The sequence below is a fragment of the Carettochelys insculpta genome, chromosome 8 (genome assembly GCF_033958435.1).
Source record: "Carettochelys insculpta isolate YL-2023 chromosome 8, ASM3395843v1, whole genome shotgun sequence".
In the NCBI taxonomy this organism is placed as follows: Eukaryota; Metazoa; Chordata; order Testudines; family Carettochelyidae; genus Carettochelys; species Carettochelys insculpta.
Genome location: NC_134144.1, coordinates 56,584,640 through 56,656,728, shown reverse-complemented (window position 1 = coordinate 56,656,728; position 72,089 = coordinate 56,584,640).

Genomic DNA, 72,089 nt, shown 5'->3' with positions numbered 1-72,089 from the left:
CTCGTCATCAGTTCTTGTCCTTCCGACTACAGCAATACAGTGAAAGCAAGTCAGCAAATCATTCTATGATGCATGGAAGACAAATGCTATTTTATCCATGCATTCCCACTAGAATGGCCAGTTTGCAGCTCGTGGGTAGGCAGAGAGCTGTAAAGTCACTCCCACTGTGGGTGTGAGAGAGACGCTATTGTTATTTTACTCATCGCACTGTTGCATTTGAAAAGGCACCAGAATCTCCTTCCCCTTCTTTCCAGATACATCTCTGCGCTTGTGGTCAGGTGGGCTCACCTCAGTGCAGCCAAAACTGCTGGGATAATTCTCAGTGGCAAAACTTCCGAGGGCTCTCAGATGCACAAGAGGGGTGTGCCCACTCTTACACCTTGACAGGATGCAAAACATACTTACCCCTACATGGTCCAGTGCCACAGCGGGCAGAGCCATAGCTCCACCAATATTCTCAAGAACATGGAACTAAAGCTGGGCCCCATAACTGTACAGAGTGAACTTTGTATCTCCCCAGAGTGCTCACGGAGTAGCAGAACATTGACCTATCCCTCAGTGGAAATAGCTGCAATATCTATTTCAAAATCTAAGTCTAAAACATTTACATACTTGTTCTTAAAACCGCCCCTAGATTTTCAAAGCGCTGACTGGTGTTTATGTTAAACTCTTTGATATAGTTGTCATCTCTGCGGGTCGCAATTAAGAATACCAAATTCAGGACAAGCTGCTGAGAAATGGGCAGACATACCCCAACACTTGTGATTATTCTCCTATAAGAGATACCAAAACAGCAACAAAAGTAAACCTCTGTTTCGCCACACTAGCTAACAAGAAGTCAGAAAAGCAGTCTTAAGCATTCCGGTCCCTATATCACTGCTCCAAACACTTGACTTAATGATCAATGGTTATTTAAAATCAATTTCATTAAACAAAAGGTTTTTCTGATGGCAAAGGACCAGCCACATACACAGGTCAATATGAAACTTAGATATTACCCAACAATCACACCGGTGCCAATCCTTTAGTATCTAAAAATCTAAAAGGTTATTTATAAAACAAGAAAGGCAGAATGAAAGGTGAGAGCTAAGATTGGCTAAAGGAATCAATTATGTACAATAACTGCAAAATTCTTTGTTCAGGCTTGTGGGGAATATGCTGCTGGTTTGTTAAGTCTCTGGTTGCTTCCAAATCATTGGAAGGCCTTCAATCCCTTGGTTAGAATGTTCACATTAGTATAAGTTCCTAGTCCAGAGGTTAGAACAGGAAAAAAGACACAGTAGGGATGTTTCCAGGGCCTTTTATAGCATCTGCCAAGTGAAGGGAAACCCATTGTTCTCAGTGTGGAAAATTACAAGTAACAAGATAGTGCTTGGAGTCACATTGGCAAGTCTCATGTCCATACATGATTTTGGTTGGTCAGAGCAGGAAAGTCTATTAAGTATAGCTAGACACCTTCCATTGTGAGTTAGTGTTCTTTGACAGGCCATTCAATTTGAGTAATTCCTTCACAATGCACAGGCTGAATACCTTGTTGGTGTTTCCACATGAACAAACAAACGAAACATGTACTCATAGTTAATATTCATAACTCAGATACAAAAATGATACATGAAAACAAATAGTATAATATTATTCTGTGAATCATAACTTTTCTATTGACATCTTCCCTGACACTCTTTGTGTAAGATGTGTTGCAATTATGTAGCAGTGGTAGCAACTATAATTTACATGGTAGGTTTTGAATCAGCTAATGTCACAATAGTTACCTTTTTAATAAAGGAAATGTTAAGTCAGGCCTGTTGTGTTAATAGAATTTGGTAATGGTACTTAAATGGATACTAAGGACTAATGTAGCTATGAGTAAAAATAATCCCTGGGACATTTCCAACATTCTCTATTTGAATATCCCAATCTGATTCGCAGTTAAGTTAAAAGTGCATCTACATTGCCAAATCTACATCTGTCATCCAATGACATAGGCCTTGTACCAGCAAAACACTTAGGCCTGTGCCTAAGCACGTAAGCAGCTCCATGGAAGTGAATGAAATCTTGTAAAAGATCCTGTCAAGAGTGTAGCTGGGGACATTCTGAAAGATACCAGGATGTTAAAATTCAGTGTTCCACATCACTGCAGCACTCCTGCCTTCAGCTATATCAGTGTCACATGTGTGTGCTGTTATGGGTTAGATATATCTGTACATACCATTTATACAGGTACATAAACCTATACATGAGAGGTTCTGTGCCCGCAATGAACAAAGCCATCAACACTATATCAGAGACTAATGTGTATGTGAGACTGAACAATTTGTTTTAACTATTTTCCTATGAAAGCAATCTCAGTATTCAGACGCAGTCAATACATAAGGATTTGATACTGATCTCACTGCAAATGAAGGATAATTACACTGAAGTAAATGCAATTCTACCAGTGTAACTTCGATATGAGGGAGATCAAAATCTGGCCTACATAGTGAGGTGTATAAAAACTTTCAAATTTCTGTTTTATGCCACCTGGCACAAAGGTTTCTTTTATTATTATTTTAAATTACATTGGTTTTATTTTTGGTACAATGCACTGCAAGGAAACCTCCCTCCTACTGGAATGTGTTTATTTTGTCCTGTGATTACTTTTAGTGCCCCTAATGAGCAGTTAACAAGATGCCAATTAATCATGCAGATGAGCAGGAATAGATACTAAAAAGATTGTAGTGAAAGGATGTGGCTTCACAATATTTTCTATTTCCCATTAGGTTCATTTATTTCTCTTTTCATTACTTTACTCAATGGGATTGTTCATGTACTCAAAGATAAACCCAAGCATAAGTTTTTTGCTGGCTAAAACCACAGTGCTCAGCAATTGTTTTGGATCTATCAGCCAATTGTAGTACTTCCGCCATCAAGGAAGGAGATCCTTACCACTCTGAATTAATGTATAAAATAAACTATACCTTCTTTTAATGAGGGACTACTGAACCCATCCACAGTCACCTGAAAACAAAATTTCTGTCTGTAGCACAGATGTACTTAGGGGATTGCCAGGAGTGAAGATACTTATTTATGGCAAATAAAAATTGGAATACTCATGTACATGAAATCTGAGCCTGCAAGGCAACTCTGCAGCACAAACCCATGAAGCCAGTGTTCATGAGGTTTCTTCTACAGACCAACCCACCAGGGAACCAGGATCTGCAGCTTTCAAGGTCTGAATGGTGCAGAGATTTTTTGGCTGGTCTGGCTACTGGGCCACAGCAAGAAATGTGTGACTTGGGTTTCTGAGACTCTTAAATTAAATCCTGAGGCATCATCTGCTCCCCACAGTGCAGGTAACAGCACCGGCAGAACTGTGACTCTGCTGCACATGATGGTGCAGCTGCTAGAGCTGCCCGTATAGTAGGGTGCACTGACCAACAGGGGCACACTTAGCACCATCATGCACTTAGAGATTAGGGTTGATACATGATCAGTGGCTACAAAACTACACAGAGCCACTTGCCAGTACCCAAGGGTCACAGCTCTAGCTGAATGCCCTGCCTTGGGTGGCTCACCAGACTGTTATAAGGCAATCCAAACACTGAATCACACCCTGTGCTTTAAGCCTCCAGAACTGGAACAGGGTCCAGAGTCCCTTGCTTGAAGCTGGTAGGCAGTCTCTTGAGTCGCAGTGCCTCTATCTAGCATTCTCTTCCGAAAGCTGCAAACCTACGATCCAGCTGCCTAGCCCCTGGAACTAATGCTGGCTCCCACATAGGTGTAGCATTCTCTATCTCAGAACTCCTGCTATGCAGCCATGGGCAATTATTCAAGGGTACACGACAGGTGTAATATACACACAAACACACAAATTTGCATTGGGTTCTAAAACATTGTTGCTCTTCATTAGACAGGAAGAAATGCACAGATCTAGATGAAAAATAATTAACTTTACAGACATAGCCTCCTGTCTTTGTTTCCTCGCTATTTGGAGCACTCTTAGGGCTGGGGTCAAAGTCCCTGGGGGTATCCAGGAGCTTTCTAATGCAATCCCTGGTTTGATTTCTGGAGCGTCTCTTTCAGGCAGTTTGTTTTCTCCGAACTTTGTTGCTCTTTCAACTGAACCAGTACCTCCGCTGCTGTTAAGACATGCTTGTCTTTTCCTCTTCTCTGCCCAGAATGTCCTGTATGGCTTTGAATCTTTCCCACTCACCCACCCTCTGTGATTTTTAAAGGCTAGCATCAGTATCTTAGTGTCTTTGTTCAGCATTTAGGGATTTTCTACTCTTTCCCCATCTCCAGGTCCCTGCTGAGAAGTAGAAGAAACAGTAAGTGAGACAGTCTGTTGATCTAAGGTATCTCAACCTAAATTTGCAACAGTTCATTTCTAACACTCCCCCCATTGCACCTGCCCTGGGAGGCCATGGTGTATCCCTGGTCATCAAGGGCACAAACCATATGCACACAGAGGCATCCACAACTATGAAGTTTCATAACAACTTCATAGCATCATGTGGCATTCAGAGCCTGTGTGAGGGGTATGTGCTGTGCCCTGACATATTCAGCCATTGCCCTCCTCCCTGTGTATTTATATACAGCCCATGTATGCTGGCATGGTGAGGGGGGATAAGCATGCTGTGGATTTGTGTAACTTAATTTGGTTTTGTGTTTTCTTGACTTCATTTATTGATTTTACTCTTTTTATTCCTAGCAGCCTCACCCAGAGATGATTTGAAAGGCTGCAAAGGAAGCTGGGGAGTTCCTCTTCTGCGGTTCTGATTTTGGCTTGAAGTTGTTTAATTGGTGTTCCTGCGCTCCTCATTTTCAGTTCCCCATTGACTGTGTTATTTCATTCCCTGTTATTTCCAATAAAAGGCAGCATTTTGAGACACTTACAACCTCCTTCCTACAAACTGCAAAACTCAACCCCCAATTCTGCTTCAAGCCCCCTGGTGAAGCTAGGCCAGGAGAATGCTCACTGAGATAACACCTGGGGGTGAATCCTTAGGAGGTTCTGCCAGAATCTTAGCTGAAGACCACTGAGCAAGCTCAGAAAGAAAAGTTAACTGATCTAGAGAACAGGGTAGACAGTGAAGTGGAAAAGTTTGTGGATGATATTAAACTGTTCAAAATAGTCAAGACAAAAGCAGACTGTGAAGATCTTCAAAAAGATCTCACCAAACTGAGTGATCGGGCAACAAAGTGGCAAATGAAGTTTAATGTGGATAAATGTAAAGTAATGCACATTGGAAAAAATAACCTCAAGCATACATTCAATATGGTGGGGGCTAATTTAGCTACAACTAATCAGGAAAGAGATCTTGGGGTTGTTGTGAATAGTTCTCTGAAAACATCCACACAGTGTGCAGCAGCAGACAAAAAAGCAAATAGGATGTTAGGAATTATTAAAATGGGGATAGAAAATAAGGCAAAGAATATTTTACTGTCCCTTTATAAAACTGTGGTATGCCCACATCTTGAATACTGCGTAGAGGTGTGGTTTCCTCATCTCAAAAAAGATATTTTGGCATCAGAAAAGGGCAACTAAAATGATTAGGGGTTTGGAATGGGTCCCATATGAGGAGAGGTTAAGGAGACTGGGACTTTTCAGTTTAGAAAAGAGGAGACTGAGGGGGGATATGGTAGAGGTATATAAAATCATGAGTGGTGTGGACAGAGTGAACAAAGAAAAGTTATCTACTTGTTCCCATAGCATAAGAACTAGAGGACACCAAATTAAAAAAATGGGTAGCAGGTTTAAAACTAATAAAAGAAAGTCCTTTTGCTTGCAGCACACAGTCCTTTTGCACACAGTCCTTTTTCACACAGTGCACAGTTAACCTGTGGAACTCCTTGCCAGAGGAGGTTGTGAAGGGTAGGACTGTAAGACAGTTCAAAGAACTAGATAAATTCATGGAGGTTAGGTCCATAAAAGGCTATTAGCTGGGGGTAGGAATGGTGTCCCTTGCCTCTGTTTGTCAGAGGCTGGAGATGGATGGCAGAAGACAAGTTGCTTGATCATTGTCTTCGGTCCACCCCCTTTGGGGCACCTGGCACTGGCCACTGTCAGCAGACAGGATGTTGGGCTGGAGGGACCTTTGTTCTGACCCAGTAATGGCCATTCTTATGTTCTTAGAAAGTTGTCCAATCACTCACAACTTTTGTCAGTGTAGTTAATTAATTTGTGCTGCCATTTTATTGGCTTTCTTAGAGGAATTACAATAACAAGGTAACAAAAAACATCAGCAAAATACACAGTAACAAAGACAATGACAAGAATCAGAGACAAGATGGAAAACGGAAGAGAGACAGGGCAAGGAATAAAGTGAAAGCAATAACTGATACTGAGGGAAAATGGGAAAATACTACGGTCTTGTTTCAGTTCAGTTTTATTGCTATGAATTAGGATTGACTCCATTTTAGTTAATAGTGTTATTTCAGTGTAAATGGATCTCAGCAAACAATCAACCCCAATGGATATTTACCTTTTAGATATGCTCAATCCTGGTGCAATCATCCTTACATGTTATATAAGGATACTAGGTAAAGATGCTAGTTCTCAGCAAGGACTATCTTCCTACCAAATTTCTGCAGTTCTGACTGTATCCTTTCGGTTTGTTTTTTATTAAAATGTAGCTGCCAGGCCAGCCCTACAGAAGATATAATAAACAATGATCTCATCATGAGAGAAAAATATATATTTCCTCTATTTTTTGACCACTGGGCTGGTTTCAGACTTGGGTGAAACTACAGTTAGGCCATCTAGTTCTGCATTGTGGGCACCCAAAATGGAAACCTGAGCCCAAATGCCTGTTTTGGGCTTCCAGCTGTACAATGCACATCTCAACATGGGCTGCCAGGTCGGGAGAATGAACTTTCCCACGCTGGTCATAGGCTCTTCAGTTAGTGTAACTTCCTAGTGTTTCCTAGTGTGTAACTCCCTAATTTTCATTTTTTTACATAAACTGAAAAAAATAAATTCCATCTGTGGCATCATCTCAACACCCACATGGTTCAATTAGATCCCCCACCCACACCTCTGCCATCTGAGCTAGCACAGTAGGACAACCTCCTCCAGCTATCAATCAGTGCCAATGGCAACCATTCCTTCTCGCCGCACCTCAGAGCTCCTGGTCTCAGCTTGCTCCTCTCCATCACAGCTCTAGTCCAGCCCTCTCCAACCAACCAGCCCCAGACTGGCCGCCTTGCAGCTCCCAGTTTCATTGTTCAGTCAGACTCTATCAGCCCACTCCAACTTTCAGTCACAGTTTCTCCTCCCATCCTCCATCCCAGTCTCAACAGTCTGCTCCTTTCCCTCCCTGTCTGCATGTGACTCAAGGTATGTCTACACTTGGAAATAAAGTCAAATTTATTAAAGTGAACTTTTTAACACTAGATTTTATAAAGTCAAAGTTGAGTGTCCGAAACTGCTCACAAAGTTGACTTAGTGTGTCCCCTTCAGATTGTCTAGGTTTGATGACAGTGCCTGTCCCACCGTTCCTGAAGACCTGTGCATTTTGGGATCATGTGCCAGTGTCTTGTGGGGAAAAAAGACATTGCGAGTGGTTCTGGGTATCTGATGTCACCATTCCAGAATGCATTTCCCTCACTTCCTGCTTCTCGCTGAAAAGAAACTGACATGGGAATTTTCATGACACTTTTACATTGACTGCCACCCACCATTACAAACAATAACATGGATCCCAAGGTGCTTCAATGTTTGGTGCAGTGTTTTGTGATGACTTCCCACACTGTGATGCAATATATTCTGAATGTAATGTCCATGGAGTATGAGTGGATTAATGCAGGCAGCACTGACGGATGTCAAGATCTGGCGAGTAGGAATGTCGAGTTGTTGGCAGCACTGGAGTCAATGTACACCATGGAGTGCAGGTTCTGGACCCACAAATACGGTTCCGACCAGTGGGACCACATTGTTCTGCAGTGATGTGATGATCATCAGTGGCTGCAAAACTTTCTCATGCATAAAGCCACTTTCATGACACTTGATGAAGTGCTGTCTCCTGCCTGAAGCACAACGATGCGAGAATGAGACCTGCTTTGACAGTTGAGAAGCCCGTGGCAATTGCTCTGTGGAAGTCTGTAATGCCAGACAGCCACTGATCAGTGGGAAATCAATTTAGAGTGGGTGAATCTGCAGCGGGGGCTGTTGCCATCCAGGTAGACAAGGTGATCACAAAATTTCTTCTGTGAAAGACAGTGAGTCTGGGGAATGTGCAGGATATAGCAGATGGTTTTGATGGCATGGGATTCCCTAACTGCAGTGGGGCCATACATGGAACTCACATCTCCATCCTGGCACCAGACCACTAAGCTGCAGAGTACATTAACTGCAAGGGGTACTTTTCTATGACGTTGCAGGTGTTGGTTGATAATAAAGGCCATTTCACCGACATCAGTGTGGGGTAGTTAGGAAGGGTGCATGATGCATGAATCTGGTATATTTAGAAGGCTCCAGAGTGATTCTTGCTTCCCAGACCAAAGAATCAACTTCGGTAATGTGGAAATGCCCTTAGTGATTCTTGGTGATACTGCTTATCCCTTGTTCCCCCTCTCTGTTCCAAAGGGGGCACTTCATATTTTCAAAGAAAGGGTGCCAGAATTCTTTAACAAGAGCAAAACTACATAGTGTTCCCTAGTCTCATTCACAGAAACAGTCAAACTGAACTAGCTGAAATGAAGGGGGAAAAAATCAGCCTGAGGCAGACACCTAGAATGGAAAATGTCAGTTCAAGTTTGGCAAAGTTAAAACAATTGAAAACAGGTTCTGATAATGGGAAGTATCAAGCAACTGTAGAAGGGCTGCATTACCAGCCCCCTCTATAATCCTATAATCAATGGTAGTTTTTTTCATCCATTTCAGAGGGAGCAAGAGCAAGGGATAGTACTTAAAGCAACATAATTAAAATACCAATACCACATGTACCAAAAATCATTCCTTAATGTCCTTTGAGTATTGTGTTAATTAAGACTATTTTGTTTTATATTTGTGGTACTCATCTGGTGGTGAATGCAGTCAGCATATGAGATTTGCTGAACTAAAGTTCACACCATTCTATAAAAAGGTGGCAGTTTTGATCAGTCCTAGTGAAGCATTCTTTTTTTAAAAATCAATGGCACAGATAAATAATACAGTATGTTCCTCATGAGCTAATATTTTGTAAGCTTTTTCTTTTCTTATTTTCCTTGTCTGCTATGTTGTTTCTATGCCAAATTGTCAAACCAGCCATAATTCTTTACACAGTAAACTCAGACAGCGAAAATCTGATCTCTCTTGCATCACAGAAGTCAAAAGCACCCAACAGATAGGTGATTTTTCTAGTGTCCATGCTGCTAGGTTATCCACTATTTTCATGCATGCAAGTTTTGATTGAAGCATAGAAGAAAATGCAATTTCTTGTGTATAGACTCCCGGTGATGCTTTTGTCTGATAAATTCAAAATTCTGAAACAATCTGAGATTGTGGAAGTAACCAGTGGAGAGACTTAAAAAGTACTTTCTATGGCATATCCTAAAGAATGGCTAATCCTTCAAATCGGCTTATTTGTTATATACAGATTGCTTTCTTTCAGGGCTAGCAGGGCTGTTTCAGGTATCTACAGAACTTAATGAGGTGGTCAGCATTTCTGAGTATTCATTCTTTATTGTTCTTGTATCTCAGTAGGCATTCTAATTAAAATATTAATAACTGGGGTAGGTTTTACCAATCAAATTTACTTGGCTAACTATGTTTCCAAACATTGGCAGTTCTAAAAATAATATTTTATCATCCAAATTACATTAAACTACATTTTATCGAACAGATAGCATATGGGACACCTACCAGAAAGTGACAAATGGTAGCCAGTGTGCTTTTCATCATGCTGGGAAGAAGATTCCAATCTGTTCTACATGCCAATGTCTTTCTGTTTTGTCATTGTAACATATGTTCCCCTAAGAAAACTGCATGTGGTTGAAAAAATATGCTAATAAGTCTGTCACAAAATCCATTGTTTCCTCAGTGGAGGGAAGTCATTCTAACATTTTCAAGTCTTAGATTGCTAGCTGAGCAATACACCATGTAGGAACCACCAAAATTACTGACAAACACCCCAGCTAAATAATATGTGGGGAAAAAAAAGAGAGAACTTAAGTAAAATTTAATAAACACAGTCTTATTGTGAAACAGATGGCTACCTAAAGACCTTCTACATTAATATTGTTAAGAGTGAAACCATCCTGGAAAAATTGTAGCCTTTTCACAGATTATTCATGACATCAACTAATGTCAGCTCTTAAAGTCAGGCACCACCACTATGCACTCTGCAAGGCTCTCACGGCTGTCACAGAAAGTGGCCATGGCATGGTGTATTCTGGGTAGCGCTGAGGGCTGCCTGAACCCCAACCCTGCGCCTTCTGCCTGAGGCCTGAATGCTTCTGGGAATGTGGAGCTGAGGCCCTCTACCCCTTGCCCAAGGGCCCAACAAGTATATTGTGCCCTCCCCTTAGCATATAGATAGATAGGTTAATGCATATTATTAATGCGATATATATGTGCTAAACAGGGTTTTATATATATGAATTAAGCACCAAAAACATTAAGCACAAATATTATAACAGACATGATAAACTAGCTTATAGCATAATGAGACATCTTTGAATTATGGCTCCATACAGGCTGTCTCCTTGAAGAACTACAGGTACCTGAGAACTAAACTTCTTGGCCTATGATCATAATGCCACAGCACAGTTTGTCTCTTAAGCCATCTCAGTTTCCCATAGTATTTGTTGCCTCTTATTATATGGAAACATAGAATCATAGAATCACAGGGCTGGAAGGGACCTCAAGAGGTCATCGAGTGCAGACCCCTGCCTAAAGTAGGATCAACCCCAACTAAGTCATCCCAGCCATGACTATGTCAAGCCTAGACTTAAAAACCTCTAGAGATGGAGATTCCACCACTTCTCTAGGCAACACATTCCACTGCTTCACCACTCACCTGGAGAAGTAGTTTTTCCTAATATCCAACCTACTCCTCTCCTTCTGTAACTTCAGACCATTGATCCTTGTTCTGCTATCTGTCACCACTGAGACCAGTTTCTCTCCATGCTCTTTAGAGCACCCCTTCAGGAAGTTGAAAGCTGCTATTAAATAACCCCTCAGTCTTCTCTCCTGCAAACTAAATAAGCCCAACCCCCTCAGCCTCTCCTCATAGGTCTTGTGCTCCAGTCCTTTAATTATTTTTGTTGCCCTCCGCCGAACCTGCTCCAGCACATCCACATCCTTCCTATACTAGGGGGCCCAAAACTGGACGCAATACTCCATATGTGGCCTCATCAATGCTGAATAGATGAGAACAACAACTTCTCTAGATCTGCTCAAAATGCTCCTCCTAATGCAGCCCAATATGCAGTTGGCCTTCCTGGCTACAAGGGCACACTGTTGACTTATATCCAGCCTTTCGTCCACTATAATCCCTAGGTCCCTTTCCACTGTACTGCTGCTTAGCCAGTTAGTCCCCAGCCTATAAAAATGCTTGGGATTCTTCCATCCCAAGTGCAGTATTCTACACATTTCTTTGTTGAACCACATCAGATTCCTTTTGGCCCAATCCTCCAATTTATCCAGGTCACTCTGGATCCTCTACCTTCCAATGGACCTACTTCTTCTCCTAGCTTGGTGTCATCTGCAAACTTGCTGTGGGTGAAATCCAGTCTCACATCCAGGTCATTAATCAAGATGTTGAACAGCACTGACCCCAGAACCGAGCACCCAGAACCGAGCATTTTACTTGAAACTGACTACTATCCAGATGTTGAGCCATTGACGCTACCTGTTGGGCCTGATTGTCAAGTCTGCTTTCTATCCATCTTACAGTCCGTGTATCCAACCCATACTTCCTTAACTTATGGGCAAGAATTTTGAAGGAGACCGTATCAAAAGCTTTGCTGAAGTCAAGGTATATCACATCTACTCACTTCCCCATGTCCACAGAGCCTTTTCCAGGTACTGAGGTGAGGCTGACTGGTCTATAGTTCCCTGGATTGTCCTTCTTTCCTTTCTTAAAGATGGGCATTACATTTGCCTTTTTCAAATCATCTGGAATCTTTCCCAGTCTCCAAGAGTCTTCAAAGATAATGGCCAAAGGCTTGGCAATGACGTCTGCCAGTTCCCTCAGTACCCTTGGGTGCATTAAATCCAGACCATGGATTTGTATACATCTGGTTTTTCTAGGTAGCTCCTAACTCGCTACTTCCCCACTGAGGGCTGCCCTCCATCTTCCCATATTGTATTGTCTAGTAATGTAGTGTGGGAGTTGTCTTTGTCCGTTAAGACTGAAGCAAAAAAAAGCATTGAGTACTTCAGCTTTCCTTACATCATCTGTCACTTGGTTACCTCTCTCATCCAGGAACAGCCTCACACCTTCCCTGATAACCCTCTTATTGTTAACATGTCTGTAGAAACCCTTCTTGTTATCCTTCACATCCCTTGTCAGCTGCAGTTCCAACTGTACCTTTGCTGTCCTGATTCCTCCCAGCATTTTCCAGCCGCATATTTGTAGTCCTTCTTAGTCATCTGTTCAAGTTTCCATTTCTTATATGCATCCTTTTTGAGTTTAAGTTGACCAAGGATTTCCCTGTTAAGCCAAGCTGGTTGCCTACCATATTTGCATTTCTTACTATGCAGAGGAATTGTTTGTTCCTGTGCCTTCAGCAAGACTTCTTTAAAATATTGCCAATTCTCCAGAATTCTTTTCCCCTTCACCTTCATTTCTGAAGGGATTCGCCCATCAGATCTCTCAGGGAGTTAAAGTCTGATGTTTTGAAATCAAGGGCTTATATATTACTGCTCACCTTTCTTCCTTTTGTCAGAATCTTGAAATCTATGATCTTGCGATCACTGCAGCCCAGGTTGCCGCCCACTTCTATTTCTCCTACTAGTTCTCCCCTGTTTGTGAGCAGCAAGTCAAGTTGTGCACAGCCCCACGCTGGTTCCATCAGCACTTGTACCAGCATTCTCCAAAAACTTCCTGGATTGTTTACATCTGCTGTATTGGTCTCCCAACAAATGTCTGGATAATTAAAGTCTCCCACTAGAACCAGGGCTTGTGATTTGGAAGATTCTCCTAGCTGTCTGAAGAAATCCTCATCTACCTCATCTCCCTGATCTGGCGGCCTATAGTAGACACCAACTACAACATCACCTCTATTGCTTCCGCCACTAAGCTTAACCCAAAGACAATCAACTGGCTTTTCTCCTGCCTTATACTGGAGCTCTGAGCAGTCATACTGCCCCCTCACATACAGTGCAGCTCCTCCTCCTTTTCTCCCGTCTGTCCTTCCTGAACAGTTCATACCCTTCCATGACTGTGCTCCACTTATGTGAACCATCCCACCAAGTCTCCATTATTCCAGCCACTTCATACTTCTTAGACTGTGCCAGGGCCTCTAGTTCCTCCTGTTTGTTCCCCAGGCTTCTTGCATTTGTGTACAAGCATCTTAGAGAAGGGGCTGATTGGCCCATGTTCTCCTCTTCACCCAGGAATCCTGCTTTGTTGTACCCTACTCTTCCCCTACTTACCTCAGGCCTTGTGTCACTGGCCCCCTGATGAACCTAGTTTAAAGCCCTCCTCACTAGGTTTGCAAGCCTGCCTGCAAAGATGCTCTTTCCACTCTTTGTGAGGTGGATCCCATCTCTTCCTAGCAATCCTTGTTCCTGAAACAGAATCCCATGGTCAAAGAACCCAAATCCTTCTCTGCTACACCACCTGCATAACCATGGATTTACCTCGGCAATTCGATAATCCTTACCCGGATCCCTTCCTTTGACAGGAAGGATGGACAAGCACACTGCTTATGCTCCATATACCTTGCTCTTCCTTTCTGAGGTTATGTAATCCGCAGTGATTGCATCAAGGTCACTCTTGGCTGTATCATTAGTTCCTACATGGAGAAGTAGGAAGGGATAATAGTCTGCAGGTTTGATGATTTGAAGATCTGAACAAGCTATTGTTTATCTTATGGTCTGATATTTATTCATATATAAAGAAAACAGAAAGCTCAAGCTACTGCTGTTCAGAAATGTTAACAGTCAAGTGATGATTTTTGACCAACTTTATTCCAGTTGTTTTGTATCTTTGATATAGTGCAATGGGTCAAAACATGTGCTCTGCACTCTTTGTTTTATTTGAGCCATGTATGTGGAAATAGCTTAGACAAGGTGCATTGTCCTTGAAATTTTTGTGAGCTAAAGCAAAGCAGGTGCTGGAAGAATATGATTATCTTGATAATGTTTATGAAGCAGATGCAAATGCAAACAGCGGAAGAAAATACACCTCTCTATTATTAATGTTGCTGCCAGAAAGTTGACAATCCATCGCATCTCAGCTACCATCTTACTTAACTTACTGAATAAATATGCAAATAAATATAATCGGGAGAGTTTCATATCTGCTTCTCTGTACAAAATAGCTTTTCCATTGAAATTTTAAACCAGTGGCAAGCTTTAGCTTTCACTAAAGGACCACGTATGGATAGAAAAGGATCAAGAATCTTACATCAGCTCACCCCTCTTACACTTTCATTACTTTTTTCCAAAATGTGAAGTGTTTAAAAAACTACCAGGCTGTACTTGAGCAGCTACTTGAACTGGTCTCTGCCTTCTGGAAGGAGGCAGCGATCATGCTGTAAATCCTTCATAACTTTACTATTAATCACAGTTAGAGGGATAGAATGTGTGACATTCCATGTCTTGAATCTATGTCTGGGTCTCCGGACATACGCCCCATCCTACATCTGGCAAACTTGGTGAACCAAAAAATTTGTATGACTATAACCACAGCCAAGACACGCGCACGGGAGCCCTGGCTGGGTGGGGGTTGCCCAGCTTCACCAGTTGCTCCAACCACACTATGCAAGCAAGAGGGAGGCACCGGAAGTTTTCCTGAGCAACAAGCTGATTTCCAGTTGTGGTAGCATTGGACCCTGTTTGTTCCTGCCTCCTGAATCTAACCCTGTTCCTGGTTCCTGTTCCATCCTGAGCTCTTGCCTCACCTCTGCCTTTGCCTTTGCTCCCATTCCCATAGTGCCCCAGGCTGGATTTTGGCCTGTCCTCCAGTTTCTTCCCTTACACTTTGCCTCCAATAATCAGTTACCAGTCCTGGCTGCAACCCCAGCCTCTGGCCCAGACTTTGTCTTGATCTTTGGCTCCAGAGTCTGGTACCTGGTCTTCACTCAAATGATCAGCCTCCGTTCCTGGTTCTGACATGGCTCAATCCCTGCTCTGGCAACTGGCAGTTGACTCTGCCTTCATTCCCCAGCCTGGATGCCTGTTCCACCTACGAAACGTGACTCTTGTTCTGACCACTAGGCAAGACTGCCCATGTCCTGATGAACAATAGAAAGCACATGACAACCTGCCCATGTAACACCCTGTGCCCAAAAGGCGTGAAAGAGCTTTAAACAGAATTATTCTCTCCTCACATAGCGGATCACAGATTGAATATACATCAGCAATGTGATGCAGTTGCGAAAAAAAATTATTATCATTCTGTGTTTTTTTTTTTTACAGAAGTGTAGTATGTAACACTCACAATTGCTTTGTTCTATGTGACACTCGTGAGGCCTCAGCTGAAATTCTCTGTCCAGTTTTTCACACCACAGTTCACAACACATGCAGATTAAAAAAGGGTTTTGAAAACCTGGGCATGTTTAGTCAAGAGAAACTAAGACTAAGAAGGGTTGAGAGAACAGTTTTCAAACACATTAAGGGTGTTACAAAGAGGATAGTGATCAATTGCTCTCCATGTCCACAGATGGTAGTAATCAGCTTAATCGGCACCGAGGGAGAGTTAAGTTAGATACTAAGAAAAGCTTTGTATATATATATAGATAGATAAGCACTGGAATAGACTGCCAAGGGAGCTTGTGGAAAACTCATCACTCGAGCTTTTAAAGAGCATCTTTTAGGAATGGTTTGTTTGGTCCTGCCCCACTGTAGGGGACTGTATATATCTCATAGAGCTGGAAGGGACCTCAAGACATCATAAAGTCCAGCCCCAACACTCACAGCAGGACCTATCACCATCCCTGGCAGGTTTATTAATTTTTTTTAAATCTAACCTGTCCCAGGCCTTGAAAGGGCCCCTCAAGGACTGAGCTCACAGCTGTGGGCTTACAAAAACCAATGCTCTAACCACTGAGCTACAACCTCTCACCTTGCCTTTTAGTCCCACATGTCTGTGACTCAAAGTCATCTGTGCTGCCCTCAATCCCATCAGGCCTTGCTCTAACTTTCCTGCTACCACTGGGTTGCTTGCTATGGAGTCATCCCTTCTCTGCTGTTTTCTCCTCGCTTTGGGTTCAGCTGCAACTGGTCCAGTCCCTCCATTTCCTCCACAAAAGATGTAAAATCTTTGGGACAGGGGGAAACCAGAGTGAAGCAAGACCTTTGGAAAGTCTCTGTGTTAGTGCTCCTCATTTCCAGAACCCTTCTCCACCTCTCTTATGTTACCCAGACTATGCCCTTTTCTCACCTGGGGTACATCTTGCTCACCTCCTGGGTCCCTTCATCTTTACAATAACTGACAATAATCTAAAGTCATGTCCACTCACAGAAATGTAAACAATTCCAACCAAAACAGCAAAAGTCTGATTAAACGATGATTAAACTTTATAAATCAACCTGTCCAGACTGGGCTTTCTTCTTTCTCCCCAGCACAGACAACAATGAGCTTCATCCTTCAGATCTTCTAGTCCAAGTCAACGTAAAAATTGTCTCTTGGGAGCAAAAACCAGAAACTGAACTACTTCGTAGCCACACAACAGCTAGTAATGTAAGTACAACTGCATTGAAAGAGCCTGGTTTGTGGAAGAAGCCCAAGGCACTTTGCAGGCCTACTTTTGGGTACCCAGATCCTGTAACTGAAGAATCATCTTCCAGACCAAGCAACCCGTGCTGGTCAGCTCCAGGCAGTAAGTAAGCAGGGATTATGGGTGCCTTGAGCTGTGATGGCACTCGTTCCATGACGAATTACCACTGCTAGACCCCTGCCTCGTGTCTCCTCTGCTAAAAAGTCAGAAAAATTGGGAATTATCTCAAGCGCTGTCTTTAAATAGTTCCTTAGATTCAGCCCAACCGCTCAGACGCCTACAGTGCCTTCGCACTTTTGTAGCGCCCATCCATAAAACCCAAAGGACTGTAAAGAATTTTCCCTACATTCCAGTCAGGCAGCAAAGTGGCATCTTCTCCTTCTCACAGATGAAGATAATGGTGAGGTCATGCATTTTGACAAGGAGCGGCATTACTGCAGCAGACAGGCAAGATCATTACATCACAAGGCACACATAATGACTCAGATATATACAAAGAAATGCAAGAACCCATGAAGATCCAAAACAGAGCAAGTATTAGATATCAAAAGGTTTGGGAACGTGAAACCTGACAAGCCTCTGCCTAGTTGCTCTACTGGTTATGCCTCCTGGAGGTGCTCTCAAGTGACTGCCTCCTTCATCTATGCTGATTTCCCAGCAAAACCCCTGAGAGCTAAGGGAGCAGGTATTTTAGGAGCCCAATGCTCTCCCTCTTCTCAGCATGCTTTTTTCCATTTGCCACAACAAGAATGACTGCTTGGTCTTCTCCTTTCTCACTTTAATACCAGAGTAGCTCAGCCAGTGCCAAGTGACTTTGTCCTCTCTTTTACAGACTTAGGCTATGTCTACACTAGGCAAAGTAAGTCAATCACAGATACACAATTCTAGCTTTGACAATTGAGTAGTTAAAACTGACATATCTGCACCTGGCTGTCCATACTGGGGAAGGTCAATGGGAGAGTTTCTTCCCTTGACCTTGCTTACTCCTCGTATCTCACAAGGAGTACAAGGGTTGACTGCAACCCCTGAGAAGTCAATTGTGTGTGTCCATTCTAGACATGCGAAATCAAACCCTGGAAGATCAACCCTGAACAGGTTGATCTTTGGAGTAGTTTAGATGTAGCCTGCTTTGCATTAAACCCCAAATCCATTTCTGGGGTTAGGAGAATAAACATTTTAGGGTCTACCTCCTACTGTGCCCCTGACCCAGAACTCTGAAACCTTCGTTTTACAGCTCAGGCTCTGCATTCTCAGAGTCTTCCAGGCTTGGGGTTTTAACCAATAAAAATGGAGAAAACCAGGTGGGACGTAGGGCCCAGCTCCAGGCCCTGGAAGGTGTGAGGCCAAGATAACTCAGCCTTTAGTACTATCCAAACCGTGGTGTTGCCCCTCCCCGCCAGCCACATGCATTTGTGGAGCTGTGCTGTCGTGGCAATTCAGAGGAGCATGGAGATCCAGCCACCGCCACTGCCTAAGTAACAGTGGTGGTGGCTGGAGCTCTTGGCCCCTTAGAAATGCTGGGCCCCAAGGCAATGCCCTTTTCCCCTCCGCCCAACCCTTATTGGAGGCCCTGCCTACACAGCAATAAACACCCAGCTGACTGGCTCTCCAGGCTTGGGCTGTAAGGCTGTAAACTTGCTGTGTACATGTTCAGGCTTCGGCTTCAGTCCAAGGTGTGGGACCCCATGAGGGGGTTGGTCCCAGAGCTTAGGCTTCAGCCTTAGCCTAAATATTCATATAACTTTTTTTAGCACCATAGTCCGAATGCCACAAGCCCAAGTCAGCTGACCTGGGCCAGTGATGGCTGTGTTAAGGGGCTTTTAAGCCAGTGTAGACATGCCCACAGTCACGCAGGGTGTGTGAGATAATTGGAGCAGTAGAAACCCCCTGAACAGACTCTCCTAATAGTCAGTCTAACGCTTTAATCATCACACCATTTCCTTCCCAGCCACATTTCTATCAGTTAAACGTAACAAAAGTCAGCAGCCATGAAGAAATGCACATCTTCTAGAAAAGCTGCTGTCATTGTACTCTGAACCTCAGTTAGTACAGGTCAGAAAATGAATCCTTAAAGAGGTAAGACAATTCGCTACCAAAGCACATTGCTTCTCTAACACTGTAGGGAAGAGAATACAGAATATATGCATTTTTTACTCTATTTCCACTGAATAACTATAGACCTCTCACTTCCACTCCAATACTGTGTAAGAAACTGAATGTGAAAGTCTTACTTGAAAGACTTTGGCACAAACAACTCTTATGCACTATTTGTTTAGAAATCCAATGGGGCCTCAATGAATACGAGCTAATATCTTTATACCGGTAGTTAAAGTAAGAACTCATTTCATGCACAATTGACAGTGCATAAGAAACTTCTTTAATATCCAAAATAGTGAAAGATTTTATGAGGTTACACATGCATTTATGATTATTTAAGATTCCGTTATAATGAGAATCCTATAAGGATAGGAATATTGTATTTTCATTTGCATAAAGACAATAAAACTCTTTAGAAGCAATTTCCCCATATATAAAAAGTGAGAACATAGCACCTTAGTGGCACAGACATCTGTTACTTAAGCAGATGCCACCATGTAAACTCAATCAAGCAACACTATTCGCCAATCAGAGACTACACAAATTACATCTGAAACTAAAATTCAATGGCTGGTTGGAAGCTTCAAAAAGGGAGTGAGAAATGATGGGTTTTTCTTCAAAATCCTCACTTACATTTATCAGCCAGCAAACTCTACTGTGTCTTACAGCTTAGTAGATGTTTTTGGTAAAATGTTAATCTTTAAGATCTATGGTGTCATATTCTTACTCATGATATTCATACGAAACCTTCATTAGCCCCCCTCAAGAGATGAGATATATAACCACTTATTTGCTTTTTATTATAAATATAGCATAATGTCTTCATTCTGTGGCTGATGCATCAGTGTCTGTGAAAAACATTAAATATTGCTTGCTTAAGTAGTTTGTACAGTGATACAAAATCAAGGGGCTGCATTCCTTTGTTACACAGCGTCTAAAAAGTCAGAAACTTATAAGCCCCATCAGGAGTTCGCTTACACTTCTAAATCAGCACTTCATGAAAGGCATTAAGAAAAACTATTATACTGTGATAATGGATGGCAGTACAGTTTTATATGTTACACCTTGAAGTAAGCATTGGATTTTCAATCACTTGATAACCTTGAAACTGTGAAGGTATCAAATTGCTATCATGAATATTGTGCAGGAGTAGAAATAACTCAAAAAGCTGCCTTTGTGAATAATAATCTAGGAGAACACAACATTTTCATGAAGAAAATGAGCTGGAGTTGCAGTAGCTTCAACAATGGAATCTACATGAAACTAAGGTATGTATTTAAACAAGCATATTTGCATTTGACTATATATCAATCAGTTCTGTTACATCTTACCTGTTCCAGAGGGGAAAAGCTTGCTGGATAACTTGCCATGCTGGAAAAACAAAGAAACTCAATTTTACATATGAATCCAAAAACAATTTGAATAGAATATCCTGCAATTTGTAAGTGTAACATTATGAAATGAATATTTTAAAATTAATATGATAAAAATTGTGATAGGAAAGAATTTAAAAATAAAATAATAAATTCTTATTTTGTCTATGTTTAGTGTTTATTAAATCCAAAGGGCCTGATTCTGACTTCATTCACACTGGTGTAATTCCACTGATTTACACAGGATAAGAGATCAGAACTGACCCTCTAGACTCATCTGAATCCATGGGGTTTATAACAAACTCTGCCTTTGTTCTAAAGCAAAACACAGCTTTAGTCTTTTGGCATTTGCAGGTGACACAGCCTGCTGCGATCATTTGACAACCATGTGAAAACTCAATGTCTGGAGTGATTCATCATTGTGTCAGATTGTCCTGCACTTTGTCACAATGACTGACAACAGAGGAAACTTGGAAATAATACAAAGATTCTACGATCACTGATAGTGCCTGCATTGTGATGAGAGAGGAAAGCAGAGAATGTGAGAAGAATCTTAATTTCTGCCCCCCCTCCACGACAAAAGAAAAATCATTGTGGTTTTACCCTCTACAATAACTTTTATTTTTTCCAGCTTTTCTACTGTGAGTCACTCGTGCAATTTTTAAGTTCATAAATATTTTCTAGTGAGTTATTGCACATCCTAAAAGGCAAATTATCAAGTAGAATGACAAACATTATCTCTAGTATTAAATTGTTCCTTGTAACATATGTTTCTGTGTGATTATTCCTTTCTTACCTATCATCTGAAGCTTCCATAACATTTTACCATAACAAGTATAAATATAGTTTTTTCTCAATAAATGCCAATGTTGTCATGAAAAGCTACCGGTGTGTTTACAGTTGTTTGTGTGCAGGGGTATTGTGGAAGAGCTTAATATGGTGACCAGTGAAAAGTTTTCTATAATGGTGTATTAACTTGCAAGAAATTTAAAATAAGCGGAGCTGTAAGACTCAGTAGGATAGTGACATGCAAACAATCAGAAAAGCTGGTTGCTTCAGCCTTCAAGCTCTAAAGCTCGTCAAGTTTTATCAGAGTGTTTGCAGCAACAACATCAAAGACCACAGGCGTAACTGCATAATTAATAGGGAGAGAAGGCAAAGGCATGCTTGAGAGCTCTGAACTCCTAAATTGTTTCTCTGTGAAAAAGGATAGAGGAAGAAGAGGAAACAAAGACTACTGAGAGTCAAAAATCAGAGCCCTTATCAAAGTAATGAAGGCAGCAGATTTCTTCTGCTTATGCTTATGTCAGGATGGCAGTATCATAAACCACTAACGTACTGCGGTCATAACAACATGCGGCCGTTATTTCAGACCAGAGGGTCTGGTTCCAACATGGCCCCTATCTGCTACCCCGACATATGTGAGCTGCCAAAGCCATAGAAAAATTCCATCAGCGACGGTCAGTCCAGGGTCACTGTACATAATTCTGTGAAGCCCCCTCCCCGTCTCTAGACCACGGAGCATTTCTGGAAGAAGTGGCAGGACTGTAAACGAGAAGGGTCACAGTTCAGATAGGAGAAAAGATCCCACATCACAACAATGATTCTGGGCTACTCTGGACTGCAATGTGGCACAAAGGTAACCCAGATAAAATTGTTTTGATTTCTGCTCAGCGTTGCATCAGCCCCCAGATGGATCAAAATACAAATGATGGAGGTGTAGTATAAAACCTTTGCCCCCAAATCCTTGACGTATACAATCTTTGCTGTGTCTCATACAAGTAGGTTGTTAATGGAGGCTGGTGACCTTCAAGGATGGTGGCTAGAGGCAAAAATCACCTTTTGAAACTGTGTCCAAATGTAATTGCTATGAGAATAATAGAAATAGACAACAAAAGCTGTGCTGAGGACAGAAATTCTGTCTTGCAAAGAATTTTGAGTTTTCGAAATGTAGCTTCACTCCTAACAGAGATGAAAACAGAAACTTTCAAAATGTTCTGCAATGGGAAATTCCCCAACCACTTTCATTTTGGGTCATCTGTAATATTTTGTTTCAATAAAATCAAAACAACTTTTGAAAAAATGTGCATTGTATTCTAATCTACCAATACAACATTGAAAGATCGAACTGAGAAGTCATTTCAATGTGAAAAATGGAAACAAAAAATGAAATTGGCCAGATTTTGTGAAATATGTCAATTTAGCCAGAATCATGTATACTAATGGAGAATAGCTGAATTGAAATTTCTCTGACCGGCACTAGAGAACTCTGCCTCTGACTTACTATAAAGGTGGCAAAGTCTTCTCTGCCTAGCCCACCATATGAAGTCATCCTTTAATTTTCCTTTTTTTTTTTTGTTCAAGAGCTATAGCATGGATCCTTAAGAAACATTGATTATGTGTAATTTGTCTGATAAAAGTCATAAGCTGTGTCTACACTACAAAGTTTTGTCTATAGAAGAGGCCTGTTGACAAAACTAGGGCATGTCCACACTATAAATGCATTCTGTCTAGATCTGTTGACAGAACACAACCTTTTCCCTGGCAGAGATATATCTTGAAAGCTTGAGGCATACTTCCTTTGTAGACTGATTCTGTATACACAAAAATAGTGTGGACACTCTGGGGGGCCTTCTGTCAACAGAGAGGGGTTCCAGTTCACCTGGCTGCCTGTTTGCAGAGCTTCCAGTTGGCTGTTTTGTTGACAGAAGGCTGGGTAGTCTGGCCGCTCTCTGTCAACAGGGTGATGACGGGGGATACCCTATTAAGTGTGGGTGTGTTCTGTAGACAGAGATTCTGTTGGCAAAACTCTGTCAACAGTGACTTCTGTAGACAGAACTTTGTACTACAGGCCTAGCTATAGTGTTGATGAAATACACTTAGGCTATGTCTATACTAGAGAGTTTTGTCAACAGAAGGGGCCTTCTGTTGTCAGAACTCAGGGAGCATCTACACACATAGGCCATAGCTACACTAGCCCCCCGCCTTTCAAAAGGGGTATGCTAATGAGCCATTTCGACAGACATAATCGTGGCTGCATATGCTTCAAAATTGCCACTTTCAAGATGCAAGCTGCTCATGTAGACAGGAGCCTTTCGAAAGGACCCCCCTCCCCGATTTTGAAAGTCTCTTCTTCCCTAAACTAAATGGGAGAAGGGGCTTTCAAAGTCAGCCTTCCAGAGATACTTTCAAAGAGCTCCGTGTTTTTAGCTTAAGAAAGAGGATGTTACTAGGTGACTTGATGACCTTCTATAAGTATTTTCTGAGGCTTAGTTACACAAGGGAAGACTTAGGGGTGATTTAATAGCAACCTTCAACTTCCTGAAGGAGAGCTCTAAAGAGGAGGGTAAGAAACCGTTCTCAGTAGTGTCAGATAGCAGAACAAGGAGTAATGGTCTGACATTAAAGAGGGAGAAAAGAGGTTGGATATTAGGAAAAACGACTTCACCAGGAGGGTGGGGAAGCAGTGGAATGCATTGCCTACAGAGGTGGTGGATTCTCTATCCCTCAAAGTTTTTAAGTCCTGGCTTGACAAGGGCCTGGCTGGGATGACTTAGTGGGGGATGATCCTGGTTGAAGCAGGGGGATGGGACTAGATGACCTCTTGAGGTCCTTTCCAGCCCTATGATTCTATGATCTCTTCAGTCTAGCAGAGGACAGTATAACCCAATCCAGTGGAAGGAAGTTGAGGTAGACAAATTCGGTTGTGAAAGAAGGCAGAAACTGGTAAAAGTAATTAACCATTGGAACAGTTTACTGGTAGGCAGTCATGGATTCTCCATCACTGACCATTTTTAATTTCAGTTTGGAAGGTTTTATAAGATATCTGATATAGGACTTATTTTGGGGAAGGTCAATGGCTTGTTTTATACAGCAGGTCAGACAAGATGATCACATTGGTCCCTTCTGGCCTCATAGTCTATGAATTCATAATATTTAAAACATGGGAAAGATTTGGCCATGTTGGGAAATGTGGCAAGGAGGTACAGAAGGGGTGACAGAGAAAATTTATAGAAACCGAATGGAAAACAGAAGAGCCTGTGATAGACAAGTGGGTTCATATTATTGTAACCATCATAAGAAACTTTGCAGAAGACACTTGAATTGAAAGTCCTGACATGAGAGTTTTCGATACTAGAACCTTTGGCTTTATCTCCAAAAATATGTAAGAAATCATGCACTAATAAGGATCTTCATAATCTGCTTCAGTTGAATTTTCTTGTCCTACCTTGTGTATTATTTAACGATAATTTAAAATGTCTACATACAGTATATTGAAACTTTCATTTCATCTACTGTACAGTCTGTTTTATCAAATCCATTCAGTCCTTTTTGAATTAAACTGCTTCATTTAAATATGAATATAATCATAAATGACAAGGTAAAGCTTAAACCTGTTATTAACAGCAATGTAAGAAATGTGATCATTTTCAAATTCAAGAGGGATATTAAAAAACCCCATTAAAGATATATTTGACTATTTATACCAGCTGTTACCTGGTACCAAGCTACGCCATATACTCCGCTTAGCAGCAAAATTAAAAAAAAAAAACAAACCAAAAAAAAAAAACTTCTTTCTAAAACTGCACAAATGGCCAAATCTTGCAGAAGTACTCATTAATGTAAACTGTTCTACATGAATTGGAGTTGGCAGATTGGGCCTTTAGTTGTTAAAAGAAAAAGTTGTAAAAAGAAAAAGTTGTAATTTCTGTAAATAAATTAACATTGTTTTCAGAATATTATTTAGCACCCAGAATATGATACTAGAAGACATAGCATGAAGCAAAATCTTTGTTTAAATAAATGACAAGGACAAATGGGCAAACCAATGCTATCCGCTTTGGCAGCTCTAGCACGAACTCAGTGTGCAGCCTCAAAGTTCGCACATTACTTTGTAGCCCAGGGAGGTGATTGGTACAAAAGAATCACTTCTATCATAATTCTACTCTTACACCCAAGAGGGGGACACTGGACAGGTGAGCTAAGGTAAGTTGGTGTTGCTCTCTTGAAGTCCATAGAACTCCACAGATCTGCACCAGTTTAGGATCTGCGTAGGGGGTGTAGCAGGGAAGGATTTGGTTTCTTTGACCATGTGATTCTCTTTTGTGAACAGGGATTGCTGGGGAGAGATGGGATCCAACTCACAAAGAGAGGAAAGAGCATCTTTGCGGGCACGCTTACAAACCTAGCGAGGAGGGCTTTAAACTAGGTTTGTCGGGGGAAGGTGACACAAGCCCTGAGGTAAGTGGGGAAGGAGGAGGGAACAATCAAGTGGTCTTCCTGTGTTAAGAGGAGAACGTGGGCTAATCGGCCCTTCTCTAAGATGCTTGTACACTAATGCCAGAAGCCTGGGGAACAAACAGGAAAAATTATTGGCCTTGGCACAGTCAAAGAAGTATGAGGTGGTTGGAATAACGGAGATTTGGTGGGACGATTCGCATAACTGGAGCACGGTCATGGAAGGTTATAAACTGTTTAGGAAGGACAGATGGGAGAAAAGGAGGAGGAGTTGTGCTCTATGTGAGGGAGCAGTACAATTGCTCAGAGCTCCAGTATGAGGAAGGAGAAAAGCCAGTTGAGTGTATTTGGGTTAAGCTTAGAGGCAGAAGTAACAGAGGTGATGTTGTAGTTGGTGTCCGCTATAGACAGCCAGATCAGGGAGATGAGGTAGGTGAGGCTTTCTTCAGGCAGCTAAGTGAAGCTTCCAAATAACAGGCCCTGGTTCTCATGGGAAACTTTAATCATCCAGACATTTGTTGGGAGACCAATACAGCAGACACAAACAATCCAGGAAGTTTTTGGAGAATGTTGGGGATAACTTCTTAGTACAAGTGCTGAAGGAACTGACCAGGGGCCGTGCGCAACTTGACCTGCTGCTCACAAACAAGGAAGAACTAGTAGGAGAAATAGAAGTGGGAGGAAACCTGGGCTGCAGCGACCATGAAATCATAGATTTCAGGATCCAGACAAAAGGAAGAAAGGTGAGCAGTATCATACAGACCCTTGATTTCAGACGAGCTGACTTTGACTCCCTGAGAGAATAGATGAGCAGGATCCCTTGGGAAAGGAAGATGAAGGGGAAAAGAGTTCAAGAGAACTGGCAGTATTTTAAAGAAGTCTTACTGAAGGTACAGGAACAAACCATCCCGCTGCATAGTAAGAAATGCAAACATGGTAGGCAACCAGCTTGGCTTAATGGGGAAATCCTTAGTCAGCTTAGACTCAAAAAGGATGCATACAAGAAATGGAAACATGGACAGTTGACTAAGTAGGAGTATAAACATATGGCTGGAGAATGCCAGGCAGTAATCAGGAAAGCAAAAGCACAATTGGAACTGCAGCTGGCAAGGGATATGAAGAGTAACAAGAAGGGTTTCTACAGGCATGTTAACAATAAACAGGTTATCACAGAAGGTGTGGGGCCGTTACTGGATGAGGGAGATAACCTAATGACAGATGACATAGGAAAAGCTGAAGTACTCAATGCTTTTTTTGCCTCAGTCTTCACGGACAAAGTCAACTTCCACATCATGGTCCTAGACAATGCAGTATGGGAAGGTGGAGGGCAGCCATCTGCGGGAAGGAACAAGTTTGGAGCTCTGTAGAAAAACTAGATGTACAGAAATCCATGGGTCTGTATTTAATGCACCCAAGGGTACTGAGGGAGCTGGCAGAGGTCATTGCTGAACCTTTGGCCATTATCTTTGAAGACTCTTAGAGATCGGGGGAGATACCGGATGACTGGAAAAAGGCAAACAAAGTGCCCATCTTTAAAAAAAGGAAAGAAGGACAATCCAGGGAGCTATAGACTGGTCAGCCTTACCTCAATCCCTGGGAAAATAATGGAGGAAATCCTCAAGGAATCCATTTTGGAGCCCTTGGAAGAGAGGAAAGTGATCAAAAGTAGCCAACATGGATTCACCAGGGGCAAGTCCTGCCTGACCAATCTGATTAACTTCTATGATGAGGTAACAAGCTCTGTGACATGGGGAAGTCAGTGGATGTGATATACCTTGACTTCAGCAAAGCTTTTGATATAGTCTCCCACAACATTTTTGTCCATAAGTTAAGGAAATATGGATTGGATCCTTGGACTATAAGATGGATAGAAAGCTGGCTTGATGGTCGGGCCCGAAGGGTAGTGGTCAGTGGCTCAATATCTGGATGGCAGTCGGTTTCAAACGGAGTGCTGCAAGGCTCGGTTCTGGGGCTGGTGTTATTTAATGTCTTTATTAATGATCTGGATGAGGGACTGGATTGCACCCTCAGCAAGTTTGCGGATGACACAAAACTAGGGGGAGAGGTAGATACTTTGGAGGGTAGAGAGAGAATCCAGAGTGACCTGGATAAATTGGAAGACTGGGCCAAAAGAAATCTGATGCGGTTCAACAAGGAGAAGGGTAGAGTCCTGCACCTGGGGCAGAAGAATCCCAAGCATTGTTATAGGCTGGGGATCAACTGGCTCAGCAGCAGTACGATGGAAAGGGACCTAGGCGTTATAGTGGATGAAAGGCTGGATATGAGTAAACAGTGTGCCGTTGTAGCCAAGAAGGCTAACAGCATACTAGGGTGCATTAGGAGGAGCATTTCCAGCAGATCTAGAGAAGTAGTTATTCCCCTGTATTCAGCACTGGTGAGGCCACATCTGGAATATTGTGTCCAGTTTTTGGCCCCCAGTATAGGAAGGATGTGGGTGTACTGGAGCAGGTTCAGTGGATGGCAACAAAAATGATTAAGGGGCTGGAGCACAAAACCTATGAGGGTAGGCGGAGGGATTTGGGCTTGGTTAGTTTATAAAAGAGGAGACTTGGGGGTGATTTAATAGCAGCCTTCAACTTACTGAAGGAGAGTTCTAAAGAGGAGGGTGAGAAACTGTTCTCAGTGGTGTCAGATGGCAGAACAAGGAGTAATGGTCTGAAGCTGAAGAGGGAGAGGTGTAGGTTAGATATTAGGAAAAACTACTTCACCTGAAGGGTGGTGAAGCATTGGAATGCGTTGCCTAGAGAGGTGGTGGATTCTCCATCCCTCGAGGTTTTTAGTCCCGGCTTGACAAGGTCCTGGCTGGGATGACTTAGTAGGTGTTGATCCTGCTTGAAGCAGGGGGCTGGACTAGATGACCTCCTGAGGTCTCTTCCAGCCTTATGATTCTATGATCTGGCCCACTGTATTCCATCTAGTTTGTGGGCAGAAGGCCTCCTGCCCTTCAGGTTGCTGAATGCAAATAGCACAGGCATAATAAACTCTCCATTGTTCTCCTCCCACCAACAGTAAACTGCCAAACTGCACCCTCCTCTCTAGAACCTGGTGGGTCTCTGGCTCACAAGGCACAACTCTGTCGGTCAATGTCTCACTCCAAAAGGCATGTCCACAATTCCTCCTCACAATGTAGGAGTGCCCCCATTCAGTCTTTGCCAGAGGTGGGAAAATGAGATTAGAAAACGCAAGATATAATAAGCTCTCCAATCAGATTGGACTCTCTCTCCCCACAGGAAATAACTAATTGATGATAATGTAAAGAGGCTTAGAGGGAAGAGGGGGATTTTTTAATGCCATGGGTGAGTGCTTAAGGCTGGGCATAGGTGCAAGACTAGTACCTTCTGTCAGAACGTTATGTTATGTCATAAGGGAAAAGTCAGTAGAACTGATTCCAATCTCAGACTGATGTTTTACCAGTGAAACCCTATTGATATCGGTGGACCCACTCTTCATTTACACTAGTGTGACTGAGGGAAGAATCTGGCTGAAGATTGCGAAAGGAAATAGTTCCTTCAGTGTATAACTTATACAGACGTATGTAACTTCTAGTGGTCGAGCTAGTGTGCTGTGTTGGAACCAAAGACAGTTCACATCATTTCAAGGTCATTTGAATACTGCAGCTTTAAAGTATGTGGGAAACTAGAACATAGATAATTTAGCATTCTGCCAAGGCGTGGGCATCCATCCATGCTGGTAGCCGATAGCAATGCATCAGTGCTTCTTAGCAATGGCCCTTCCAAGAAATGCACGTAAAAGATTCACACTATCCTTTCTTCCTCAAAGGGCACTGGGGAGAACAAGAGAGCTGTCCTCTTCTTAGCCGCATCTACACTAGCCGGCTATTTCGAAGTAGCCGTGCCAACTTCGAAATAGCGCCCGCCGCATCTACACGCGGCGAGCGCTATTTCGAAGTTGAAATCGACGTAAGGCGGCGAGATGTCGAAGTCGCTATCCCCATCAGGAGATGGGAATAGCACCCTACTTCAACGTTGAACGTCGAAATAGGATACATGTAGACAATCCACGTCCTGCAACATCGAAATAGCGGGGTCCTCCATGGTGGCCATCAGCTGAGGGGTTGAGAGACGCTCTCTCCAGCCCCTGAGCTCTATGGTCGCCGCATGCAGCAGCCCCTTAAAGCTCCTTGCCCCCTTATTTCCTGTGCAGGAAGCTGAGAGCTCGTGCAGGCAGCAGCACAGCCACGTGCACAGCCTGCACGTCCTCAGCAGCCCCAAACCACCATCCTGCACCCCATGGCAGCCAGCCAGCCCCCCAAGTGCCCACAGGGCACCCCCTCCAAGGGGACCCAGGGCTCCCAGCCTGCCAGCCAGAGGGGGAAGAGGCAGCGGGGCCCCTCCTGGACGGAGGCCAAGATCCAGGACCTGATGGGGCTCTGGGTCGAGGAGGAGGTGCTCCAGGTAATGGGGAGCAAGAGGCGGAACGCGGATGCGTTCACTCGGCTGGCTGAGGGCCTGGCTGCCTGGGGTCACCATGCCCGCACTCCTGACCACATCAGGAGTAAGGTGAAGGAGCTGCACAGGGTTACACCTGGGCCTGGGACATGGCCAGCCGATCTGGGGCCACCCCTTGCTGCTTGCCCCCTTTACAGGGAGCTCAAGGAAATCCTGGGCCCCCGGTACAACTCCTTCCCCCCAGCCACCCTTGACACATCGGCTGACGAGCCCCAGCTGGCCCCGGAGATGGAGTCCACCCCAGAGGCCAGCTCTGCACCCCAGGGCCCCCCCCAGGAGCCCACCCCTGAGACACCGGAGGAGGAGGGGGCCTCCAGCGACGGGGGGGCTCCAGATCACCCTCCCCCTCCTGCAGCTCCAGCAGGGCGTCTGCCTGATGGCTGTCCCCAATTGTGGGAGCAGAGCGTCAAGTATGTACCCCCCTGGTGCACACCCCTGGGATTAAGGGGCGGGGACAAGAGACATGACCAGGGCCCTCCACACACCCAGATGACCATGGCCCTGAGGACAGCAGTGGCATGTCCCTCAGCCCCTGCCCCCGAGCAGGACAGTGCCATGCCCCATCCCTGGGGATAGGGGGAGCAGAACCTAGGGTCCTCCCGGGGGGGGCAGGTTGGACACCCAGCAGCAGCAGCAGCAGCATCTCTGGGGGACAGGGATGGGGATCCAGCAGCAGAGGGGTGGGGGGGACAAGGGCCACGGGTCAGGGCCCAGACTAACGGCTGTCTCCATGCTTCTTCCCCCCTGTGTTCTGCAGCTGCACTATCGGAGGGCCCGGAGAGCACCAGCATGGCATCTGTCATCCCGGAGAGCCCACTGGGGCCATCCCACCAGGCCAGCCCCTTGGCAAAGCATGGACCAGCCCCAGGACGAGCCCGACAGTGGCGGGGCCATCTGCGGGCATCCACGGACCCCCCAGCTGCTCGCCACCCTCTGACGTCAGCTGGAGGTGTCCAAGCGGCACCTGCACCTCCAGGATCAAGCGCTGGCCTGGCACCAGGAGGCTTAGGGGGCCTTCATGTGCATGTTCGATGCCATCGTGCAGCACTTGGCCCCCCCTGCCACTCCGCCCGCCGCTCCACCTGCTGCTCCGCCTGCCGTCCCTCCACCATTGGCTGTCCTGCGGCCTGCCACCGAGGGGGGACCATGGGCCTCCGGACACTGCCCGGCTGTACCTGCTGGTTCTCCCGGCTCCCATGCAGCCTCGACCAGGCCTCCAGCCGAGACGTGGGTTGCGCCCCCCCCAACACCAGGTGCAGGACGATAGGGGTGCGTGGCCGAGGACGTTGCCCCCCAAGGCCCCCTCCTTTGGGCTCATTCCCCCCATGTTGGTGTAAATAGTTTTTGTTCTACCCCTGTTTTGGAACTGCCCCCCCATGTACATAGTTCCCCCCTTATTCTTCTGTTTTTCTTATTATTAATAATACAAAGGGTTGCAGGGTTTTGGTTAAAAAAATTCCATTTTTTTATTGTACAGAAGTGTGTGTGGGGGGTGTGCTCTTAGGTTCTCTGTGGTGTGGGCTTGGGGGCAGGGAGTGTTGTGGAGGATGGGGGGTGGGGTGCAGTGGGTGGCTCACCCGCAGCTGGCCCTGCCAGCGTTCACCCTGCAGCCTGGTCAAAATGGGCCCTCAGGGCCTCCCGGACCTGGATCCTCTCAGGCTCGACCTGGCGACTGGGGGCAGCGGGTGGCTGGACGTTGGCCCTGCCAGCCTCCACAGCCCAGCCCTGGAAGAAGGCCTCTCCCTTGCTCTCCACCAGGTTGTGGAGTGCTCTGCACGCGCCCACAACCTGGGGGATGTTGGTGAGGCCTGCATCCAGGTGGGTGAGGAGACACCTCCAGCGCTTTGAGGCGTCTGAAAGTGCGCTCGACTACCTGGCATGCATGGTTCAAGCGCGTGTTGAACCACTCCTGGCTGGCTGTGAGATGGCCCATGTAAGGGTGCATGAGCCAGGGCCAGAGGGGGTACACCGCGTCTGCGATGAGGCAGAGGGGCATGGTGGTGTCCCCCAAGGGGATCTCCCTCTGGGGGATGTAGGTCCCCACCTCCCGCTGGCGGCACAGGCCCAAATTTCTGAACACCCAGGCGTTGTGGGTGCTGCCAGGCCAGCCAACATAAATGTCCAAGAAGCTGCCCCGGCTGTCCACCAAGGCCTGGAGGACCATGGAATGGTATCCCTTCCTATTGAGGAAGTGTCCTCCACTGTGCTCCAGGGCACGGATGGGGATATGGGTCCCATCCAGAGCCCCAAAGCAATTTGGGAAGCCCAGGCTGGCAAACCCCACGATGGCAGCATCTGGGTCCCCAAGCCGCATGAGCCTGTGGAGGAGCAGGGCATTGATTGCGTAGACAACCTGCAGGGGAAGGACATAAGAGAGCACCGGTGAGGGGTGTGCAGGGTGTGTCTGTCCCTCCCCCCTAGGGCTCCCCCCTCCCCCCTAGGGCTCCCCCCGCAGGCTCCCCCCCCAGGCTCCCCCTCCCCATGGGTCCTCCATGAGGACAGCCCCGACGGTGGCCTTTCCCACGCCAAACTGCTGCCCTACGGATCGGTAGCTGTCTGGAGTAGCCAGCTTCCAGACAGCGATGCCAACCTGTTTCTCTACGGTGAGGGCACATCGCATGGAGGTGTCCTGGTGCTGTAAGGCGGGGGTGAGCCACTGGCAGAGCTCCAGGAATGTCTGCCGGCTCATTCTGAAGTTCTGGAGCCAGCGGTCATTGTCCCACTCGCCGAGCACCAGCCGCTCCCACCAGTCCGTGCTTGTGGGGTATCTCCACAGCTGGCGGCATGTGCAGCGGCGTGGGGCTGGGAGGGCAGCAAGGTCTGGGGCTGCTTCCTCATCCCCCAAGGACAGCTCATCTTTCTCAAATAAAAGATGGTCAGCTGTCTCCTGCATAGCACTGAGCAGGGCAACCACTGCTCCTCCAGGGGAGGGTGTGTGGGCCTCTGGCTGCTGCTGCTGCTGCTGGGGGGTCCATGCTGCTTCCACGGGGTGTGCGTGCCTGTGGCTCTAAAGACCACGTGCTGTGCAGGCTGAGTGTCTGGGAGGGGCCCTTTAAGGGAGCAGCTAGCTGTTGCCCCGGAAGTGCTAGTCCGCCCTGTGACCCTGTCTGCAGCTGTTCCTGGCACCTTATTTCGTTTTGGGCCGCTTTCGTGTGTAGACGCTCCCCTGCAGCTCCTACTTCGATGTAGTGCTGTCCAACGTTGACGTTGAACGTCGACGGCACCAGCCTTGGAGGATGTGTAGACGCTATTCATCGAAATAGCTTATTTCGATTTCGCTACATCGAAATAAGCTATTTCGCTGTAGCATACCAGTGTAGACGTATCTCTTGAGGAGTAAATGTGGAGTGAAGGAATTGTTTTGGAAAGGGATGGCCAAACTCATTGGGATTTCCCCTTATTCCTGCCAACGCTGTCTTCAGGTTGGGTTACCTGGAATGTGCCCCTGTTTCGCCAGCCTGACACTGATATATATGGATGGAGTTTTCCCATGTGAAATTGTCTTTTCCCAACCACCTCAAAGTTGGGAGCTTTTCTAAACCTTCTTCCTACTCCTTCGATCTAAGGGAGCTTCCCAACTCTTTGGGGAATAGTGGACTCAGAAATATGAGATAGCTACAAATCTGTGCGGTTTCTTGTGTTTTTCAAGATTTTTGTTTATGACAAAACTCTGAAATCTCTGGTAAAATGCCTGAAAATATTTTGTGAGCCTTTGCAAAACCTTGAGCTTCACAACAGACATTGCCAATGTCCCAGTTGTGTGAAGATCATAGAATCACAGAACCATAGAATCATAGGGCTGGAAGGGACCTTGGGAGGTCATCTAATTAAAGCCTTATTTGATTAATGTGGTTTAATTCAGTGCAGTAGCAATAGAGGTGGTGGAATATTCTGGAGGTTTTTAATATATTTTAACCATCACAATAAGAAGTCCAAAGATTAGAAACATATCAGAATTTACCTTAAATAAAACCCAACAAACATTACAAGCTGAAATAGAGAATGACTTTACTGGCATTAAAAGAGTGTTATCACTGCCTTTGTTTTCCATAAAATCATCAGAAGACAAAACAGATGCATTTCTTCACTCTGTTTCATTGGCAAGATGAGTTTAAAATATTAGTTTAAGGTCTCTGGACCTCTGTGACATTGGTTTTTCAAAGACGGGAGTTTCCTACATTGTCTTAAAAAACCAAACAACATCTGTCGATGTAGATATTAAAGATATAGTTGATGAACCCAATTCAAAACCACAGTGAGATTATGGTCTCAGCAGCTGGGAAGCAATTGCTATTCTTGATCATTCTACTGAAATTGTTTCTGTACTTTGTGCTATCTAATTCAAATACTTTTCACTGTGTTATTGATTCCCTATAATTAACATGTTCTGAGCACTGGATCTAAAAATTCCCTCCAAAACTGTTTGCAATTATCTTTGAAATATTTTGATATTAAGAAAACAGCATAAAATAAAAAGTGGTGTGATTTTGAATGCTGCAGTTTAAGAAAATGTTCAAGTAATTTAAAAATGTAGTCATTAAATATACCAATTAAGCTGAAGGCAAGTTTTTCCCATTATTTTTGATTATACCAACACAAGGGCATCACAACGAGGTGATCATCTCAGAAATTGGTTAGTTAGACTACCAAACTTGGCTGTATTGGCTATGATGGAAAATGCTTTAATTCATATGGAAATGGCACCTATTTGCTCAGTCTAACAAACTAAGCCCTGATGACCAAACCTTAGATACTAGGAAAAACTATTTCATTGGGAGAGTGCTAACAAACCACTGGAATGGGTTTCCCAGCGAAGTGGTGGAATCTCCATCCTTAGAGGTTTTTTGAGTCTTGACAAAGCCCTGGCTGGGATGATTTACTTGGGGTTGGTTCTGCCTTGAGCAGGGAAATTGGATTAGATGACCTCCTGGAGTTTCTTCCAATCCTGATCTTCTGTAATCCTATAAGATAGGAAGAGTAACCCGAGCAGTATTATGACTTTGTGTCAGGTCTCCTTGGGGATACTCTGAAGGCCAAAACTATAAGGGGGCTTGAAAAAGAATGAGATGTATTCATGGAGAATAGGGCCATCAAAAGCCAAGATGATTGAGAATGCAACCCCATGCTCTGTGTGGCTCTAGTTTCTGATTGCCAGAAGCTGGGATGGACAACAGGAATGGCTCACTTGATGTTTGCTCGTTCTGTTCTTCCCCTCTGAAGCACCCGGCTGTGGCTGCTCCCAGAAGTGGGTGAGAGGGTCAGACTCAGAATGGCCATTCTGATACTTATGCTCAGTGGCACAAACTCAAATTTATCTTTGTGACGTCTCTGCCTACTCCCATCCCTGACTTATTCCCCATCATGACAGAGAGACAACCAGACCAAATGTGAATGTCACCATGGTCCCATGTGCCAGCTCATGATCTCATTCACATCAAATCATCATGCAGCGATGAGTGTGTCAAACATGAGTGGTCAGTCAGGTAACCAGGGCAGCTGTTTCTTGCCAGCTTCTGTACCAGGGCTTCCCCTGGGTCCTGCTCTACCTTGCCCCATTTCCAATAAATCCATGTTCATGCTGCTCTGCCCGCAGGATTCATTCAGCAACAGCCTTGCAACATACTACACATACAAGAAACTGCTGTAAATGCCCCTATGGCCACCAGAGGGATGGTGGTGACCCCTTAGGGTGGGATAGACATGAAGGAGCCAATAGGGCAGTGTCTGTGCAGCACAAGCCATGCTCTGACTGATCTGGATATCAGAGTGCTAATGAAGCAATACCCCTGCAGCAGAGACCAGTGGTGTGAGGGTTAATACATTTCTAGAGCAGCTGTGCTGGCCAGATCATGACAGGATCTAGCTCATTAAGCCTGTAGAGGAACCCAAAAATGTCTATTTGACTATGGCTTATTGTAGCTTAGTCAAAACCTGGTTATTGGGTTCCCCGACAACTACGTTTTTTAAAATCTTTCCACGTGGATCAGGTTTTCCAAGCCTTTCTTATCATTATTATCACTCTATCCAGGACTCTAATTTGTCCACAATTTTCCTGAATGGTGGGCTCCAGAAGCTGACACAGTACTCCACCTGAGAACTCACCAATATTGAAAGGAACATGCTGTGGCTGCCATATATACAACACTGCTGCTAATAAACCCCAGAATGATATTAGCCTTTTTTGCAACTGCATCATGTTACTGATTCATATTCAGTTTGTGATCCACTATAGCCTCCAGTGCCTTTTCAACAGTACCAGTGCCTAGCCAGTTATTCCCCATTTTGTAGTTGTGCATTTGATTTGTCCTTCCTAAGAGCAGGACTTTGCACTGCCTTTATTTAATGGGATATTGTTAATTTGAGACTAAATTCTCCAATTTGTCACAGTCATTTTGAATTCTAATCCTATCTTCCAAAGTGCTAGAAATCCCTCCCACATTGGTGTTTTCCAGAGACATTCTCCATTCCATTAGTCCAGTCATTAATTAAAATATTCATTAGTATCAGACCTAGTACAGAGCCTCATGGGGCTCCACTAGATACATTCTCCCAGTTTGACAGTGAACCTCCAATAACTACTCTTTAGGTATATTCTCAAAAGCCTTACTAAAATCAAGATACATAATGTCTACTGCTTCCCCACATCCCACAAAGTCAGTAACTCTGTCAAAGAAGGAAATTAGATTTACCTGACATGATTTGTTCTTGACAAATCCATGCTGCCGTAGCTTATTTTCCTAGTATCCTCCAGGTGCTCTCAAATTATTTGTTTAATAAAATGCGCCAGTATCCTTCAAGGTACAAAACTTGGGCAGGCCTCTGTATAATTCTCAGGTCTACTTTGTTCTGTTTTAAAGATAAGCACTATATTTGCTCATCTCTTGTCCTCCATGAGTTCTTGAAGAAAATTACTAATGATTCCAAGATTGCTTCCTCTAGCTCCTTAAGTACTCTAAGTTGAATTTCATCAGGCCTTGCCAATTTAAATACATCTAACTTATCTAAATATTCTTTAATTAGCTATTTCCCTGCAACAGCTTGTGTTTGTTTCCATTCCTTAACATTGTGTTAAGCAACTGATCACAATTAGCCTTTTTAGTAAAGACAGCAGCAAAGTAGACATTAAACACCTCAGCTTTCTTGAAAGAGTTCTAGTTTTTTTTTCCTTGCTAAGTAGAGGACCTATGCTGTCCTTCATCTTTTGCCTGCTACTAATGTATTTATAGAGCCTCTTCTAATTCTTATGCCCATAGACAGGTGTTTTTGTGCCTGAGTACATCTACACTAGAAGATTAAGTCAAAATGTTATGGTCAGTTTGTTAGCACAGTTTTGTACAGTTCAGGGTGCATGTCCACACTGGCGCATGAAGTCCATGAAGTGTGTCCCCATTAGCGAGGGCAGTTTCAACTTTGTCAGCAAGGCACAGATCCTGCTGCCCCCTTGCATTGTGGATTAAGGTCTGACAGGACAAAAAAGTGCTGCTGGTGGTTCTGGGTATGTGTTGTCAGCCTGCCATAGTGCACATATCTCCTCCCTCTCTTTGGAAAGCAACAGAAAAAAGCGTTTTCACACCCTTTTTTCGCTGAATATCCATGCAGCTGCCTTTGCAAGCCTAGCATGGAAGCCATCCAGCTTCAGACTTTTGTGGCAAGTATTATGAGCATTTCACACATTGTATTGTGGTATGGGCAAAGCCTAAGCAGTCTTCAGAGCAACAAAGGCTCTGAAGAGGATATGGACACACGAAATACAGGGAGAGGAGGAGCGGGCAGATGCTGGCTGCACTCAATTTTTGTACATAGTGGAGTCCTGGTTCTGTGAAAAAAAACATGAAACCAGCTCAGACTGGTAGGACCACATTGTTCTGAAGGTAAGGGATGATCACGCATACGATCACTTTCATGGAACTTTGTGAATTGCTTTACCCTTCGCTGAAGCACACCAGTATAAAAATGAGACCTGCTCTGACACTTCAGAAGTGAGTGGCAATTGCTGTGTGGAAGCTTGCAATGCCAGACAGCTACCAGTCAGTGGGCAGTCAAGTCAGAGTGGGCAAATCTACAGTTGTGGGGGGACTGCTGTGATGCAGGTAACCAAAGCAATCAATACCCTTTTGCTATGAAGGACAGTGATTCTGGGAAAATGTGCAAGACATTTTGGGTGGTTTTGCCGTGATGGCATTTCCTAACTGTGACGGGCCCCAGACCCTCTGGCCACAGAGTGCATAAACTGTAAGGGGTGTTTCTTGATGATGTTGCACATATGGGTGGTTCACAAGAGCCATTTCAGATGTTTGGGAAAGGTGCTTGACACATGCATCTTTAGGAACTCTGGTCTGTTCAGAAAGCTGCAGAATGGAACTTTCTTCCCAGACCAGAAAATCACCATTGGAGATGTGGACATGCCAGTGGTGACCCTGGGAGATCCAACTTACCCTTTGCTCCCTCAGCTCATGAAGCTATACACAGGCATCCTGGACTGCAGTGAGAAGCAATTCAACTACGGGAGAGCAAGCGCCGAATGGTAGTAGCATTTGCATTTGGACATTTAAAAGTTTCAGGAGCCTCCTGATTCAGTTAGACCTCTGCAAAAGCAACATTCTCCTCGTGGTGGGGAGATAAGGAGGAAAATTTCATGCCAGGCTCGAGGGCGGAGCCAGATCACCTAACCACTAATTATGAGCTGTCAGATGCCAGGGCAATAAGGCGAGCACAGCGAGGGGCACTGCTAATCAGCAAGCCTTTGAAAGACATCTTTATAAATGACCAGACAGCAAAATGGCAGTCATTTCTGTGGCTGGTAGGGAGATGCCCCCTGTATATGTGCTGGCCTGTAAACCCGGGAAACTACCTTCACCCCCGTGCAACACAAGCTTAATCATTCTTATTTAGGGGACAAAATGTAGCACAAAGGAAAGTGTGTATGGCTGGGGTTTGGAGGAGTGCAAGCAGGGGCAAAAGGCATTTTGCTGTCACAGGTAGGAGGATGTCGGCATGCTGCTCTGAGAAGCAACCCTGGGAGCGGAGCGGAAGGCTGCCCTTGAATTCCCCTCCACCACCATATTCTGTGGTGCTAATGGGGAGAGGGTAACCAACGTGGTTGGGGAGGACATGTGGTTCTGCACGGGCTGCAGTGGGGGTCTGTGCTCCTGTACCAGGCACCTCAGGAGCTCTCTTTGCTGCACCATCAGCTTCAACATCTCCTCCTGGGGCTGGACTTCATGCTCTCCGAGAGCTCTCCTCTCCTCCCAATCATGCTTCCTCTGCACCTGATCCACCCCCCTGTCCTCCAGTGTAGATCCCCACACATTTAACTGTGTCCTGCCCTTGCAGGTGGCTTGCATGTGCTCTAGAAACATATCCTCCCATGTTTGTTTTCATCTTCAGATCTGCACTGCTCTAACAGCTGGGGGGGGGGAGTCAAAGAGCCCATTGACGAACACACAACAAAAAAATTAGTGAAAGCCAGACGTTAGAGAGGTGCATTTACTGTAGATGAGATAAATTTTACAACACAAAAAGTATGTTCATGGAAGAGACTCTGAGGCAAACGGTAGGGTTCTATTACGGACAAGGACACATTTTTGCTCTTAAGCATCCTCTGTGCAGCAGGTTCTACGCAGGGATCTCGAGGGACCTCCCTGACTTGGTTCACTTCCAGCCCTGGTATGGCACAGATTGGGGCATGCTTTCTAGCCCGCGGTTCTAAAAGCAGTTTCTGCAGCTGTGCACCCTGTGGAGGGAGGGAGAGATGGTGGCTTTCGAGGCTGTGGCAGTCACAGTCACTGCCTACTTCCTCTCCATGCTTTGCTGGAACAGTAAGAGTTTCCCTTTCCCCAGGAGCCCAGAAAAGGCAAAGGGTGGCAGGCATAGTGGTGCGGTTTGTGCTATTGGGGCTGTGTGGTTCTCTCAGTTGCATGTGCTTCTCCTCCCTGCTCTGCTGGGACAGGGAAAGTCTCTGTCCCCACAAGAGCCCAGGGAGGGGAGGGACAAGGCCTGGAAATGAAAGGCTCTTGTGGACACTTTCTGCACAACCCTGCATTCTTCTCCATGTAGCATGTGCTCCTGGCTGTGCCTGTACCCTCTAATGGAAGAATGGACAAACAGTGTCTATGCCCTCAGCCACCTCACTTTCACTCCCTGAACCACATGGTCACTGCTGATCTGCTCAGGATGAGAACGGGGAGTATCAGTACCGCCCATGCTGAGGGGCATCATGGTAGTAATCGGAGGGCTAGGTAAGCCTCTGCAACCTTTCTGCAAGCTCCTTGAGGCAGGGTGAAGGCAGGCAGCACATCTGGCATGTCAGGTTATCAGATGGATGCCTCTATCTCCCAAAAAGGGAGTCCCTGGTCACCGCCAAAAATTATTGATATAATTGATATAATACTTTTATTACATGCTGTATCATATTAATGTAATGTAAGGTTGAAATGCTGCACGTTCTTTCATAATTATTGGTATTTCAGGGGCATTGACAACGTTAACATGGAAGTAGTTCATATAGTAACAGCTAGCTCTGTTTTGGCTGGCCAGATATAGTGGTAAGCGGAAGATAGATTTCAATATACATTCAGGTGAGGTAAAGATCCTTGTAAGCTAATTACTAGAGTGGGCCTTTTATGATGGATTTAAGATGAATTTATCTCATATGACCATAAATCTTAAATCTGCTGAAGCATAGTCATGCTCTCTCAGGTAGGACACATTGATCAGTATGAAGCACACAATTTATTGTGACCTTTGAATTAAGTGCAAATATCACCATCATTTCTTCATTATTGAGTTAAATGGGGTGATCTATTATGTCCAGCAAAACTGTAACAAAATGTCAGGGTTCCTAAGTGAAGGAAGAACTGTCTGTAAGACATAAGCTAGTGGTCCAAAGCAATTCAACCTTTCTTTAATGCATGTCTTGTAATTGCTCTGTGGAAGAACCTCTGGGGGGATCTGATCTTAAATCACATCCATGGAGGCTTACTTAACTATTCATAAGTAAGGGATGCAGCACATTTGCTACCACAGAGTCCAGTTCTATGCTTTATGGGCCTGCTCCCAAGCTTCTTAGGAAAGTCAATAGGTGTGATTTAAAAACAATAAAATCTCATGTGCTGAAAATATCTCTGTTTATAATCAGAGCAACATATGACTTTCTTGCTTAAATAAGAATAAGAATGTACATTTTAACATATTTATTTATTTTGCAAACTTTTACATCCTTTCTGTGAAATGACATTCTTCTTTTTTTTTCCCAATCAGCTGATTATGAGCAGAGGTAGAAAAAGTACCCAAAAAGTTACTTGCATAAAAGTGAAGCTGCTTTCACTTCTGCATACTTGAGTACAACAAAGGTGTGATGTATGTGCATGTGTGTGTGTTTCCAGAGGGACACCGGTGATTTGTACTTAAGTACATCCCCCACACCCCCAAGCCAGTTATACTTTTACTCAAGTAACTTTTTGGGTACTTTTCCCACCTCTGATTATGGGTTTTGACAGTTGGGTACGCAAGAATAAAAAGATAGTGGTATTTAGCAATTATTCCAAAGTCCTTCTAAAAACCACATTCTACTCACAAAATAAAACCCTTAGATCCCAATATGAGAGGCTACTCACAGTAGGTTGTGTGGATCATACATGCCTTCTGGCCTCTGCAGGGCTACTTGAGTTTAGTTACGCCTCAGGGAATTTGATCACACTATAGGGCTTTTTGGGTCTTCCTGAGCTTAGATCTACAAATGCCCTGTCGGAGTTGGGCCTGTTTCCTTCTAGACTGGGCTGGGGGCGGTAACAAAATGGTTTTATTTTCCCAAAGCCAAATATCTGTGGCACCAAACTCTAGAGATCTTCTTTATCTGGTCCTCCCTCTCCTTTCCTTCATGATTTGCCCAGCAGTAAAATAGTAATATTTGAGTAGGGCCATTGGACATCTGAGTTAGTATAAATGCCCTGGCACCTCTAGAGCTTAGTACAGATTGCCTCTACAGTTTGAGCTAAAGGCCAGCAGGCATGGAGCTCAGGCTGTAGAAGACACATCCTTTCTCCCTGTGAAGTGGTCTAGGTACCAATGCATGGGACAGTTAGCCACACATAGGTGTGTGGGTCACATTAGCATTTCCTGGAAATTATTGGAAATTATTTGTTTCAGGCTCCCTGAAAACTCATGCAGAGAACACAGCATCAATTACCATTAACGTACATCCTCAAAGTTTTCTTTGTAACCATAATAACTTCTAGCAACTGTCACTGGGACCGTGCAACTGTAGGTCAGGTCCACAGCCTCTCCCATCAGAGATGGAGTATGAACACATTTTTGTTTAGACCCAACACATCAAAATTAGCCATTTGTCAAAGAAGAATAATTAACTTTGTGGGTTTCCAGGGAAAAATATGTCTATGTGATAGTTTATAGAAGGAAAAAAAAAGACATGAAAAGCCAAATTCTACCCCAAAATAAGCACAGGTGTATAGTTTAGCCCTTATTGGTCCCTTCTGGACTTAAACTTACTAAAAGAAATGAATATCAAACCAGAACTTCTTTCAGATTGAATGAAAACATCTCTCAAGGAGAGGAGCTGTTTCTCCATGATCGTCTATCATTCACCTCCGTTTGGTCCTGAACCTGACTGGGAACATAGGGAGCTATTGTCATTATCAACAAATGCCACCACCTTCAAATGCCACTTTTTAACAAAACTATAAAACAGGAAAATCGTGAAAGGAAATCTCACAGTGAATAGCTCGTAATTGGGTCTATTCTGCATAGATCAGTGGTGTCCAATAGGAATTCAAAGATCACCACACTTGTGGTTGTCATCTTTCTGCACTTGCCATATTATTAAATAAATAATTATCTAAATGCCCTCCCGCTTCCCCATGGACAGGCACTCCCAGTCCGTGCCTCTAAATAAATGCCCTCCTCCTCCCCCTGGGCCAGGCACTCCCAACCCTTTCCTCTATTCTAATTCAATAGCAGCAACTCACCAGAGCCACTGCTGGAGCCACTGGCAGGGCTGATGTTGCAACTGCTGCTGAGGCCACTGCCAGGGCCGCTGCCACTGCCACTGCCACCCCATGCTTCTCCCACCAAGCAGTAGGGTGCATGCATGGAACAGGCAGATGGCTCTCCCCCTTTGCCCCCAACCATATGTGGCTCTCAGGAGGAACCACATTTAAAAGCTCCAAGATCCACATGCATCTTGAGAGCCATAGGTTAGCCAACCCTCTGTTTGCTACAACGCAGTGTCCTGTTCACCACATGTGGTGAGTGGTGAACGTTGGACACCACAGGCACGAATAATTCTACTTTTATGACTTGTAGCCAAACTCAATGGTTCTGAGCCAGAGGTACTTGTACCACAGGGTGTACTCAGAGGTCTTCCAGGTGGTATATCAACACATCTAGGTATGTGACTTATTTTATAACAAGCTTTATGAAAAGCACTAGGGAAGTCAGTACAGACTAATATTTCACACAGTGTTCATACTGCTCTATATATTATGCACTGAAATGTAAGTAAAATATTTACATTCCAATTGATTTGTTACAATTATATGGTAAAATGAGATGGTAAGCAGTTTTTCAGTAATAGTGTGCTGTGACACTTCTGTATTTTTATGGCCAATTTTTATAAGCAAGTAATTTTAAGCGAGGTGAAACTTGGGTGTATGCGAGACAATAAAGACACCTAAAAGGAGTATAATAGGCCAGAACCACTGGCCTAAGTGGCACAGACAAGAATACAGAGTGTAGCTATTTTCTTTGGAAGGTTTAGTGAGCTAAACTATTTACCCAGCTTAAGAAATTTAAAAGCCTTGGGCAAACAGGCTAAAGTAGAACAGGAATGCCTAGGAATTATTTGTATGCTTGGTTTGTTTTACGGGGCTTTTGGTCTTTAGTTTTGATTGGATTGCTTTACTGAAACATGAAGGGCATTTAGAAGGCAAGAAAGTGAACAGGATATATTTGCAACAGTGTGCCCGAAAGCAACATCTTAATGTCAGAAGTAAATTATAACAACTTACATTACTGATGACATACATTATAAGTCAAAGCTTGGCAAACTACATCAAGGTTGTTTTTACTAGATAATAAGAGCTCTTTCGAAGCCTTATGGAACTTAAATTTAGAGCAAACAGAACTTTACTTACATTAGAACTGGCATAAAGTGGAAAACAAATAACTCCAAAAGTAAATATGAATTTCCTGAATTCTGCTGCAGTGTGAAAAATGAAAACATTCATGTATGTATTTCCCGTGCGCACACCAAAAAAAGGCCTTCAAGTACTTGCCTGGGACTCACAGCAGCCAGTTCAATTTCCTCTTCTGACAAAGACTTGTGTGAGACTCAGCCCCACAGCCGCCAAAGCATGCAGGTTTCTAACTTCGATCTGTTGTAGTTAGACATTTAAGTATTCCAATGCCTCTGTTCCCACACCTGCAAAATGGAGGCAACAGCACTTTCCTACCTTGTGATGTGTTTGGATACTTGGTAAAGAGGACCTATAAGGACAGAGAGATTTAATAAATAAATATGGATTCTTCACTTATAGCAAATATAAATCATAATGTAGACCTTTGTCTTCTCTCATTTGAGCCTGACCTATTGAATTCACCTGGGAATAGGTGGCAATCAATTCCTTGCTAGATGGGTGGTGGATATCATAGGCTGGGGGCAGGCTATGCCTCCCCAAACTGCTTAGTGTGCCCCCCATGCTTCGCCCCCAAGCCAGGCCTGCTTCTGCAGTTCCCCTGAGCTCTGCCCTGGCACAGGCTGGCTGGGGCTTGTCGGCCTGCCTCCCACAGGAATGCAGGACGGCTGGGGCTGGGGCTGCATTGCCTTCCTGGCACTAGGACTGTGCCCCCTGGTGCACTGAAGGTTCCTGCCTGGCCATCTGGAGCATTAGGACCAGGGGCACTGTGGCTGCCCAGCACACAGGAGATGGGGGCACGGTGCAGAGCTCTGGGGCTGGCAGCTCAGCAAATAGGAGCTGGTGGTGCTGAGCTGGTGCCACCAAGTGCACCAGGTCTGGGGGCACTGTGTCTGCACTGCCTAGCTATATGCTGCACTGGGGTTGGGATGTCGCCCTCCTAACCACCCAGCCAGGCCTGCTGACAATAATGCCAGGCCCCAGGACAGAGCAATCAACGGGCCCTGCCCTTTCCTTCAGAAGCTCCCCCCACCCAAAGGAGCCCTGAACACTCTCCTCCCACACTGGCAGAGACTCCATGGCTCAGGCAGGTCGCAACCCAGAGGAGCCTCAATTCGGTGGCATCCGCACCTCCCCTCCCTTTCTCACAGCCAGGCTGCTCTGTGAAAATCACCCTCCTAATACCCTTTTGATAAACCCTGCACTCGTTCTCAGGCAGCTGAACAGCAAATACTGCAGGAACCTGCACAGAGCACGGCAAAAGCACCTTGGGAGAGGCACTTTTCACCAGAGCAGGTTGGGTCTTGGGAGGGGAGGGGAGGTGCGGCTGTGACCAGCCCAGGGGTCTCCTCTGGCCGAGGGAAAGGAGGTGCTCACAGCATCTCCAGGTGGCTGGGGAGGAGGGGACAAGTTCTGTCCCTGGCCAAGGGAGTGAGCAGGGGCCTCATAGCTCCAGACACATGGGTATGGTGTGGGTGGAAGGAAAGGAGCTGGGTCCTAGCCTCTCCCAAAGGGTGGGGGCTACCCTCCCCTGATGTGCTCATGCCTGCAGTGCACCCAGGGGATTTAAAATGGCCCTGTGATGTTCCCAGATGTGGCTATGTTGCCCCTGGGCAATGGTCCCCTTTGCCTCCCCACCCTGTCAGTAGGCCTACACCCAGCACTTGAGCTGTGGGCTGCAGCGTGAGTACTCTAGCCTCATTTACGCAGAAGGGGGGCTAAGATCAGAGGGGGCAGAAAGGGAGCAAGGGGGAAGGGCCTCAGGCACAATGAGAGGGACCGGGGACTAGCTTCCCACAACAGCCAGATCACCAGCCGCCCACACCCTTGCCTCGTAGTGGCCTACAGCACTGGTGGCACCTCTCTCTCGTCTGATCTCTGCCTCTACCTCTGACATAATTTACTCTTATGCAGGTTGAAATATTTCAGTGTAACTACAGCCTTGTGGCTTGATATTGGTGTATCTCGGTGAAAATTAATGGCCTGAGATATACAGATCAGACGAGAGCCTAGTGGTCCTTTCTAGCCTTAAATTCAGTGAACCTATGACATACACAATGGAAAATGACATGTTTTACACCACTGTAGTCCCATCAATTTCAATGGCCCTAGATCATAATAAATCAGAAGTTAGTGACAATTCAGAATCTGTACGCCCTAAGGAAAACCAAAGCAGAAGGACTCACACACTTTTAAAAATAATGGGCCTCATTCTTCTCTCATTGTTACTAGAGTAAATGAGAAATAACATCACTGAAGTGTAAAATTACTAAGTGAAGAGAGATTCCATTTAAATGGGTACTTAAATAGTGATGGATCAATTAAAAACAGCTTCAAGTCCTACCACAAAGTTTGGGGAACAGGAATTCACACCACAACACTGTCATAATGATTACATTGCAGCTGCTTGACGAATTGTCTTGGGCAGCACAGTGTGGGGACGAGATGAGCAACTCTCAGGGGTGAAAGAATAGGTTAAGGACTATTTAGAAAAGCTGGACTTGCACAAGTGCAGGTGGTCACATCTAATGCACCCAACAGTGCAGAGAGTCACTGGCCATCTTTGAAAACTCATGTGGATTGGGGGAGGTCCTGGATGGTTGGAAGAAGGCAAATATAGTGCCCATTTTTTAAAAAGGGGAGAAGAACCACCCAGGGAACTACAGACTGGCTCCTTGAAAAATCATGGAGCATGAATGCATTCAGGAACAGTCAACATGGATTCATCAAGAGCAAGTCGTGCCAGACCAATGTAATTGCTGTCTAAGATGAGATAACTAACTGTGTGGATATGGGAAAAGTGGTGGGTGTGATACACACTGAGTTAGCAAAGCAAACAGTTTTTTGCCAGAAAGTTAAAGTATAGGTTGAACCTCTCGTCTGGGAACGTTGGGACCTGACTGGTGCCAGACAAGAGAATTTGCTGGACCATCAGAGGTCAACATTGTCTAGCACGTTACCAACACTTTCACTGCTTACTGTTCTCTTAGAAGACATTTACAAATAAATTACAGCTAAAGAACAGCACAGAACACTGAGAACCAGGACTGGGGCTGTAAACAAATTTTATGAGAACAGAGAATCAACCTGTAGAGATTGGATGAGTGGACTATAAGGTGGAGAGAAACCTGGCTAGGTCATCAGTCTCAATGGGTAGTGAACAACAGCTTGATGTCCAGTTGGCAGCTGGTATCAATTGCAGGTGGTTCCTGGTGTCAGCTTTATTCAACATCTTCACTAATGATCTGGATGATGGGTTGGATTGCACCCTCAACAACTTTGCAGATGACACTAAACTGGAAGGAGAGGTAGATATGCTCAAGGGAAGAGATAGGGTTCAGAGTAACCTAGAAAAATTGAATGATTGGGTCAAAATAAATCTACAGTATAATAAGGACAAGTGCAGGGTCCTGCATTTAGGAAAAAAGAATCCCATGAACTACTGTAGGCTGGGGACTGATTGGCTAAGCATCAGTTCTGCAGAAAAAGGCTGAGGGATTAAAGTAGATGTAAGGCTGAATATGAGTCAATAATGTACCTTTGTTGCCAAAATGGCTACTGGCATATTGGGCTGCTTTAGTAGGAGCACTGCCAGAAAATCAAGATAACTGAGTGTTCCCCTTTAGTCAGCACTGGTGTGGCCACATCTGGAGTATTGTATCCAATTCCCCAACCCTACCACTACAGAAAGGATGTGGACAAATTGGAGAGAGTCCAGTGGAAGGGAACAAAAATGATTAGGGGGCTGGAGCACATCACTTATGCGGGGAAACAAAGGGATCTGGACTCTTTTAGTCTGCAGAAGAGAAGAGTGAGGGGGGATTTGATAGCAGACTTTAACTTCCTGAAGGAGGGGTTCCAGAGAATATGGATAGAGGCTGTTCTCTGATGACATAACAAGAAGCAGTGGTCTCAAGCTGCAGTGTGAGAGGTCTAATTTAGATATTAGGAAAAGCTGTTTCATTAGGGGGGTGGTGAAGCGCCAGCCTTAGAGGTTTTTAAGTCCCAGTTTGCTAACACCATGACTGGGATCATTTATTTGGGATTGGACTTGTTTGAGCATTGGGGGTTGGTGTAGATGATCTCCTGAGGTATCTTCCAACTCTATGATTCTATGACAGGGACATCATCATACCTTTACACTAGCTCAACAGAAATAATTGGCTTAGAAAGAGGGATGAGGAACAAGGGAAGGTGCTGCTTCTTGTGGCAGTTTAAGAGAGAGAAGATTAAGGGGTGAGTTGCTGACAATTTTGGAATACCTACATGCGGAAAAAATATTGCTCCTCATTCCAGCAAACAAAAATATAACATAATCCAATGGCTGGAATCTGAAGCAAGACAAATTCAGACTGGAACTAGGACCTACATTTTTAATAGTGAATGTCGCTAACCATGAGAACAACTTGACACGGGGCATGGTGGAGTCCCCATCACTGCAATTTTTAGATCATGACTGGATGTTTTTCTCACATATACATTCTACAAATTCTTTTGGGGAAGTTCTGTGGCCTGTGCTACACAGTGGGGTAGGGTTTGTGTCAAATTAGATGACAACAATGGTCATATCTGGCCTTGGAATCTATGAATTTATCCTCTGGATGGAAGGCTAATAGAGCATGGAATGCGAAGGGCTAGGTGGAAAGCAGGGCTTTTATGCTTTGAATCTGAGCCACTGGCTCTGGTCTGGTCTGGTCTGGTGGAGCTGGTTTGAACCTGGCTAGTTTTTAACAGTTCATACTTTATTTTGAACATTTTACATGCACCAAATTTTAAACTCATTATATAATTAAATTCCCAGGGAAGTGGAATTACTGTATGGCTATGGCTATGCCAAACTAGCACTTCATTCTATGTGTGTAGCCAAGGGTTTGCCTATTTAAAAAAAAAAAAAGAAAAAGAAAAAGATACCACTATTGTCTTTCATTTCCTGGAAACCCTAAAAATCCAAAGGAGAGAGTAGAACAGAAAACAAACCTGGCAGCTGGTATGGGGCTCAAGCAGCTGGCCATCTGGGGCTGCACCAAGCACCTGCAAGGGGCCAAGAAAAAATATTTGTGCTTATTTTTAACTTTAAATAACATTTTTATATCAGGTTTTTGTGTTTATTTTAAATTATGAATTGAATTTTTTGTTAAAAGGGGAGTTGGATGATGGTAAAAAATGTGTGTGTGTATATATATATATATGAAATTGGAGAGACACATCTCCTAGAACTGGAAGGGGCCTTGGGAGATAACCTAGTCCAGTCCCCTGCCCTCTTGGCAGGACCAAGTACCACCCCTGACATCTATTTGCTCTAATCCCTAAATGGCCTCCTCAAGAATTGAGCTCATAATCTGGGGTTTAGCAGGCCAAAGCGCAAACCACCGAGCTATGCCTTCTCCCCTGCAAGGGCTGTGTGTGTGTGTGTGTGCGTGTGTGTGCGTGTGAGAGAGAGAGAGAGAGAGAGAGAGAGAGAGAGTTTCTGAGAAATCAAAAGGGGGGTGTGATGCCAAAAAAATTAGGAACCACTGATTTAGATGGAATCATTATCAATCAAATTTAGATGGAATTTTCTGCCAAATTATGCAGTTCCATAAAAGTAGAATTCTGTGAAACACAATTCTGTGAAAATTTCCTTTTTCAAGCAAAAAAGAGGGAAATACTTCTGAGGTCAAAATGTCCCATTCTGACCTTGTCAGACCTCAGTGTTTTGAGTTTATCTTTCAAAACAACTTCTGGTTGCAATTTTTTGTTTGCATTATATTGCATAATATTATCTAGTACATAATAAAAACCAGAATGGAAACAAAAAACATTCCAGTTTTGTTGAGCTGAAATGTTTCAATTGATCCAAGAAAAAAATCTTATTTAAATTTTCTTCTAAGGAAGTTTCACATTACATTTCATACCAAACTGAAACTAAACAAAGTTTCCAACTCTCATAATGCTCAGCAAAATGGCAGTTTTGTTCTCTGTACAGTTCTAGACAACTTTCACCCTTTTATCCAATCTCCTTGCGTCCACGCTTGAAAGGAGATGTTGTCTTGATGGGTTATTTTACAGATCTCACCTTTATAATGGTAATTATTTAAAAACTAAGAAAACATGAGGAATGTGGCAAATATTTCAATATGCTTTAATATTGCAGTGGGGGAAGTATTCCCTTAAGGTTAGGCTAGATGGTATTGATTATAATGAAGGCACCTACTTATCAACAAGTGGTAATTTTTCACGCAGTCAGCCTTGCTCTTGCTTTACAACCATTAGTAATACCGGTTATAGGGGGGTTATTTACTGATGAGCAAGAAGCAGCGTTTGTGCTTCATCCCTCTTGCAGTGTTGAGAAATGTGTGCTGATAGATGTGTAATCTTCATGTACATAACTATTCACCTGGAAAAGCTAGAAAATGCCCATTAATCTTTGAATGCCTGAATCCCTCTTAAAACCAGTGTTACATCCATTAGATCTTTCTGTTTGAATTCTGCTTCACTGCTGTTGCACATGATTTACAAATACTTTTCTCCAGTTGGAAGTTACCATTACCAGCACCAGGGATCTGGAGTTAAGCTGCTCTTTGATAGATTGAACAGCTGTTTAGCATACCCAGTCAAAATCCATTCCATAACAGAACAGCTAGGATAGCGAGCTATCACCTGCAGTAGTACTCTGAATCTCTTTTGCTTTTTCTACTATCTGTTTGAGAGAGTCTGTCTGTTTAAGAAATCCTCCTAAACAATAACAGCAAGGACCACCAAATTCAATATGCGGCTTCCTTTTATGACAAAGCATGGTAAGGATTGGGTCGTGCCAAAAAAATGGGATGTGCTTGGAATGGAGTTGCTTTTCACAAAACCACACAGAAAAGAGACAGAATCACCAGGCTGGAGAAAGGGGCTAGCTGGGGACACACACCAACCTGTCCAGACACTGCCCCAGGACCAAGCCTCCAACCTCTGCAGAGGCCTTTTGGGAGGATGTTGTGGCAGAGAGGCTGAAGCTGGGGGACATTGATGGCTGTTCCCCTTCATCAGGTACTGAGGGGAAAATGCACAATTTGCTACATGCTTCACTCTGGCTGGGGAGCCCAAGGCAGAGACAAACCTGGGCCTGCTCCAGTTGGGGGACATGCACCCTCACCCAACTGTGCCTGCTGGAGCTGCAGTAGCCCTGCAGAGATGCTTCTCTGTTGGCCCCAAGCTGCCACAGTGAGAGGGGGCCTGGGTAGTCCTTTCTCCCTGGTGAAGTCTGCACACTGAAACCTCATCCCCAGCCCTACCCCTAAGCAATGATTTAAATGAAATAGGCACATTTCCATTTTGTTTTTCAAAAATGAAAATTAATTGAGTTAAGGACCTGGGTAAACCTTCTAGTACTTAATACCTGGAAATACTAGCATTATGATTTTACATTGTAGCGTGGTATTACCAGCAATACATCATCCACAGCACATAAGAGATAATTTTTCAGTGTGATCCCTGCAAAGCATGATATTCCACATTGCATAAAAGCATTTAGAAATCGTATTGGAAAACATAAGTGTTGGAGATGTAAGTCACTATTTCCGTCAGGCGGGTTTGAAGAAAGGTATCTATCCATTAGATTCACTCTTCAAAGAAGAAGGGCATTAGTCAGTCTTGTGAGTTTTGTAAAATGTTCATGTATGCTGCTATACAGGGAACTAAACTAAATATTCTACAGAAAGACTTTTTGGCTCTCTCAACAGCATAACACTATCGTACATGCCAGGAATGCACACTGTACAGCAAGGAAGCCAGCTACAGCTCACAATCACCTTTTGGATGTAACCAGAAAAGGATCAGCTTCAGGTTTTTCTTGCTTGTGAATCAAAGAAGCAATTTTTAATGGTTCAAAGGAGACAGGAGTTCTAGGATACATTGTGTGCATGTATTGTTCTGACAGTGTAAGTAAATATACATGCAAATGAGGCATGACCCTCTTACTCTGTGAAAGCTATCAATGAAACAACAGGGCAGAGAATTTAGGATTTTCTGATACGAAGTTCTGGTTTTGTCCCACTCTTGATGACAAGCTGAGACAGACAAACATTTCTAAAATAAACTGTGCAAACATGTCAAAAATATGCCACAGTTCAGAGGTGGAAAAAATACCCAAAAAGTTACTCGAGTAAAAGTGCAGCTGCTTTCACTTCTGGGTACTTGAGCACAATAAAGATGTGACCTGTGTGTGTTTGTGCATGTATGTATGTTTACTTTTACTCAAGTAGTTTTCCAGCAGGACACCGTGACTTGTACTTAAGTACATCCCCTCCTCCCCCAAAGCAGCTGTACTTTTACTCAAGTAACTTGTTGGGTACTTTCCTCACCTCTGCCTTAGTTCTCCCAATAGTGAGAGAGCGGCCACTTGCTCTCTCAGGCAAGTTCCCACACAAATTAACGAAGTGACTGACAACGTGGGACAAAGGTTTTGTTAGGAGACAATTATTTATTCTTTTAATTGTTAAAGATACTCTTCAACTTATGTTTTGGACTCAAGTGGAAGATATTCAAACTTTGGTAAATAAATCTAGAATGGGATCTATCAGTTTTAGCAGCCTCTTTTAATAACGAGCCATACTAGATCCAAATACTTCTGAACATTAGAAGTTTAAGTAGGAGCTGTATGAGTGCTTCCCTTATGTCTAGAGATGAGCTGGAGAAAAAAAGAGCAAGCAGTCCTGTAACACTTCAGAGACTAACAATATTATTTATTAGGTAATGAGCTTTCATGGGAAAGACCTACTTTTTCTTCAGACCTGGAGCAGTACTGAGAGGAAAAAAAAAAACAGAGACAGCTGAGGAAAATCAGCTAAATGGGGGTGGGGAGCAAAGAGCAGGAGAGAGGAAAAAAACTCCTTGAAGTATCAATTATGTTAACTGAGATGTCTGCCATCACTGAGAATATCAAAAGTGAGGAAATTGTCCTTGTAATGCGTAAGATAATTAAGATCTTTGTTGAGTCCACACTGATAGGTATCAAACTTGAAAATGAATTCCAGTTCAGATGTCTACTTTTGTAATCTGATGATTAGGCTCTGTGTATTCCTTCAAAGAGATTTTAACACCAGAGTACAAAGGGAGACATCTTATCTTCTTTGCCAAAATGATCAATTTTGGCTGGTTGTAGGTTACACATCACCCTAGTGTTTGAAGGCAAAGGTAATAAATGTCATCATCCTTGTTGTATGAGGAAAGGGCAGCACAACTGTGCTTCGAATGCCTTGATGAAGGGTTTCGCTCTAAACTGAAACTTCACTTACCAAGCGAGGTTTGGATGTAGGGATCCCAAATCAATGAGAGCGGGTGGAGACAACTGTTTCTATCTGGTGGCGTGGATGCTTCCTAATGAGTCCTGGACACTCTTTGACTTATTGATTAGACTCACTTGACAGTAGTCCTTATTTCCAGCTAATGATTCCTAGAGATGTCCTCACTGTTCAGCAGCACTAAGCCTTAGACCTTGTGTGGGAACAAGGAAAAGCAACACAAACTATACTGGAAGTGAGTTCCGGCTTTCAGCTGAGTTCAATGAGAGCTGAGTTAAGTAGGGGAACCTCAGAGTGTGATGTGTCTGCTGCAACTGGAACTTGGTAACAGCCATGCAACAGTAATAGCAGACGGATGGTTGCACAGAGAGAGTGGTGGTTGTGAGTCAATTGCAGAGGCAACAGTGAAAGATGCATTGCTCAGTGTCCCTGCCAGAGGTAAGAGGTGAGCATCACAAATGTGCCTCTGAACTCTGGGTCTTCTCCAGTCAGTGCAGCCAACTGTGCATGGGGTGCTGCAGAGGGAGATTGGAGATTGGACGGTGTGGTAAAAGTCAGAGTAAGGTTTGGTTGTTCTGACTTTCCCAGAGCAAGAGAAGGGGCACTCATCAATGCACCGCAGGGGTCAAGTTTGCTTTTGGCCACATGCTAGGTTCTTTCAATACAAGGTTTTTTTCTTACGCACAGGCTCAGTACTTGAAAGTGGGGCAACATTGCCTCTCAGAGGCACCCAGAGGTGGGGATAGGTTTTCCCAGATTACTGGGGGAGGAGGACAGGGGCTCAAGCCAGTCCTGCTTTGTTCTGTTATGAACAATCCCAGAATATTGAACCCTTGTTGCTGCCAACTCCATCAGGCAGAAGGGTGCAGGAGGTTCCAAGGTCCAGATGCAATCACAGTAGTTCAGGCTCATCTCTGATAACTGTGCGGATTACTACCAACACTAGGCACTAGGAAGCCTAGTGGACTAGTACCCAAGCCCTTTATTTCTGGAGACTTGAATTCAGACCCTCAGCTCACGTGGAAATTATTTTGGAGCTGTCGTCAAAATACTATGTGTTTCTCCAATACATACTACTATTGTTCAATTCAACATGACTGTCACTCTCCACAGACCAAGGAGGAGAGCTTTAAATCATGCTTGCTGAAGTCATACCTGCACAGTAGTTGGCACGTGTTTAGTGCCTTGTTTTGATAAGCACCAAATTCACAGAAAAAAAATTTAAAAGTGGAAACTATCCAGCTCTGGAGGTGTATTTTGAGCACAATGAATTTTTGTACGCAAACTGGCCAGCCGCCAGCACCCTTGTATAGTTCCTAACTGCATATTTTTTCTTGATTCGTCTGCAGAACCACTAAGCTGCCAGCTTATTTACATGAATTTCAGGCCCTCTGGGTCCCAGCCTGTACATTTTAGATGATTGACATTAATATCTGGCATATAGCCAATCCATCAAGAATATTTATTTTTGTTACCACATGGACAGGTTAGGGGATAAGGTGAGGACTCCTCCCTTGCAAATACTAGGAATGTCCTTGATTGGTGAAAGATGGCATTCAGGCCCTTGAAACTGTGAGCATCATACACCTCCCCTTGTAAATAAAGAGTTTGATCTCAAGGGCTTTAGATGTGGAGAGCTGCACCAGAGAAATAAATGCTATTTATAAATGGCATGAGGAAGAACCCTGTGTAAGCTCAGAAGTTTGTCTCTTTCACCCATGGAAATTTATCACATAAAAGAGATTACCTCTCACACCCTGTCTCTATCTTTGCATTATTTCTCTTCAGTGCTTCCATTGTCTTTAGCACTCTAACTACCTCTGTTAGCCTGAAAAAGAGAAGAAAATGCCCAAACTTGCTACATTTCCATATTGTATTATGACAACATTAGATTCTCAGACCAGAATGTATTTTTGGGAATGCCCATGTAAATAAGGAATAACCCAGCTGACATCAGTGGCTTGGCAGCTGTATAAAACTGTTGTGAGACCAGAATCAGGCCTTTTGGAGTCAAATTTATGCACATGTAACTGAGTTTGGCCCATTGCCTCAAGAGCAATCATCTTCCAGATTCTAAATTGGAATGGAACCCAAACACTTCCTGGGCCCCTTCTTCACATTTTTATATTTGTAATAGACTTCATGCCTATATCACTATCTGCATGTGTATTAGGTTCATTCCAAGGGGAGTAAGAACAAGAACACAGATATGCCACCCCCCACCCACTATACATAAATCCCTTTGGTGAGATTTTAATCTCAGTTACATCAGTGTGGATGAACATTGTATCCAGAGAAACACCACTGAAATCAAACTAGTATAAATGAAACCAGAATCTTGGCCGAAATATAAGGAATTTCTCTTACAAAAATGAAGCTGGAGTGAAAGGCGTAATTCCCATGGAACATTCTTGGCATGAGATGGTAACGACAAAGAACACTGTAATTTGGTTAGAAAACGGTACTTCATATTAACACACTAATATTCACTGCTTTTGTATTCATAAGGCAGCCATGAGTGTCAGGAAAATTTTTGGGAAGAAGGGGCCTCTGGAAGGAGGACTTCCTTCCAGAAGATCCCCCAGGGGCCGTGCTTCTACACGCTGTTTTGGAGTCTGGAAGACCTTTTTCTAGACTCCAAATCATGTGACCCTATGCTAATGAGGTGCCGGTAATTTACATATGGGCCTCATTAGCATATTTTGGACCTTTTATTAGCATGCCACTTTCAGAGAAAGTGGCATGTGTTGAAATGGCTAAGGTGGGCATCATCAGAATGGCATTTGTCTATTCTCTACTAAACTACAGTGCTCTTGAAAAAGCAACATTTGCTTTCAGCAACCATATACTGGTATCTGAGACACAACAATATTTCTCATTACTGAGGACAGGAAATAACTGTGCTATTTCACAAAGCGCAAAGAGGGCAAGTGTTTACTTTTAATGGCTACTGCCGTATCGGCTTCTTTGCTGTCTACATCTTCACCTAATATTAATAAAGTGAAATCTCACTAAAATCTCTATTAATTCTTCTTCTAGGCCATTGCACAGAAGCTGTGTATCAGAACACAGATAGCAAACTGTAATTTGTCTCCTCTCTTATTACCTACTGTCCTGTCATTTGATTCTTTGTCTCTCTAATGAAGGTCACTAGGCCTGTGGATTATTATTTTCAAACTCTGAAGCTAAACAGCCTCACTTTTACAAATCTCTCCAGGCCTGTTCAGCAACTGACTTGTCAGACTCTGAAAACTCTCCCTGCTATCTGGGCATTACAAGATTCCCTGAGCAACCTCATTTGAGTCCATTATCACAGATAGCTTCTTTTTGTTTAAGTGAAAATAATGTACAGGTTGAACTTCTCTAATCTGGCATGGTCTTGTCTGGAACCATCCATAGTCTGGCATGATTTTAATTAGTTGGATACCCACTTATCATTGATATGGCCAAGTTTTCTGTGGTCCCATCATGTTTGTTTATAGTCACCTGTCCTGTGTCTCAGTGTTCTGTGCTGTTATTAATTGTAATTTACCCCTACCTGTCTTCTAAGAGCCCAGTAAGCAGTGGAAGTGTTGGTAATGCTGCTAAACAACATTGACCTCCTGTGGTTTGGTAAATTCTCTCATTCGGCACTGGTCAGGTCTCAAGGGTGCAGATTAGAGAGGTTTAACCTGTATTTACCAAAGTGTGCAATATATATCACAATAAGCGAATTTCTGGAGTGTTTGGTAGTGGCCTGGGCAGCAGATATATCCCACTGCTCAGTACTAACTACCAATTCCATTTGAAACTTTTTATTAAGGCAACATTTCAATAAAATTTTAACATGCTACATTCAAAGAACCTGAATAAAAAGTCTGGCTTGTTGGCTGGGAAGCCTACATCTTCCACCTCCTTTGATGGTCTGAAAAGGTAAAACATTTTATAAGTACGTGTCTTCTTTTTAGAGGAATCAGGTAGCTGAGGCAATAGCTTTTATTTGGACTGACTTCAGTTGGTCCAAGAAAAGATATTACCTTATCCATCTTGTCTGGAATGTATACAACTACAACAACCCCGCAAACAACAGTGGAAGAAGTAACCTTTGAGTGCTTCTCATGTGTACGTACTATCTGGGAGCATGTACATACCTTTCCTCTGCAAATATAGTCCATATTTTACCACACCATAATTCTATTGGTGGAGAAATCACATTTATCTAATAATGTGCAATATAAAGTTTTGCTGCTAACAATAAAAAAGAAATGCCATGTGTGGTCATCAGCTAGTTGTGGAGCAAGGCTGACCAAAAATGAAATTATTTTTCTCTTTCTTAGCTAGGGGTAAACACTATTGACCTGAAAATGCCAAGATGAGGCTCTAGCTGTGCAGGTATCTACTAGAGCAAAAACTAAACACTAAACATATAGTTCCTATCCCATGTTTTAAAAGGATCAATGAGAAAAGTTAGTCCAACTCCAGCAAAACACTGTAACAGTAATTCCATTAACCAATTGTGTTTGACCAAGTCTTTGCTTTCAAAAACTCCAGAAATAATTGACATTTTTGTGACTAGATTAATTCTTCTGCACAGCTTCAAGAGCCACTCGCATGGTTAGAAATGGAATCACTCTCCAGATGTAGAGCACTGCTTCATTTGCTGAGAGCATTGCTGTTTATATGGCAGCAGACAGTTGTGCCAAGAGCAGATGGATATCTTGTCCTATTAAAGAACTGCCTAATTGTTTGCTCCTGTTTCTCTCTAGTTCATGGGGGAAAAAAACCCATTGGTGTTCTTCAGAGCAAGACATGAAGAAACTGGTTCAAATGGTACATTTGGCAAAGTGACCAAGTGTCTCCTGTGATGGTGCAGGAAAGACCCTGAAGCAAGAAAATACGTGGCAGATGCTATTTTAACAGCCACTAGTAAAGCATGACTCCAAATAGAAGTACTTTCAACATCTCCCATAAGGTCTTAACAAAAATTCCAAAGTTAAGACAGAAGAGTTCAAAGTTAAGAGAAGTAAATGTTTATTGGCACCAGTGTATCTGTTACTTAAATACATATAAAACCATATACTCACTCAATCCACTTAATTATCTGTGTCCCGATCTATGTTTTTATCAACCTGCATCCCTTTCAATTACAAACATATTCCTCCCTACTAGATGACTAGGGAAGGGCATGTGTATAACTGTGTATCTCTGCATGACAAAATAATTACTGTGTCTGCACATTAGGCACATTGTTGGCTTATGAAATTATTCATCAGAGTCCATTGAAATCTAAGTACAAGTTGAAAAGAATACTTCTGTTTTTACAAGTGACATTTTATCTAACTTTTTTTTAAAAAATGGAATTTAGTATCACATTTATACTTCCCGATTTTTATATAAGCAGTAAAGAAAAATTTAGTTAGCTTAAAAGTCTCAAATCTGATTTATCTATGAGACACACTTCGCAACACAAACCAATTTTGCTGTAGTAATACCATGTCAATATTTCCTGACAGAAGACAAATGTTGTTATTATTTTGCCATTTCTTACCTTTGTAAAAGTTTAGAATTTTACAGAACGACTCTTCTTTACATGTCAAAATGGTAAGTTGGTGGAAATAAAATAATTGAAGCCATTCTTATAGCTAACAACAGTGATGGATTCCGCAGTGAGGTTAAAAATGATTCTGGCATGATAGTGACATTTTTAAAAGAGAAAAGTAAACAATATTTTAATGGATAAACGAATTTTTCCTGGTATAGATGGGGATAGGTATGGTAAAAAGAATTTTAACAGTTTGGTTTTTTTTATTGCTTCAGCTCTGCGAAGGCAAATGTATTCTTATACTGTATGCTAGAGTTACAACTGAACACTCCTTTTCATATTGATACCCTTCTACCTTTTCAAAAAAGCAGTCCATATAAAGAATTTTTCTTAACTTCATAGTAGCTGCTATTCTGTTGACATTGTGGTGGGGGTGAGGCATAAAAAAGAAGAACTAACTTTAGTTTCAGTTTAGGAGATTTACAAAAGTGCCTAAGGGCTCTCAGAGCCTTTTAGGACTTGTGCTTCAAAGAAATCTGAGACATTTTTTAAACTCTCCTAAGTCTATTATATTCCATGTTATGGGATCATGTCCAGCACTTGCAAACAGATTTGCTGAGCTTTTCTAACAAGTATTGTCCAATTCTGGCTATTATGATCTCTCATGGCAAACAACCTTGTCCTTTCAGAAACCTGAGACTGACTTTTTGCCTTTGGCTGGGGGCAGAGGAAGTTATCCCCGGTTTTTATCTTGTGGAAGGAAATATGTTCAGTGTGGCTGACACCTTCCAGTGATGGTTCAGGTATTGGTAAAGGTGAAGGAGGCAATGCACATTTCTCTCTTACATTGCAGAAAGAGGTACATGTAAACTAAATGAATGTAGAGTAGATAGATAATAGTCTACCACAAGGGAGCAGTAAGTATGTAGGTGTGTATTAGGCTGGGCATGTCCACAGATGAATATTGCTTGAGGTTGTGGGTTTGCATGAAAGGAAGATATCATAGAGTTGACTGGCCTTGTAGGGAGTTGGACTTGGTTATTTGACCTAGAATGATGAAATTGGCTTGAGTGGGTGTGTGAGTGGCTAACCAGACCTCGTAAGATGGTAGCTTAAGGTAGTGCTGGAAGTGGGATCCTGCTGAAATAGAGAGGAAGAGTAACCTGCAGGGAAGACTGGGCTTTCCATGTCAGCCAGGTGGAGAGGACTAGCTGGAGCGATCTATAGTAAGGGCAGGAGCAAAAGCCTTTAGAGGCTGAGGCTTGAAGAAATACCAGTAATCAGAACATGGATTGTTGGAATAATGTGTTGAGCCCAACAAACAGGTGAAGAAATTATGAAATGTGTGGGGAATGCTCTCAGCTTTGCTCTCTGACAAAACATGGGAACAGTTTTGTATCTAGGAGTGAAGGTGCCTCATATAAGTGATTAGCAAAAATAGGTATCCAAATGATGGGTCTTTAAATTAGCTCCACTTCTGAGTTGTATCTTAAAAATACTTCATTTTTCTTCCATTTATTTTATGACCAAAATATTTTATGAATATTGTCATAACTCATGACCATAAATATGCTATATTTTGATGGACAGGATACTTGGAGCATAGCAAGGGGAGATAGTAGTTGACTATATTTAGCACATCAAATCCACCCCAAGTCCCTTGTGAACAAATTTTCTCTCCCGGTGGCTGTCTGAGGGCTGGCTCCAATGTATAAGTGTCCCAGGCACATCTGGCACCAGCTTACCTCCATGTTGATTGTGTCAATACAGAAACCAAATGTTACATGAACGAGAGGACTGAACTACATTCAAACACATATTCAGGCCAGAGTTTAAGGACAACATATGCATGCAGACACCAATATGGTACTGGTTCCGGGAAATCGAAATGACTTCATTCTTCTGATCAGGTCAAGTGGTATTTGCCAGCTAAAATGGCCCTTTTGGGCCTTCTCAGATCCACATATTTGCAAATCTATCCTGTTTTTAAAGATATTCTTCAATTATCAGAAACCAACTGACAGTTTGTTCACTTGTGAAGCATCTAATTTGACATTTCTATTTAAGCTTCAGAACTGATCACCCAAGACACTAATGAGTTACAGACAACTATTTCACTTCAAATAGTGACTCAAATACAAGTTTGAGTAATTTGCTACTTAATATATTTGACTAAATTATGCAGTGACAATTTGAAGCTTTGTGAACGTTAAAATTCTCAAAGACCAGTACAGTCAAATCTACCCAAAACACAGCATTCACATGCTTTTCACTTTAATATTCGAATGACTCTAGTCATGATTTTTAATTGCTACCAGTCAGAGATACATTCGAAACCAAGAATAATTCTATATATTTTTAAAACTAAAAATGATAGAATGAAGGCAACAGTTTTTTCACTTATACTAGTGTATATCAAGAATTAGTAAATAAATGGAATTGTAATAGATATGTGTACACAGACATGCACTAAATCAAACTTTAGAAACCTTTTAATGACTTGATCTCAGTTCATTTCTGATTTCAGCTAGTGGAAATTGCAAACCTTCTTGCTTGCCGCCTAAAATCTAAATATATTCCTTTTACATGGCTCTCATTTTTACAGCATATTTCATAAAAACAAGAAACAATAACAACTCCAAACTTCCAGCATATCTAGAGAAAAAAGTGTAACTGCAATTATGCTTTAGAAAAACAATTTGATAATATATTCATAAATGAATTAACTGGAGAATAAATTAAATCTGGCATATGCCTGTCTCATCTCAAAGACAGCCAGGTACCCTTTGTTTTCAGGTAAGTGCTGCTAAAGTGTTTTCTTACGCTTGAATACAAACTCTGCTTTCAGTTATCCTGGCTGAAGTCAGGAGTACTTCTACTGGTGTATTTGACAGGAGAATCAAACACATTGTATCGAATTCTAATGAGATATTATAGATGCACAGAAAAAAAAATGTAGTATATTCCTTATTTTAAAATCATGCTAATACTTCTTTTGAAAATAATTGCAATAAACATCCTTCTAAAAGCTATTCAGTCAAATTCTCTTCTAACATAACTCAGAGTTATGCCAATAGAGAATTTGACCAGTTATATGCGAATAATGTTAATTCAATTCAAATGGGAATTCAAAAAGAGAGCTCCAATAGCTTAAAATCGAATTCATTTTTTTCAAATATTTAGAAGTAGTTTCCGTTACTACTTCTGCTCCTGAGTCTCTTTTTCAATTTTTTGTTGTTTTATAAACACCTGTTTCTGAAAATGTCTTTTGATTCCCTGTGGCTGTTTGAAAGATCCACGTGGATAAAGACAAAACTGACAAGCTAAGTCTTCAGTCCTGCAAACACACATGTTCATAACTTTGTACAAATGTAGGGTAATGATATATGACCTTTCAAAAAAGAGGACACCCTTGAGAGGGAGCGTATCTGTATCAGTATCTACTTTTATATTACCCACACCAAGTATCACTAACACAGAACTATCTGTATATTATAATTTCAGTACTATGATCTGTATTTGCAGTATTAACTCCAGCCATCCTTGATTTAATGTGCATTCCCCAATAACCTCAGCTCATTGTTACTCAGAAGCCTATTCTATGCGACACATGAAGCAATTAATTCACCCTGCCAAATACAAGAGGAATGTAATGCTTTTTCAAATATCAAATCAGTCCAATTTCATTTAGACTTAAATGATTTTTCTGGTCTCTCTTCATGTAGATACCTCTGCAGTCAATTAGCATTGCCACTTTTAATCTGTAGTATTCAGATACTGGTCATTTCCCATTAGAGTCTCATTACATAAATTCTTATAGCCAGAAAGAGCCTTCTGCAGTATACTGTCTGAGGACAGAGAGATGACAGTCATTATGCAGCTGGCATTTACAAAAAGGTTAGATATTACTGATAACCTTAATCACAAATTACTTTGAACGTCAGCAATTTAGCTGACAACTTTGCATTTGCACAGAAACAGCTAAGTTTTCACTCAAACACTTTTAGGTTGTTTCTCAATTAGAGTTTACTAACTATATATTTTGGTTCCTAATTAAAATGTTCTTAAAACTTTACAAAATTTTTGACAGGATCCATGGATTCAGGAAAATTGCTACATGGCAGGAAGATGCAGGAACATTTGCAACTTCTTCAGCATGCTACAAAATGATAGATTTCTTAGTTGAAGAAAATAGAGGAATATCTTCAACCATGCACACTCTTGGCTGTGATTGTGGCTTAGCCTTACCAAAGGATTCCATGACTAGAAATAGATTAATACCATAGCATTTATAGCAGGAATACTTGACTGTGTGATGGTACGGTTGAACCTCTCTGGTCTGGCACTCTTCCATCCAGCAACATCCATAATCTGGCATGATTTTAGTTAGTCAGATGACCACTTATCATGGGTGTGGCCAAGTTTCACATGGTCCCATAAAGTAGCCACCAGTCCTGGCTCGTAGTGTTCTGTGCTGTTATTTAGCTCTAATTTACCCCTAAATGTCTTCTAAGAGCCCAGTAAGAAGTGGAAGTGTTGGTAATGCTGCTAGACAACATTGATCTCCCATGGGCTGGCAAATTCTCTCACTCGGCACCAGTAAGGTTCCAAGGGTACCAAACGAGGGACGTTCAGCTTATATAAGAGGTTTACATTGGCCTGAGTTTGGAAAATTTGACTGGTGAAACCATGAATATTAATGTTAATAAAAGCTTTAAAGGGCTGTGTATCCATACTACATATTTCATAGAGAAAATTATTTATAGAAATATCTTCGAAATCTTTAAATATCTTTATTAGGGCCATTTTTATCCCTCTGCATAAGATGCCAGCTGCCTTAGCTGTCTCTCAGCTACTCTGAAGAAAGACGTAACAAACTCTAAAAGTGACTTGAAATAGCATTCCTAAAAATGTCATAAGTTCCAAAGTATCAGAGTCCCTTCCAGGGACAGAAATCTATAGTGGATATCTTCCTGATAGGGTGGGCATCTCTCCTTTCCAATGGCATCAGTATCCTATTTTTAAACAGGGTCATGCAATGTTGGACTTTCAATTTCCCATTGTCTCATGCTAAATATTTTCCATCCTGGATGTCACAGCAAAATGTTTTTTGGAGGAGATTCCAAATACTTGGTTGGGAGGGAAAGGAAATTGGGGAGGGTGGAAATAAGGGGTGGGCATTCAGGTACTTTTAAAAAAAATAGCAGCTGAGTGAGTCTGCCTTGAACTATAGAATATTATCATGAGCCTTAAGGGAGATGATTTATTGGGTGGAATACAAATAAGGGAATAAAAGGTTCAGGAGTGATACAATACGTCATGTGGCTTCACAAAACTAAGACGCTCACTAATCAAAGGCCTGATTCAATGTTTTTTATGTACTTCACAAGGACACCATCATTCATGGGACTAATAAAGACATGCACATCTGTACTCCTGTGGGAATTTCATACACTGCCTGATTGGTTTAGGATAGTCACATGACTATATCTAAATGTGTACTATTCACCTCCCAAGCAATTTACATTTGACATCTCTGAACAAAAGCAAACTATTCCACTGCATAATAAAGATAGGAAGTACGGCAAGAGACTCCCTGGCTTAACCAGGCCATCTTAAAAGGCCCAGGCACAAAATGAGATCAAACTAGCTATAGACAATAAAGGTAAGAAGAAAATATTCTACAAACATATTAGAAATAAGGAAAGGATAGGTCTGTTACTTAGTGATGAAAGATAAACAGTAAGATCGTGTCTGCACTACAGCAATCTTTCGAAAAATGATTGTCCAGAAGATCTCTTCTGGAAGATCTTTTTTCAAAAGAGTGCATCTACACAAAAAAAAGTAGATTAAAAAAAAAACGATCTACTCTTTTGCTAGACAGCATCCACAAAGCCCCTGCTCTTGTGAAAGCATTATCCAGGGATCAAAAAATCAAGTGTCATGAGGACTGCTTTTTTGACAAAAGGGCCCACAGGGCCTCAACACACACTTTTTGTCAAAAGAAGCTTTTGAAAGAAGGTGCTCTTCCTGATCTGGGAACAGAAGAGGGCTTCCTGAAGAAGAGCCACATTCTTTTCATTTTAGATTGAAAGAGAAAAGGCCTGATTTTCTGAAAGAACTTGCTAGTGTAGACATGGCCTAACAGAACATTTGGAAATGGCAAAGCAGCTTAATGACTTCTTTGCTTTAGTTTTCACCAAGAAGGCTCACAGCAACTGGATACCTAACATGGTGAATACCAATGAAAATGGGGTGGGTTGAGAAGCTAAAATAGGAAAACAACAAGTTAAATTTACTTAGACAAGTTAGATATCTTCAAGTTACCAGGAGCTGATGAAATGCATCCTTGAACACTCAATGAGCTGACTGAGGAAATATCTAAGCCATTAACTATTATCTTTGAAAAGGCATGGAACACAGGAGATATTCCAGAAGATTGGAAAAGGGCAAATAGAGTGTCCATCTTTAAAAGGGGGAGTAAGACAACAGAGAGAATTACAGACCAGACAGCTTAACTTCAACATAAGGAAGGATAATGGAGCAAATAATTAATAGCTCAATTAGCAAACATCTAGTAGATAATAAGACAAGCAGTAGTCAGCCTGGATTTATTAAGAACAAATCATGTCAATCCAACCTGATAACTTTCCTTGACAGGGTTACAAGTTTTGTGGATAGGAGGGAAGCAGCAGATGTGGTATAATTAGATTTTAGTAAGGTTTTTGTTACAGTCTTGCATAACCTTCTCGTTAATAAACTAGGAAAATACAACCTAGATGGAATTACTAGAGAGTAGTTGTCATTGATTCAGTCATGCTGGAAGGGCACAATGAGTGGGGTTCTGCAGTGATCAGTTCTGGGTCCAGTTATGTTCAATATCTACATCAATGATTTAGATAATGGTATGGAGGGTACACATAAAATTTGTGGATGATATCAAGATGGAAGTACTTTGGAGAATAGAATTATAATTAAAAATTATCTAAACAAACTGGAAAAATGGTCTGAGGCAGTGTTCCCTGTAAGCTGGGCACTTGTACAGCCACTCAGGAGAAATTCAAATGCTGCCCAGCCGATTAGTAGATTGCCCTCAGCTAGGTTTTGTGTTTCTAATGGTGGTTCACATTCACACATACCTCGGTGCACATAAACATTATGATACACATGGATGGAAAAGATTAGAGGGACCACTGATCTGAGGTAAATAGGATGAAATTCAATAAACACAAATAGAAAGTTCTCCACTTAGTAAGGAACAATCAGTTGCACGTATACAACACGGGAAATAACTGCTTAGGAAAAAGTACCGTGGAAAGGAACAAGGGGGCTGTAGTGGACCATAAGCTAAATATGACTCAACAGTGTAACACTGTTTCAAAGAAAAAAAGCAACCATCATCCTGGGGTATATTAACAAGAGTGTTGTAAGCAAGACAAGGGGCGTAATTCTTCTACGCTACTCTACATTAATTAGGCCTCACCTAGAGTATTGTGTTCAGCTTTGGGTGCCACATTTCAGGAGGGATGGGAGCAAATTGCAAAAAGTGCAGAGAAGAGCAACAAAAATTGTTAAAGGTCTAGAAAACATGGTTTGCTTAGAATGGAAAAGAGGAGTGGGGGCGGGGCGAGGACATAACAGTTGTCAAGTACCTAAAAGGTTGTTACAAGGAGGAGGGAGAAAAATTGTTCTCCTTAGTTTCTGGTGATAGGACGAGAAGCAAGGGAGGTTTAGGTAGGGTATTAGGACAGGGTGGTTAAGCACTGGAATAAATTGCCTAGAAAGGCTGTGGAATCTCCATCATTGAAATTTTAAGAGTGGGTTAGACAAACACGTGACAGGGATGGTCAAGATGGTGCTTGGTCCCAAGTGCTGGGGCCTGCATTTAATGACCTCTTGAGGTTCCATCTAGTCCTATGATTCCACTGAATCTCTTCAAAAAGGCTAGTCAACATAGCAGGTGGCGCTCCCAATTCTCCCTCTGAAAAATGGAAACAGTCTCTGGCGTGGGGAGGGAGGCACTACCTCGCGTGACACTGATACAAATGGATTTCTCTTTACACAGTCACAGATGCATTTAAAGGAAGAAAAGAGCCTAGAGCCTAAGATATGTAGCTTTTAATGGGCCGTGTCTACACTAGCCCAAAACTTTGAAATGGCATGCAAATGGACATTTCAAAGTTTACTAATGAAGCACTGAAATACATATTCAGCGCCTCATTAGAATGCTGGCAGCCGTGGCTCTTCGAAATTGATGCGGCTCACTGCCACGCGGCTCGTGCAGACAGAGCTCCTTTTCAAAATACTTCGGAATCTCCTTATTTCTCTCTGCTGTCAGGAGTAAGGGGATTTTGAAGTTGCCAGGGTCCTTTCGAAAAGGAGCCCTGTCTGGATGAGCTGCATGGTGGCGAGCCGTGTCAATTTTGAAGTGCTGTGGCTGCCAGAATTCTAATGAGGCGCTGAATATGTATTTCAGCACTTCATTAGTAAACTTCAAAATGGCCATTTGCATGGCCATTTCGAAGTTTTGGGCTAGTGTAGACGTACCCATGTTCTTGTAAAGCTCAATACAATTATAGATGGAATGTGAGAGAGAGACTAAGGGACTAGCTTAAGGTTTCCACAGGAAGACCATGGAAGAACAGAGAATTTAACTTAGCTCTCCATAGTCCCAGACTAACCCTTCTACCCCCACAGCCACTGTACTATGCCTCCTACAGATAGTTTTTAAAGAAATTTATAAAATAAATTGTGAGTGTAAGTAAAAGCAAGCTAAAGATCTCCATAATGTATAGAATTTGAAGAAAATATCTAAATATTTCATAGCTGAAGGTGTGTGCAATTTGTTTTTACACTTCAGTTTATTTAACTGATTGCCTGCCTGATTGTTCCGATTGTCTATCTCTAGTGCCATAACAGCATGCAGAGAATCTAAGCTGTGATTGTGACAAGAGATCTTACTGTATGGAATAATGCAATGGCTCATTTAAAAAAAAAAAAAAAAAACAGAATTAGGCTTTGTTTCAGGAACAATTTGCCAAAAATTTTTCATGATTGTATTGATATGTATAGTTCATCAGCGCGACTTTCATAAATTAAGCACACAGGTCAATGTAAGTTAGCTTACAGATGATTTGAGAAGGTCAAAAAACCCTGTGTCTACCTATTTAAGTATGTAATTCTATGCAATGCACTAGTGCTCACAAAACATAACAGTTAAATGATTCTGGTTCTTGTTATAATCTGACTGTATGTATTTATACGTTCTTTGTCGTACAATGCAATATGTAAAACACATTGGTATTTCTTACACAATCTCACTTCTGTATGTTTTGCAGCTGAGTATACAGTCCATAGATTAGCTCTGTTTGAGGGGGAAAAAACCCCTCAAGATAGAAATTCAGGCATTCTGTGTCCTCTTTCTAGTCCTGTAAATGACTTGGCTGAATTAACTGAAGTAGCCTGAGTCACTCACTTCTGTTTGGGATCGTTTTCCCACTAGAACACAATAATTGTGCAGTTCAACCAAGAAGACTGGTAGAGATAAGCTCCTTCATATTTTGAAGTCATACAGTGGAAGACGCTATATAAATGTAAAAACATTTTCCAAATCTTTATTTATAAGGTCTTTTATTGGAGCTAACAATAAGCTAGCTGAGTTCTATACATATTTTTTCAAGAGAATAAATGTATATTTATGGGGATTAGGAAAGAATGCAGAACATATATATGTATGCTTTATTATGCATTCTTTAATTATATGATCTCATGTTCCTTCCACAAGATCACGGCCTCATTCTGTGCACATGAGGTGAAAAAGGGAGGGTTGCAATACTTTTTTTTAAAAATAATCATTTATTGAAACAGGAGGAGTGGAGAAGGTTCTCATGAAGTTTTCTATTAGTGAAGTGGGGTGAGAGTCAGGTTTGACCCAGAGACAGCATCAGGTTTGGCCACAGACTGCAAACCCCAAGCCTATGCGTAAATCATGGGAAACCGGCCAGAGGCCAGGCTATCTCTAACTCCAACCTGCCTCTTAAACCTGTTCAGTGCTCCCCTAGCTACAGGGAGGGGCCACAGAGACTGGATTTTTCCTCCCCCTGAAAGTGGAGCTCCACAGTACAGAGGAGGCTCCACACAGGCAGAGGTTGACACTTTTTTCAGGGGAAGCAGGGGAGATTCAGGGGCAGAGTAACTACAGCCGTTTAACTGAGTTGGGCAAACCTGTCATACAACCATCAGCATGAGATTTCCTGACACTGCATGCACCACATGCACGTCCCACACAACACCCAAAAACTCTAGTCCATCTCCCACGACTTTCACCAAGAGCCTCACAAAATGTTCATACTATGTCAGTTGCAGCTGCTCTGTCAGGAGCACACTAGGCACTGCAGCCATCAAAGCAATTAAAAAAATCGCACAGAAGGTAATTAAAAGCCTTACTGGTTCTTGCTATTAGACTGACATTTTAAATGCCTCTAGATGTTTTATTGTGCCAATAACCTATTTCCCTAGTCTCCAAGAGAAATACAACTGACATCAGTGATTTACCAAAATACTTTACAGGTACTGCAACATGTGCCAAACAGAAATCTATATTAAATCAGCTACAATAGTCTACTCTGCGCAATTCATTGCATACTTTAGTGGAATGAGTTATCCGTTAATAGCTTAGTCTTATATTTTCATTCCCACTACTTGATTTGGTAGTATTTCTAGTTGAGCCACATAAAGGGATATTTCTGTTTATCAAATGAGAGTGTGCAGTGGAGGGAGCAGGGAGAGACAAAAGATGGAGAATTTATTTCCAACAACAAACCTGTACAAGAACTATAAGCAAAATACTGAGTATTCTGAAGACTTTATGTGAACCTTAAGGGCTGCACAGACCTCCATTTGGCCCTCTCCACAGTGGTGAACTTCATCCTTAGGTAACTTTAGTACTTCTGGTTACCATCAGTCACACTAGTGGGGGCATGGTCAGTTTGAAGAATTGGAAAATATCTGTATTTTTATTAATATGGTTCAAGCCAGTGTGTGTGTGAGATGAGTTACCTGATATGGCACTGGATCAAAATGGGTTGTTAAAGGAATCCAGTGGGGAACAATGCTGTGAGGATGGTCTGCTTTTCCTAGCCATGTGTAGGAGTCTTTTGTTGTTTTACACACCGTTCTCCATGATATACAGCTTTCAGAGAAGGACCAATGCTCTGTTTGGAAAATGCCTTAATCTGCTTGTAGGTCATAGGTGCCTGGAGCCAAAGGGCTGCCAGGGACAGATGGACAGTTGGGTCTGTTGTGTTAAAATGGTTGGGAAACACAAGGATCACCATCCAGAGACCCAGTCTAAGGCTATGTCCATACTTACTGGGAATGTTGATGGCTGCTATTCAATTTTAGGTACACCAATTGCGCACCTAAAATCTCTTTTGTAGCCATCAACTTTGGTCCTTGTTCTCACTGCAGAACGTCATTCCTCCCATCGACATTCCTTAATCCTTGCAGTTCACAAGCAGTTGTCTCCAGGATGCACCGTTTTGCGCGTGCCTGAAATGGCACCCTGGAAGATCGGCCCTAAGCATTCGATCTTCCGTGGCCAGCGTACACCTGGCCTGAGTGTAGTCAGATCATGCTTCAGATGCAGAAAGTCACGCCTATCACCCAAGGGTACACACAAGAGAGTCAAAAAGGTGCCTAACATGCAGCTTACCCTATGACAGATTACTTGGTAGCATGGCCAGACCTCACTCCCAGCGGCATACAGATACCCTCTTGCAGGTGTTAGGGCTAGTGCAGCTCAATCCTTTCTGCACCAGGCAAAAGAACTACTGCTTCATTTTCTCTCTTTCTGTGTAAAATGATATATAATAAATAAAGTGAAGAGCCTTGCAATAGATTATTTCCACATAAACAGCTACATACTCTATAGAGTCTTCTTCTGATTTCATTTACACCTTATTAAATCAAAAGAAAGTCCATTGGCTTCAGTGGTGTTACACTGAAAACTGCAGCTTTGCTCTGGGTTTTCTAAACTTTGCTCTCAGTTTCTAAGAGTCATTGTGTAAGTGCAGAGTGATGGCTCTCTAGAAGATTTTGCATTCCACTAGTGTAAAAACATGTCTTTCCAAAAAACATTTTTATAATTTTAGCTCCAAACCACTCACTCCAATGGAGCTGGGCAGACTGCACAGCAGCTGAAGGCCTGGCCCATTACTTTAGTTTAAATCACAGTGGTTTGACCTATACTACTGCAGTAAAACCTTGAGATATGCGCACTTGAGTTGCACGTATCTTGATTCAACACGACTGCCACCCTGACAGGAGTGGGGAAACTGCTCCTGTCAGTGGCAGCAGACGAGAGTCAGGCTGCCTTCTCTGAGAGGAGTGGGGAAACTGCTCTTGTCAGGGGCAGCAGCCTGACTCTGGGCTGCCACCCCAGAAAGGAGTGGTTTCCCAGTCTCTGGGAACCTGGCGGCAGCCTGGCTCCTGGCTCCTGGCTCCTCTCTGCAGGCAGGAGCTGGAAAACCAATCAGCACCAGTGCTGGTCAGTTTTCTGTCTCCTGTGAGTGCAGGGAGCTGGAGCCTGGCTCATGAAAACATATTGTAAAAAGAGCAAATCTAATGGCATATAGAAAGAAACCTGAATGTCTATGACCAAACAGGAATAAGTGGCAAACTAAATAGGAGTCCTGAAAGTTTTAAATCTGTCCATGGTTGTCTGTTCTTAACCAGGGAAAAAACAGAAATGAATCAAATAAAAAAGAGGGAGTCTGAGTGTCTATTTGCTCTTATGGTTTACATCACCATAGATGTCTTAGGCTACATTTACACTGCATTCTGCTTTCAGAAGTGGAATGAAAATCAGTGAGATCAAAATGCAAATGAAATGCAGATTTATATATCTCATGCCTCATTTGTATATTCTCACATGATCACGCTTCCAGAAGAGGCTTTTCCAGAAGCAAAAAGCAGCCATGTAGGTGGGGTTCCTTCAAAAACAAACCCCGTTTTCAAAAGAACTCTTCTTTCTGAAACAAAATAAGAAGAAGGGATCTTTTCAAAATAGGGTTTGTTTTTGAAGGAACCCTGTCTACACAGCT